The 72089-nt window shown below is 44.0% G+C and overlaps 1 protein-coding gene across 2 annotated transcripts; it reads right to left on the bottom strand.

The window, feature by feature from the left end:
• Positions 1 to 24562: 24562 nt before the first annotated feature.
• Positions 24563 to 68142, bottom strand: EIF4H (eukaryotic translation initiation factor 4H). 2 transcript variants are annotated; one of them, XM_077482361.1, is made up of 7 exons: positions 67974 to 68142; positions 51274 to 51461; positions 44383 to 44447; positions 44124 to 44220; positions 42139 to 42189; positions 32870 to 33034; positions 24563 to 27050 (listed from the first exon to the last, which is right to left on the bottom strand). In XM_077482361.1, the coding sequence occupies exons 1-7, from the start codon at positions 68030 to 68032 to the stop codon at positions 26911 to 26913; spliced, it is 765 nt and encodes a 254-aa protein (XP_077338487.1). In that variant the 5' UTR covers positions 68033 to 68142; the 3' UTR covers positions 24563 to 26910. The 2 variants fall into 2 exon arrangements, with proteins under 2 accessions (XP_077338487.1, XP_077338488.1); XM_077482362.1 differs by lacking the exon at positions 42139 to 42189.
• Between the last annotated feature and the right edge of the window lie 3947 nt (positions 68143 to 72089).

The raw sequence follows: 72089 nt of genomic DNA, 5'->3' as shown, positions 1-72089 counted from the left end.
CTGCAGGAGGGGGACAGAGGCTGCGGACATACTGCAGGAGGGGGACAGAGGCTGCGGACATACTGCAGGAGGGGGACAGAGGCTGCGGACATACTGAAGGAGGGGGACAGAGGTTGTGGATATACTACAGGAGGGGGACAGAGGTTGTGGATATACTACAGGAGGGGGACAGAGGTGGCGGATATACTACAGGAGGGGGACAGAGGTTGTGAACATGATAGTGTCCTCCTCACCTTAGCCTCCTCCTCTGTCCACCATCATTTTACTTCTCCACATTATCAGTGTGCTATGTCCTCCTCCTGTGCCTCTTTCTTCTCTCCACAGGTCAGGGCAGCACAGTGCTTCCCTGACCTGTGGAGAGGAGAAATGGGCACAGGAGGAGGACACAGCACTGATAATGTGGAGAAGTAATATGATAGTTGACAGAACACATCAGTCTCTGTACCTCCCCTGCATGCCACAGCTTCATCCTCCGCCGCCTCCGGGCTCCCAGCGATGTCCTCCGCTCTCACTCACAGAGTTTACTCACAGTTTAACTCTCCTCTTCCCTCCTCAGTCCTCACCCCTGCTCGGCTCCTCTGCCAGTGTCCCGATCGTCTATTCAAAAATGGCGTCGGGAGGCGCCATTACGTTACTGCGCATGCGCCGCACGGCCGAGCACGTACCAACTTTCCCGAGCCCGGCCGGCTTTGGAACAGCGCATGCGCCGTTCCATTATCTGCTCACGGCCATCTTTTTTATGGGCACCGATGCCCATAATGGATTTTAATAAGCAGCTCCAAAAAGGTGTTAACTCTACGGGCGGTTGCAAACACTGTGGGGCCCCCTGCTGGACACCGGGCCCTCGGTCGGCGCCCGACTGCCCTAATGGTCAGTCCGCCCCTGGCCATGACCAGGACAATGTACCACACAGTTCCCCAAGGAGAAGATATCTATGATGATGAGAGTACTCCTCTGAATGAAGTAAGGTCTGAAAACCCAGTTATGGAATGGACCTGCACTGAAATAATAAATTGAGGAGGCAAATATAGATATCAGAGGAGGGAATGATAAGAAATATGCAAAGAATTACAGGTGATATCGATGTTTGCCTTGTTCCTTATATGTACTTTGTGTAGCTAAAAAGGGTGCTGGCTTATTGTTTATGCAAGGCCTGGGGCAATACTTAAGAAACTAGCAGATATTACCAAATTAGGAAAGCTTTTGAAGGCACTCTGGCTTTGGCAATAAAGCTGACAATGCACCATGAGTCACCAGTGTGCCTTAGCCAATGGCCGGTTGCCAAATATTACTATAAAGTAACTGTGTCCATATTTCCTGGTATGATTTTGCTGTGGATCTTCTGCTAGAAGGGTCCCTCATCCGTTTGTACTGGTACATCTGTAATAAATCTGTCTTCTAATCAACATGACCGGAGTTGACTGATCAGTAAGAGGAATGGAATTTTACTGACAATTTCTTCCATTTCGTTTGCACTTTAGGCAGTTCTTCCCAGCCAATCGCTTCTTTCACCGATTTAACAAATGGTTCTATTAAAGAAAAATTGAAACCCGCAGACGCATCCAACCCCTCATTGTCAGACGGGGAATCCTGCTCTCTTGACGTACTGGGAGGAACAGGTGAGGCACTTCGTGTTGACAACTCCTTCTCCGGAGTAGGGATCTGTGAAGCTACAGGCTCTTTAGACTGTAGTTCTCTCTTTAGTAGCCTCCTCAAAGCATCTACGGCAGGCCAGTTTATCGGGGAGAGCTGAAGCCCCACATATCCAGCATGCATTTCCAGAGGGTCGCAATGGGGATCGCCGACTATGAACAGGAGATCTTCCATGGTAGAAACGGCTGTATCTAGAATAAGATCTGGAGCGACTTCTCCTGTGACTCCATCTGTGGCTTGAGCGACTTCTCCTGCGACTAGAGCTGCTCCGTCTGTGGCTGGAATGGCTTCTCCTGCGTGAAGTCTCTCTGTACCTTGGTTCGAGTGAATTTGCGGACCTGGTAGGGCTAACCACATAGGCAGCGTTAGGATTGCTCTCTTTTTTAAACCTTCACTACTTACCCAAGTTCTCCACCCTTACCTATTATGCTGACGGTGATCTGCTAGGGCAGTGGTCTCCATGGAAAGGAGAAAAGGGCAAGCCTAAGGAGACACACAGTACAAACAATTGGCATAAAAGAGAACAGAAAAGAGAAAACACAGCAGTAAAAGCAAAGATACATCGATACAGTAATGATCGGCCACTTACCTCAGTATGGTGGATGAGGATTTTGAATAAGGAAAGGCAGGAAAGTAAACTACCGCAATCTAGGCTTTGGATACCAAGTGCAATGCAGCTTTAGTCAATCAGCTTTTTAAATTGGCCGCCGAGGTCACGTCCCGCTCGCGCATGTGCAGTAGCGCTGTGCAGTAGCGCTGTGCGGCAGCCAGCGCCGTCCTAGATGCTGGCAAAACACTCACAGCTATCGTACTGCGCATGCGCAGAAGTGCTGGGACGCTCAGAACACGTCCTGGCGTCCCTAGGAGGACTACATCGCCCAGCAGAACGCCCAAACACAGATGGGGGGGGGGGGGGGGAAACAGGTACACAAGGAACAATAGAATGGAGACCACTGCATTTTGGCTAAGCCTGTTTAAGGCTTATATGCCAGAGTGCTTAATAGCATGCTGCAAAGGCGGTTAAGGCTTATCATGGTAGCTAGGAAGCGACACCAGAGTCTATTTAAGACTCAACTGAAGACAGCTGAAGATAACTGAAGCAGTTTAAGCCTGTTTAAGGCTTTTATCCAAGGACACAGAGAGAGTTTGTAACATACCCCTGAGATCACCAGAGTGGGGTTCCTTCCATTTAGCTTTGTTTAGAGGCTGTACCGGAAAGGACTTCCACCCAGGAGAGGCTAGAAGCTGGCTGGGGCGAAGCAGTAAGGGGGTGCCGATCCGTGCAGTCCCAACAGGTGAGGAAAAATAAGAGAATGCTGGTGCGGGGGGCGTATCGTCATCTTATAGTTATGAGGTCCTATCAGGTTGTGGAGGCGGAGTCACAACCCAGAGTGTATGCTGCCATGATGCGACAGGAAAACAATTTTCTGACCTCTGTGAAAACTAGAGGCCACCTTTGATAAAAAAGGCCGGATCGGTTTAAAAAAAAAAAATCAAACGGTCGGGAAAACCTGAAAAAAATAAAAAAAAAAAAATAAAGAAGGTGCCCTAATAGAAAGGGCTTTGAGTTCACTCACTCATTCTCCTTACTGTGGTGATCGCCACCAAACACTGTTTTGAGGGTGATCAACCTCAAAAGTACAGGATTCCAATGGCTCAAAAGGATCCCTTGTGAGGACCTTTAAAATTAAATAAAGATCCCACAATGGGAAGGGGGAAATTCTGACTGGCCTCTGTCTGCCTAAGGCTCTGAAAAACCTAGCTATCCAAGGATCAATAGCTACCGGCATTTCCAGGAACACGTTTAGGAGGCCTGTCCCTTCAAGGTGCCAAGAGCTAATCCTTTGTCCGCTCCTGCCTGCAGAAATTTCAATACTGCTACAGAACTGTTTACATCGAAGGAGCTTTCTGTACACCAACTCTTGAAGCGTTTCCACACCTTTAGGTAGATAGCTTGCGTCTTCCTTTTTATGCAATTTAGGAGTCGCCACTAGTCGTTCCGAGAAACCCTTGCCCTGTAGTAATTCCTCCTCAGAAGCCATGATGCAAGGTTCCTTCACTCTACCTCAGGGCAACAGATCGGACCCCGAGAAAGAATAGCCTCCTGGATAGGCAGAATCCCAGGAGGTTCCACCGCCAGACCCATCAAGATGGAGAACCACAGCCTCCTGGGCTAACGTGGTGCAATCAGAATGAGGGTTGTGTCTTCCAACTGAAACTTTCTCAGAACTGCTGGAATCTGTACAGGAAGGGGGGAGGGGGGGGGTGGGAGGCATAACACCTTGAGAAACGCCAGCTCTGAGCTAGTGCATCCACCCCGGCTGCTCCATCCCATATGTTTAGGGAAAAGAACACATGAGCTTTTGTGTTCATCCTCGAGGGAAAGAGGTCCACACAAGGTACCCCCCCCCCCCCCACTTCTGAGTGATCATCTCGAAGATATCCTGGTTCAAAACCCAGTCGCCTTCCCTCAGCATCTTTCTGCTGAGAAAATCCGCTACCGAGGATGGATTCCGCCAGAAGCCACAAGGATCTGCTCCTGGTGCCCCCTTGCCTGTTGATGTAGGCCACCGTGGCGTTGAGGCGTTGTTCATACGGACCCTCACGTGCTGTCCCTGGAGTTCTGTCTGAAAAGCTCAGAGCGCCAAGTCTATTGCTTAGTCCCCTCCAGTTTGAGGACCTTTTTGCGTCCTCCCTCCTCCAAGTACCTTGCACCATCCTGGAATCTAGGTGTGACCGTACTGGAGACTGGAAGGACCCATTTCAAGCCCTGTGAGAGATTGGACCCTTTTCTCCACCACCAGAGGGACCTCTTGACTTGACTCTGCACCGATATTAGATAGTCCAGGGACTCCAGACTGTGGTCCCAGACCCTCAGGATAAACAGTTGTAGAGGGCAAAAATGCAACCCTACCCACTGAACTGCCGGGAGCGTGGAAGTCAGTAAGCTCAACGCTGACATCTCTTTTCTTACCGAGTTCTGACAGCTGCCCTGGAGCCACCTCATTGCTTTGTCCACCTTCTGGATTTTTCTACTGGAACACCTTTTGCTTTGTTGAATCCAACACATAGCCCAGGAAGGTGAACTTTTGGGATAGAATCAAACTGGATTTTTCCAGGATGTGTCTTGCTACCTGACGATTCTGGGACAACTGCTCTGGGGATGAGGCAAATAGAAGTAGATCATCTAGGTATGCGACTACAGAGATGGCTTTGAGCCGCAAGAAAGCCAGGACCTCCACCATAATTTGGTGAAGATGCGAGGGGGAAGATGATAGCCCAAAGGGGAGTGCTTTGAACTGTAAGTGAAATGCTCCTTCTCTGGTTTTTACCTCCAGCCTGGGAAACTTCTGATGACTTTCTGCGATTGAAAGACGCTTATCTGCACATTTCAACGCCTTGAAGCAATTCGGGGGAAGAAGCACCTTCACCGAGTAGACAGTCCATCCGGAATCTCCTGTAAGTAACAGACATTCAGAGGCTTCAGGTTCATGATAAGCCTGAACTTTCCTGAAGGCTTGCGGACCACAAAGATGTGGGAGTAAAAGCCTCTGCCTGTCTCCTCTGCTGGGACTCTTACCACCACCTCTTGTTCCTCCAGCTCCTGTAAGGATAGAAGAGCTGATGATTTTCCTGCACTTTGGCAGCTCGGTGACAAGGAGTCTGTCCAGAGGCAGATTTGAGAACTCCAGCCGGTACCCTCTTCTTATGATCCCCAACACAAACTGGTTTGAGGTGATCATCTCCCACTGTGGAAGGACCCCAATCTTCCTCCCACTGTGGTTATCCCATCTTCAGGCTTTCTTGGGGTGTTTAGGAGGGCGAAAAATCGCCCCTCCAGGCCCCTTGCCCTTCTGCCCCCAAGCCTTTTTCTGCCTGCTTTTGGAGCTTCAAACTTTCTCTGAGGGTGAGACTTTTTTGCCTGCTCCCCAAATTTCTTTTTAACGGGAAAGGCCTTTTTATTATCGGCTGTCCAATCCAAAACGGCCTCTATCCCTGGTCCAAAAAAAAAAGATCCCCTATGAGTGCAATTCCACAGCGTTTAACTTTATACGCGCTGTCTCCTTGCCATGTCTTAAGCCATAAGGCCCTTCAAGCTGAATTAGTGAGGGCTGAAGACCTTGCGGACATACGCACCGATTCGGCTGAGGCGTCTGCAACATACGCTACCCCCTTAAGTAGCATGAGGAAGGAAGACCAAATGGTTTCTTTTGGTGTCCCGTCCTCAATGTGTGCTTTAATTTGAGTAAGCCAACATTCCATGTTGCGGGCCACTACTGTGACCGCCATGGCAGGCTTAAGGTTTCCCTGCGATGAATCACGGGACTTCTTCAAAAGAGTCCATCCTTCTGTCCATGGGGCCTGGCCAGATCCATATGCCTATAAAACTGGGAAAAAGGCAGCATCTAGTGTAGGAGATTTGTTCCAGACCAGAGCCTCCTCTTCTGCAAAGGGAAACCCTCACTTCAAAGTGCTTGAAAAGAAAGGTTTCCTCTCAGGATCCTTCCATTCTTTCTTTATGGCTTCAACCAAGATATCATGGACCGGGAAATCCTTCCTTTTCTGTTCCCCTAGGGCCTTGTACATCTGGTCATGGAGCGATAACGCCTTCTTTTCCTCTTGAATCCCCAAATTGGTGTGGATAGCTCCCAAGAGATCCTCCACTTCGTCAAGGGAAAGTTTATAGCGAGAGGCTCTTGTGGATTCCCAATCCACTTCCTCTGCAACCAAATCACCTTGGGAATCTGAAGCGGCGCTGTCTGGCTCCTCCTCAATTTCCTCTCTGGAGCCCCCTGGTCTCTCCCAACTAACAGAGGGAGTATCCACTGGGCTAGGTGCAACACTGCTGCAGGATTGGTCTGGGATTGCGGAAACTGGAAGCTAAAAAAAAAAGAAAAAAAAAGTGTTTTAAAAAGGACTGAAAGGTGCTAGAAAGCTCCTTAATGGATGCAGCCAGATCCGCAACCTGTTCTGCTGCCCCTGACTAATCCCTCAATGCACTCTTTGCAGAGTGCCTTGGACCAGGATTCCCCCCATGCTGACTCTACAAGAGGAACATTTTTTTCTTGGAACCATGAGGAGACTTGCTTTTCTCTGTGGCTATCTGAAAAGGAAAGAGAGCAGCCATAAATGCCCAATGTCACCAGTGCAAATACACCAGGAGTGCCCCCCCAGGACCAACCACCACCAGGGTCCCAGACACACTACCCTTCTCCCCCCCCACGACCAGCAGGAGGGGAAACACCTGAGGAACAGGATTAGGTAAGGGAAAACCACCCTAGGGTCCCACTTACCTTAGCATGGCTGGTGCTAGTATCTCCTGCAACCGTTTATGAGACCTCTGCCTCCGACATGTTCCGCTGAGGAAAGTGGTCGATCGTGCCCCCAACAGCTGACTCAACAGCAACGAACGGGCGGCACCAGCCAAAAGCTTGGTCCGCTTTCTTTCCAGCGTCCGGAAGCGAAGACACGGAATTATCGGAAGTGCCCGCCCTCCCCAGGACCAAAGTCGCCCGTCATCCAACCCGGCCATAGAGCACCACACGCTGGTTGCCTAATAGGGAGGGATCCGGAGCACTTCCCAGTGTACCCCTGGACATAAGAACGCAGACCTCCTCAGCTATCCTCCTTCCCCAAGAGAAGCTGAGGTGCGTTAAGGTACAGTCTTTAGGTAGTAGCGACTCCCTCGCCTTTATCCGACTATAAGCATGAGAGAGCGCGAGAGAGAGAGACCCGACTCCCCCCTCCTCAAAGTATTTTGGCTTCAGCCTCTCTGGCTGTCCAGCCACGGCTCCTAGCAGTGTCTCCCCACCGGCGGAAACACCTGAACTGAGGGGCCAGTGGGATGAAGAGGTTTAAATCTTGGACTGAAAGGCGGTGTTTCCTAAGAGGGGAGGAGCCAGTGTCTCTATGGTGCGGTCCTGAAAGATGAATGAGGAAATAAATAATAGGTGTAAGGGAGAGGATGGACATCCCTATAAATACTCACGTCAACTGCATAGATGTGAACAGAGCCATTAGAAATGTCTGGCATGGAAGCTGAGGTAGAGACACGTGGACAAGCAGGGAGCACTGTGGATTACCCAAGGCCAATGTGCAAATGTAGGTAACAGTGAGCCAACACTGTGAATTGAGATCAGTAGTTCAGCCAAGATTTTCCATTCGCAAAGAAACTGGATTATTTTTGTACTCACCGTAAAATGCATTTCTCTGAGTTCATTGATGGACACAGCACTTCCAATCTTGGACTTAGGGTTATATGACCACCTTTAGGATTAGGACTAGGCAGAAACAAAGAAACAAGCACAGCACTGCCTAGGGGCGGTCCTTACTGGTAGTAACTTCCCACTCTGCTACAGGCAGCTCAGTTTGTTACAAAGCAATACAAAACAGAAACAGGAGGGGTGGGTGCTGTATCCGTCAATGAACTCAGAGAAAGGGATTTTACGGAGAGTAGAAAAAAAAATATAGGATTTTTGTACTCACCGTAAAATTATTTTCTCTGAAGTTCATTGATGGACACAGCTCCGGTAATCATGACCGTAGGGTTATTATGCCACCTTCAGGAGAGGACTAGGCAGAACATGTAATACATGTGAAAAAAAAAACAGAACTTACATTTCCGCACAGGGGGGTGGTCCCTCTGGTAATAACACCTCAGCCTGCTTCCTGCAGCTCAGTATGTCAACAAGCAGTATAACGTAAATCAATAGGAGGGGAGGGTGCTGTGTCCGTCAATGAACTTCAGAAAAGGATTTTACGATGAGCACAAAAATCCTATTTTCTCTTTCGTTCATTGACGGACACAGCTCCAGTAATCTTGACCGTAGGGACGTCCCCAACCAGTGTCATAACGAGGGATGGGAACAGCAATAAAACTTCACCCATAACCAACGGTGCTCCCTAACAGGGGAGTCACCATCTTAACTAACCGCATCAGAACTTGCGGTTAACAAATGCAACAGTGCATCAATACTCAAAAATAACTCTTTAACCACTCAAGGACCACCTCACGCCGATATACGTCGGCAGAATGGCACGGCTGGGCACAAGCACGTACAGGTACATTGCTCTTTAAGAGCCCAGCCGGCTGCGCGCTCGCGACCCGGTCCTGAGCTCAGTGACCGTGCGCGCAGACCCGATCGATGCCCGTGTGCCACGACTGGGGCACAGAGCTGAAGAACGGGGAGAGGCAAGTGTAAACAAACCTCTCCCCATGCTTCCTAGTTGCCTGTCACTGATAGTCTGTTCCTTGTCATAGGGAATGATGATCAGTGATGTCGCATGCCAAGCCACACCCCCCTACAGTAAGAAACACATTAGGTCACACTTAACCCCTTCACTGCCAGTGACATTTTTACAGTTATCAATGCATTTTTAATCGCACCGATCACTGTATTAATGCCAATGGTCCCAAAAATGTGTTAAAATTGTCCGACGTGTCCGCCGTAATGTCGCAGTCACAAAAAAAAATTTAAAAAGCCGCCATTATTAGTAACTAAAGTTAATAAAAATGCCATAAAAACGATCCCCTATTTTGTAGACGCTATAACTTTTGCGCAAACCAATCAATAAATGCTTATTGCTTTTTTTTTTTTACCAAAAATATGTAGAAGAATATGCATCAACTTTTTTTATATATATATTTTTTGGTGATATTATAGCAAAAAGTAAAAAATATTGCATTTTTTTCAAAAAATTGTTGCTCTATTTTTGTTTATAGCGCAAAAAATAAAAACCAGAGGTGATCAAATACCACCAAAAGAAAGCTCTATTTTTTGTAAAAAAAGGACGCCAATTTTGTTTGGGAGCCACGGCGCACAACTGTCAGTTAAAGTGACGCAGTGCCGAATCGCAAAAAGGGGCCTGGTCCTTTAGCTGCAAAATGGATGAATTTGGTAAGAGAAAGTAAACAAGGGAATTTCCCTGATGTTCTCAAACAGTGGTTTCTGAAGCGCTGATAGCACCAGGTTCAGATCCCACAGGGGCAAAGGCGGACACACCAGAGGAACTACATGTCGGACCCCTTGAATAAAAGTGCTCACTAGAGAGTGAGACACCAGGGATCATTAGAAAAAAAAAAAAAAACAGCCAATTTCTGCTTACTCCTCGCTGTAGGAACAGCAGGATCCTCGAAACAGAATAGGTGCGTGGACCTCACCCCTTCTCACACATGGAGATGTAGGCCTTCCAGGTACGATGGTATATCTTCCGAGAAGATTTTCGTGCCCTCAACATAGTTGAAATCACAGAGTCCGACAGGCCCCAGTTTCTTAGCACCTGGCTCTCAACAGCCATGCTGTTAAAAACAGCGATGTTAAAGCACGATGGAGAATCGGACCTTGACACAGAAGGTCTTCTCGCAACGGTAGTCGCCAGGGAGCGTCCACAACCAGGTGTACTAGGTCGGCGGACCAGGGATGCTGAGGCCAATCTGGGGCAATCAGTATCACTGGAATCCCCTCAACCTCAGCTCTGCGAAGCAGACGTGGTAACAGTTTTAGCGATGGAAAGGCATAGATCGGTCGGTACTGACCCCATGGAGCCACCAGCGCGTCTGACCATGGATCTCTTGTCCTGGATATGAATCTCTGCACCTTCCGATTGAGAGGGGAGGCCAGGAGATCCACGTCTGGTGTGCCCACCGCAGGCACAGCAGCTTGAACACCTCCGAATGCAAACGCCCATTCTCCTGGGTCCAGCTTCTTCCAGACTTAGGTAGTCTGCCTGCCAGTTTTCTACTCTCGGGATGTAAATGGCCAACAATGGCGTTACATGCCGCTCTGCCCACTGCCAGCAAAAAAATCCCAGGACCCATGGTCCTGCAGGGAGCCTAGGTCCTTCACTAGGCAGATAAAAAAAAAAAACTGAGCTGCAGGAAGCTGGTCGAGGGGTTATTAACAGAGGGACCACCCCCTGGGCAGAACCAAGTTCTGTTTTTCATAACATGTAGTACATGTTCTGCCTAGTCCTCTCCTGAAGGTGGCGCAATAACTCTACGGTCAAGATTACTGGAGCGGTGTCCATCAAAGAACAAAAGAAATCCCGTTTTCTCTTTCACTCATTGACAGACAGAGCACTTGCAATGTTGACCTTAGGGACGTCTCAAAGTCGTGCCATAATGAGGGGTGGGAACAGAAAAAACAAAAAAAAACCAAACACAACAACCTCTACCCAAACAGAACCCCCTGTAAGGGGAGCCAAAACCTCAGATGGCCGCCTACAAAACGTTGCAGCCTAAATAAACATGCATCCAATGATGTCCAAACATCCACCTTGTAAAACATGGTGAAAGTGTGTACTGACGACCAGGTATCTGCCTTACATGTTTGATAAACGGACGCTTGATGCTGGAAGGCCCAGGAAGCACTAACCACCCTGGTAGAATGTGCCATGACAGGAAAGGAGGACACCCGCCCCCTAATGGCATAAGCCTGGACAATAATCTGTCTGATCCACGAGAAATAAATAGCGGTTGAAGAAGCTGCCAGGCCCTTCGTTGGATCATCCACAGTTACAAACAGCGAATCAGACTTCCGAAAAGGAGCCGTAACCGTCAGATACACAGAGAACCCGAACCACACCCAAAAGAGTCCAAGGCGACCTCCTTATGGTGAGATGGTCGAGGACGGAAGGAAGGATCGAAGGACGGAAGGGACAGACAGACAATGTCCTCATTTAGATGTCGCCTTAGGGAGAAACAAGGGATGCGGATGCAGCACTGCCTTATCCTTGTGGAGAAGCAAATAAGGTGACTTGCACGACAAGGCCACCGGCTCAGAAACTCGCTGAGCGGATGTAATAGCCCTAGAAAGCCAACCTTCTGAGAGAGCATAAGGGGATCTCCCCAATTTTCTTGAATGGTGGCTTCTGAAGTACTGAGGGCACAAGTTTTAGATCCCACGGAGGCAGCGGCAGACGTACCGGGGTAGCCGCATGTCGAACCCCCTGAACAAAAGTACGCACCGAGCGAGCAGCCAATGGCCGCTGAAAAAAAAAAAAAAAAAAAAAAAAAAAAAAGATAGCCAGAGCCGATATTTGCCCTTTGATAGTACTCAAAGCAAGCATCTGATCAAACCCACAATGCAGAAACACAAGGCTCTTAGATACCAAATAGGAACGCGGATGCCACCCCACAGCCTCGGACAAAGAGGTAAGCCTTCCAGGTGCGATGAGAAAACTGCTGTGAAGTGGACTTGCGCCCCCTTAACATAGTGGGAAACACAGAAACCGGCAACCCCCAGTCGCTCAGCACCTGGCTTTCAATAGCCAGGCCGTTAAAGCAAGGTGGAATATCAGACCCTGGGACAGGAGGCTCTCTTGTGCCGGCAAGCTCCAGGGGACATCTGCCACCATGCGTACCATGGACACCGAGGCCAATCTGGAGCGATTAGAATTACCAGAATTCCCTCGGCCTCTACCCTGCGCAGCAGATGAGGAAGGAGATGGAAAGGAGGGAAGGCATAAATGAGCCAATAATGCCCCCATGGCGCCACCAGTGCGCCTGACGCATCCGCCAAGGGACCCCTTGTTCTGGCCACAAATCTCTGCACCTTCCGATTGAGACGAGAGGCGAGAAGATCCACATCTGGCATGCCCCACTGCAGACAACTGAGACGAAACATCTGGATGCAGCGACCACTGCCCCGATCCAGCAACTGACGGCTGAGGTAGTCCACTTGCCAGTTTTCTACGCCCGGAATGTAGACGGCTAAGAGCCAAGACATGAAGCTCTGCCCACTGCAGAATATGAGAGACCTCCAGCGCCGTTGCTGAGCTCCTCGCCGCCCCCTCCCTGGTGGTTGACGTAAGCAACCGCCGTGGCATTGTCCGACTGGATCCTGACCGGGTGATCGTGCAGAAGTTGCATCCAAATGGAGAGGCATAACCTGATCACATGCAACTCCAGAACGTTGATCAATAGACGGGACTCTGATGTTCAGCAGCCCTGGGCCAAAAAAAAAAAAAAGGCCCAGAACCCACCACCCCCCCCCCCCACCCAGCCAGTCAGGCTGTCATCTGTTGTGATCACCGTCCAATGGAGAGGGAGAAATTACTTCCCGGACCATAGCCACCAAAGAATCAAGGCCCTGGTCAGATGGCCCACACGGATCTGAATCCAGAGATGCCAGGGATTTGTCCCATTTGGATAAGATCTCCCTCTTCAAGACCCAAGTGTGAAACTGGGCATACGGAACCGCCTCAAAAAAAGGTGGATACCATGAGGCCCAGAACACGCATGCAAAAACGTAGCGAAGACCACTTGCGTGACAGCAGCAACTGCAACACGGAGTGAAGGGTCTGCAGTTTGATCAACGGAAGAAAAACTTTGGCCCGTGCAGAGTCCAGAATCAACCCCAAGTATTCCAGCCATTGGGAGCAACACAGACTTCTGGAGATCCGACACCCAGCTGAACTCTTGTAAGGCCCGCATGATGATCACCACATTGTCTCTCAGTTCTGAGGCTGACGCCGCTCTCAGGAGGAGATCATCCAGGTAGCCCACGACCAGGATCCCCCCCCCGCTGTCTCATCAATGCCAGAACTGGAGGCAGCACCCCCCCCGTTGAAGCACAGCCACCACAGAACGAACGGACTCCATCCTGAACCTCTGAACTTTCACAAAACAATTGAGGGCCTTGAGAACCAGGATCAGACAAATCCCTTCCTCCTTTGGAACTATGAACAGATTGGAGTAGAACCCCCAAAACCTTTCTGAAACTGGTACAGGAACTCACCCCCCCCCCCCCCGAAGAAGCAAGTCCTGCTCCGCTCCAAACATGGCCTGCCAATGAGACAGGAGAGGATGAAGATTGGAGGAAAAAAAAAAAAACCTGTCTGGTGGACAGGAAAGAAACCATTTTGTAACCAGACAAAATTAATTCGTTTGCAGACCCACTGGTCGGAAAGAAGTCCACCGGTCAGCAGGTGACCCCCCCACCTGCAAGTGGGGTGGAGGTAAAACTTCATGTGAAAAATACTTTTACATCCACAGTGTGCTCCCTTTTGGGGTGGATGGCTAGCCTGGAGACTGGACGTGGCTACAAGTACCTGCATATGGACCTATCCCATTACGCCACTATACCCACACATATATTTGACGTTAGTTTATACCTAATATGGTTAATGCCTCATAGGCTTTTAGTTATTACACTTAAGGTGACAGTTCCACATCATACAACTATCGTTACAACGTAAATTAGCCCCCCCGGGGTGTTTGGGCTTTCTATCTATGTAATCCAATACTTCAGATGAATGTTAGTCCGTTCAATCTACTTACATCAATCGGATTACGATAACTATGCTGTACTGGTTAACCTGCCTTCCCCCCATCTTTTTGTTATTTCTCTCTTATTTTTCTAATCTTTCTATACAACTATGATGCATGTACGCCTATGGCAAAATGTTAATAACAAGAGTTGTATTTTCTCATAGAACTGCTCCATGTTCGTACTGCTTGTACTAGCCTACTACGAATGTCTCAGATATTTGTAATCTTTGCAATATTTGTTAATAAAATTCTTTTGGAAAAAAAAAAAAAAAACTTCATGTGAAAGAGGACTTGTCCGCGGGCTTGCGATGCCAAGGACGCTTTTGACAATCCACAGGAGCCTTGGTGGGCTGGGAACGCTTGCGGACAGGACGGACGAAAAAGACGATTGCGAGCGGAAAATGAGGGGCCTTGCGTATAACGGAGATCCTTGCATTTTTTTGACTGTGGGCGAAAAGTACTACCCCCTCCCCCCCAGTAATGACCTTTATAATGTCGTCCAGAGAGGCTCCAAATAGCCTCCCACCCTGGAAACGCAAATCCACCAGTCTTCTTGGACGTTTGGTCCGCTGACCCGCACTTGAGTCAAAGCAGCCGGCGAAGAACCATGGCCGACACGGAGACTTTGGAAAGTAGATGGGGCCATGTCCAACGCCGCATCACAAACTTACTTTAGCCCCTGTACTAACTGGTCTACCAATATCACACAGACTGGAGACGCTTGCTCATTACCCAACACACGGTGTAATAGCTTAGCCCATTCAGCCGTGGCAAGCACCGGACCAAGAGCCGACCCTGCCATTGTAAACATAGACAAAGTGACTGCCTCTGCCTTTCTGTCGGCAGGGTCTTTGAAAGAAGGGGACCCTTCCAAGGGAATCATGGTTGCCATTTAACCTGGACACTGGAGGATCAACGACCAGAGGGGAAGCCCATTTCTTCAACAGACTCTGCTCAAAAGGGTAGCACACTGAAAAACGCCTGAGAACTAAATAAGACAGGTAAGGAAACACCTTAGCGGTGCAAGCCAGCTTGTGAGACCCAAAAGGGGCAGACACTTCTGCAGACACCCCTGTCGGATCCTCAATTTTCAAAGTATTGTGTACCGCTGTAATGAGTGCACCCACTAGTGCTTTCTCATGCGCCGCAACAGACGGAGGATTCCTGCTCACTGTCCAAAGGATCAGGGGCCGCATCATCAGAGCCATCCAGGCAGGGGCCGCCTGCTATGTGGGGCCTGGCCAAGTCCGGATCAGAATCCTCCCCAGAAGATGGAGGGAGTGTTTTTTTACCCACCTTAAGCCCACACACTACTTCAACCCAGGAGATGAAAGATTCCAGGACTGCCGGCAAAGCGCCCAGGGGCGCCGCAGCACCAAAGGGGCCAGCTGCTGTCACGGGGGGTGTCTGGGGGGGGACACCTGCTTCAGACGCCATGGCGTCCCACGCTCACCGGACACTACCAGGGACCAACACCCACTAGAGAGCAAGAGAGGGTAGACCACCCCCCCTAGCTGCCGCATACTTGGGGGCCCCCAGAAGGACTCACCACCTTGACCTTCATGTAGCAGTGCTGTGCTGTGCGTCCTCCGGCAGATGGGACAAGCCACAAGGAGAGCTGCGCTCTTGCCTGGCTTCAAGTGCAATCTAGTGCTAGAGGGCCAGCAGAAAAAACTTCCCATGAGGCTACAAGAAAATGGCACGCCTCCACAGATACAGCATGAATGCCAGGAATGGCGAGACTACGGGAAAATGACTACGGCAGCAATTAAACATGGAGGCAGACGCCAGCCTCCTTCACCCATAACAGAGACCGCCCAAGGGGACCCACCAAGGGCAGGTAGATCGGCAGTGCAACCAGGGGGTGGGGGTTTTGGATAGAGGCTGAAAATTCCCCAGAACCGACCCCCCCAGGGAGTATCCAGGTCCTCCAACCGTGCCCAGGCCTGTGGATCACATACTTGCCCATCTAGCAGGGATTGCGGGTAACACTCCCCAGATAGATTCGCCTCCCGCCTAAACAGAGTGGCTGTTGGCCACAGCGACACTATGACCCAGACATCAGGTGCCTGGTCATATGTGTCCCTGTGAGGAGTCTAGCTCAGGTCTGCGCGCGCTTGGTGGCCAGGTTGGGGAGACTACCAGGATCTATGATATCCAGCCTTTCACCCAGCCCTGCAGTTGATTGCAGATGCATCTCATGAAAACTTAAAAGAAATAAAATAAAACCTAAAGAACCACAGGTCCCAGTGGGGAGCCAGGTCCTTCTCCGAGACTAGGCAGAAAAAAAAAAAAAAAAAACTGGAGATGGCTGTAGCAAGAGTGGGGGGTTAATACCAGTAAGGACCGCTCCCTAGGTGGTGCTGTGCTTGTTTTTTTTTGTTTCTGCCTAGCCCTACTCCTGAAGGTGGTGATATAACTCTAAAGTCAAGATTGAAAGTGCTGTGTCTGTCAATAAATGAAAGAGAAATGAGGCGCACCCCTGGCATGGTCTCCCAGACAGGAGGAAGAGGCAAGCTGTCCGGATCAGAAGACTGCGATTGCTCGCTGTAATAGCTTTCATTAGAACTTCCTGTGTTCCTGAGGCTTGTCACATAGCTCCACCTCTTGGCCCGGCACCTTTGATAGACAGAACACTGGTCCAATGCGGGACGTGTGACATACCTGGGGAGGTGGTGCTATGCGACGATGAGACCCAGGAAGATGGCAAATTCAAAATGAAAGCTATTACAGCGGGCAATCCCACTCTCTGCTGATCTGGACGGCTTGCCTCTTCCTCTGCACAGGTGAGGCTGCCTTGGGCACAGGCAGTCCATGCTGCCTTGGGCACAGGTGAGGCTGCATTGGGTACAGACAGGCCACACTGGGCACAGGCAGGCCACCGATAAAATTAATATTTTTGTAACCTAACTGCATAAAACAAGTGCAATTTCATGAGATCATTTATAAGGGAGTGTTTAGGGGCAGGGTATGGTAGGGGTTGGGTGGGGTGGGGCAACTGGTGGCAAGTAACCCTTAAGGCCTGGCTAGTAGTTCAGGACTTGAAATTTTGAGCCCTGCAATAGTATATATTGAATGTATAATACTAATACCCACACACCAGGTCAGATGAAGGGAAGAACTGAGCATAGATGAAAGAACAGATACTCAAAAAACCACTGTGTATGAAAGTGGAAGAAAGAAAAGAAAATATAATCTGAGTGAAATAGTAAAGGAACCAGAGAGAAAAGTGAAGTGCTAAAAGTATAGGTGAAACCTATGGTGATTTACCTTGTTTGTTCACATGGACCTTGAGAACCAAAATCACAAGTGAACGTGTGCATAAAAAAGGTGTTGCCAAAGAGACAGACACCAAGTGAGGCAAATTGAAATGCTCCCAGCTGATACAGCATGTCCCGCCCAATGCCACATGGGTATGGCAAGAAAGGGGAGGCATCTGTGCCAGAGCGAAAAAATCCACCCATACAGGCTCAGGTACCTGCCCAATGTCAGGCTAGATGAAAGAAAACCCTGCTCATGAGGTGCAACATCAAAAGTTGTCGCACACAAAACAGTAAGGTGGCGCCAATGCAGTAGGCAGCAGCCGCCCAAACCACCACAAACTGGGAGGAAGGTAAAAGGTGGGAGAGGGAGGGGTGCCAAAATTGCTCGTCTGTCCCCTGGGAGTTGCAATGCGAACAGCCCAAAAACCCACACAAACACTAAACAAATCCTACCATGTGGAACAGGGTACCAGGAACAAGATATGTTGGGTTTAAATAATAAAAATATATACTTCTCATGAGAATCAAGAGAATATAGGAGTATAATAAAGTCATGATTGGGTCTATCATGGACTGCAAAAATTCAATTGAAAAGGGGCTTTGCAGACTGCTGAATGGTAACTTCCACCTCTCCATCTCTATATAAATATATTAAGAACAGTTTGGAACTTAAGATAAAAAACACATGTGCCCATGCGATTCCACCCTTACATAGGAACAAAGGAAATGAAAAACTGAATTACTGGGAGGGAGTAGTGCCATCCCTGCCCGATGCAAGTGCGCCCCTTAGGGCATATAAAAATATACCCCTGGTTCCCCTTTAAGTGCCCAGTGGCAGCAATTGGTATATGGCGCACCAAACCACTGAATGACCGGGGGGTGTCTTTCACCCAAAATTTCAGCGAGAGAGAATGTAGTCCAAGGGTAGGGAACTTCTCTTCATCCTTGTGTATGGGCTTTTCATCAATATTATACAATCAATATGTACTACTGATCTCAATCCACAGAAGTGTTGGCTCACCTTCACCTACATTTGCACATTGGCCTTGGGGCATCCACAGTGCTCCCTGCTTGTCCATGTGTCTCTCTCAGCTCCCATGCCAGAAACTTCTAACAGCTGTGGTCCTCTGTTCACATCTATGCAGTTGACGTATTTATAGGGATGTCCATCCTTTCCCCAACTCCCATTACTTATTTCTATTATTCAGATAAAATATTATACCATATGATGGTTTCTTTATAGCTCACCATTGTATTCACCTCTGAAGCATTAGTGCATTAACTAAACACATCGGGCCTACATAGATGCATGAGGTCCATACAGATGATTTTGTTTTTTATATGGTTTTACTCTAGATAGCCCATGTTGTGCAGGACTAGTCTTTACCCCATGATATGTATGCTTTTTTTTTTTGTGTGTGTCATTCAGTATGCTGTACAGGAGCTTACAAAGTGTAATAAATTGCTCTTTGCCAAGACTGCTTTTTGGTATACAGCTCTCATTTTAAGTCCCCAAAAAACTCCCCCCTTTGTCAGTAACCACATAAGCAATACTGTTTTATAACCAATACTGTTTTATAACCAACATGCTTACTCTACATAGCGATTGACCTCATTTAAAGTCCCGCCGACCAAATCTTTCTTTTTACACTCTGAAGAAGCACAAAAAGGAGACACTTTTGGACAACAGCATTGTTAATCTATAGAGAAGTAGTAGTGCAATGCCCTATACACACTGTTGGAAATTCTGACGGAAAAAGTCAGACCAGATTATGTTGTCGTAAAACCTGATCGTGTGTGGGCTTTCAGACTTTTCCAATCGTGTTTAGAGAATGCAGACAAAGTGCCACGCATGCTCAGAATAAATTACGAGATGAAAGCTATTGGCCACTGGTCTCTTTATAGTCCCATCGTGCGTCACTTACATCACCTCGGAACCTAAAGCCATACCCCAGTTAACACACTTTAAAACGGTTACAAAGGTTTTTAGTTCCTTTTGGGATAAAAGGTTTTAAAATGGTCAGGTTTTTAACTATATAAGCACCCCCTATCAGTGTTAAACAGTTTATCTCAACCCCAGAATGGCTACATCTGCAGGGAAGCTTGCTCTGTTTAAAAACAGACTTACTGGTCCGATCACCATCTGAAACCAAAATAAAAAAAAAAGTAAGTATTATCTTTCTTTCAGATTTATTTTTAGCACATATGGTCACTGCTGACCATCTTTAATTTTTGGAATTTTCTTTTTTTGGAAACCATCCATGTCCTAGTCCTGGTCTGCCTTAACCACCTCAGCTCCCACCAGTGATACCCATATGGGGTTATTCTGATTCATTTTGGCACATTGCTACTGCATAGCCACAGATAATGTAAGTACTCGAGAGTGGTTTTTGGGGGGGTTTATCCTAGCCAATATTACTTTTAATTATTTTATTTTAATCTTTGCCTCCGTGACAGGGTCAGACCTTTCAGATATTCTTATTACTATAATACAGCATTCAGTTTTCCACATGCATGCTCCTGAAGAGTGGATGAATCCACGAAATGCATAGAGCTACTATATTCAATGTTTTATGCCAACTATATGTTTTACTTACTTAATGATCACTTGCAATGTGATTTGTATTTTTAGTGGTCAATTGTTATTGCTGTATGTCTATCCATTGTATGGAATATATTGGTCTTCTTGATGTACTCATGATTATCTTCATGCGACTTACTACTGATTTTTCCAATAAATTTAAATGTTTTACACCTGCCTGCTTCATTTAAAGTCCCAACCCCTCAGTCACCCTGATTGCTTCATTAAGTTATGGTATAATAAAGGTTTGCTTTTGGGTTGAATATCACTTTAAAAAGAAGTATACCCAAAGCTTGTTTGGTGGTCTTCCTGTGGATCTGTTCTGCGCTCCTGTGCCTTGTTTTCAGCAGACAATCGGCTGATATCACAAAAAAGGTCCAGGCTGGGGAAAGATGGCCAGGATCCACTCAGTGGCAGAGCAGAGAGCCAGTGACTGCCAGTTACCAGCCCTCTACTCCGAGCACTGAGAACCGAGTGATCATTGGTCTTTGCTCATTCAGGTCTCAGCCAGCAGGGGACTGGTGCTGCATCCACCTAGGCAAGTATGATTTTTTATTTTATTTTTTAAATCAACTTTTTAAGGCCCAGTTCACAACTATGCAAATTACACTGCATCAAATTCGCATGACATTTTAAAATGCACTAATTTGAATGAGGCTGGCTCACATATATGCAAGTTGCAATCGCACTCCGTAGTGCCCAAAAAAAGTGTGCGTTTTCTGCCCACTGCAGTGCGAATTGCAAGCACATTATCTTTTAGGGGAACTCATCTGATTTGCAGATTCAGTCAGTCATGAACAGGATAAAATCTTGATGTAAACCTAACCCGCTACTGATGCAATCCGGACATGAAACGCTGAACAACTACTTTGCCAATTAGCTGGGAAAACAGAGCTTCAATTCACACCGCACATGTGTGAACCCAGCCTAAATTTTTAACTAATTTAGGAGCAGTGGTCCCTCTGAAAGGTATTCCAAATGATGCAGCTATGATCAAATTTAGGTTAGTATTGGGCCTACATTGGGTAATTTTACTAGTCAAATACCAAAATTGCTAGAAGCCGCATGATAGACTAAGTTGTGATTGGTTGGACACAATTACAGCAGTTATGAAAGTTTAAACATTACAAGCTACTTCCATAATAGGAAGCCATGGGGTTTCATCTTAGTCACTGCACTTGGCCATCAATACCAATTTCAGAAGCAAGATTGAAGTACTAAAATCAGCAATGTTACTCTACCCTTTAGCATGTTGTCAGATATCTTTTGTTCTTAAGCTCATAAATCCAAATGATTTGGATTGACAGAATTGGCACTACCACACCTAAACTTTTAAGCAAAGTTTGTTGCTTACAAACAGAGAATAAACTGGACACTACTATAAACTTCCTATAGCGCTGAATCAAGTTTTGCCTGAAAATATGTGCGCAACATTACATTGTATTAGAGTTGTAGAAATGTAAACTAAAAGCAGCCGTACACACGGGGCAATATTCTTGGCATTTCAATCCTATTGCAAAAAATAAAATTAAAAACCCACACAGTGCCCCAAAATATGGTAAGGTCTGGTCTAAATGGCTGTCAGATCCCTCCACGGCTTCTGACTTGCCCCCTTCATCAATCTTAAACCTGACACCCTCACCCTATGAATAAGAATTTGCGATGGTAAATGTGCTCTCTGTTTGGTGATAGACGTTCTAGCCCCATGGCACCATATTACCCTTGCATGCCACAGGCTGGGACCATCGTGAGATCCCGAGCTCACTGATATAGTACAAGTAATTGATTGCCTCATCTTATGTCTTTGCAGACACCAAAGCCCATTATTGTCATAACCAATGTGTGCTGCCTCCCCCCCGCCCCCCCTCTCTTCTTGTTAGTTGTCTGTTTTTTGCTGTTAAATGTTACAAAACTCAAACAGATTTTCAAAAAAAATAAAAACACACAGTAACAGGATCAAATATAACTACTAGTTTTACCATTTTATATGGTGGGGATGATGGAAGTTGTTTTTTCCATAGCCCATATCAGTGATAGCACAAGTCAGTTATTCTTTGACTCCGATCCAAAAAAAAAAAAAAAAATTATATTATTATATATATAAAAATTTTTTAAAGAAGGTCAACAGATAATATTCCAACACTGCAAATATGAATGTGCATAACAAAAATAAATAAATACATACTATAGCTGATGTCTCCATCTGAAAGTGTCAGTTAATGACTGTCATGCTGAGCAACAGTTTCAATAATTCCCAATTGATGACCCAAATTAAAGCAATTAAAATTCTACTGTAAAAAGCGCATGGAGCCAGAGTTCTATAGCAAAATAAACTGTGCAATTCTCCTTGCAGTTTTGCTTTTCCTTTGTACACTGGCCTAAGAGGATCATTGTGGGCCACAGAAGAAGCAGCAGGAGATGGTAGCACTAGCTAGAGTGGATACTGGAGCAAGGACCTGTAACCGCTACAGGCGTGCAAGTATGCTGTTCAAAAATGTACATTAGGATAAGAGTCCCCCCCTCACCCAGCAGAAGTTTATTTCCGATTTATTATTTCCGATTTCCAAATTAGCTTTGTTTATTTTCGAAATAGGTTCCTTTAAGCTAATGCATTGTTGGTTCACTTACCTTTTCCTTAGATTTCCCTTCTAAATGAATTTCTCACTTCTGGTTTCTCCTCAGTAAAACTTCACACCATCATCCGAGCGGTGTTTAGTCAGCCTGAACAGCTTACTGAGGAGGAACAGGAAGTGAGAAATTCAGACAAAAAAAAAAATAAAAAATTTAGAAGGGAAATCAAGGGAAAAGGTAAGTGAACCAACAAAGCACTAGCTTAAAGGAACAGATTTAAAAAATAAAAAACAAACCTTTACAACCCCTTTAATTCCAACACTCTATGAATCACTATACCATTAAATGTACCTCTGTTGCAGAAAAATAATCGCTCCAATTTTTAGAACAAGGCCTTACCTCAGGTTCATCCTGATATGTAGATTTGGCACAGAGAAACCAGTAAGACACAGGAAGGCATTTACCAGCTGACCTCACTAGCACACACCCATTAACTGTTTGCACAGCATCCCTCCACATGTGCATTTGCCTGGCTTTTTTATGTAGGCTGCTACAGCTGTATTTACCATGTCAGCATGTGGCCTGCGGGTTGGACACCACTGATGTTGTGCAAGGGCCTGCCTGGTTGGATAGAGTGAATGGCTAGATGGGTCATCCTATTCCATAGTTTTAGTAAAGGAGACTGTATAGTATATGGCCATCTTTATACAACTAAAATGAACTAGTTGCGCGTTCAGTGCCATTAAATCGTTAAAAAGGCACAGCAAACCCATTTTGTCATGTTCAAAAAAAAAAAATAAAAAAAAAAAAAAAAACACCAGTGACAAGCACAGCAAAAACACAGTAACAAAAACCATGCACCTTGCACCACCCCAAAATGTCCCATGAGCTACTATGCCATATGTAGGACAACCCAATGAAATCAGTGGGCTGCCCTATGCATGTCACAGCAAAAATTGTGCGTTTTCACTACACTAGGCGTGAATGGAGTCTGAAAGTGAAACTGGTGCATTTACACAAGAGTCATGAAGCTCCTTGCACATCTGTACATTTCCAAATGGATGGCATACCACAAAGAAAATGCATGCTATGCTGTGCAATTCAGAAACCTGCTGCAAATGTGCCAAAAAGCATTGTAAAAATGCACCAAAGTTCTGACATTGTTGTGCATAGGGCAGCCCATTCATGTGAATAGGCTGCCCTGTGTGAGATGAGCAGAAACCTCCCAAAAAAAAGAAAAAAAGAAAAAACACTAGTGTGCTGGCATGCGAGTTCACACTATGTGAACAGGGCCTGACAGCAGAGCGTCTCCATTCAATCCCTCCCATGTACTTGTACAGAGATTGCATTATCCATAGCCATCTTTATACCATTTCCTTTAAAAGTACTAGAACTACGGAACAGGAGGACCCACCTGAACAATCAATTTGTATCAAATCAGGCAGGCCCTTACACTACATAGCTGAGGGTAGATCGAAAGGAGCTTGTACAATTAGATTGTAATGTGCATGGTCACCTTAAAGTGGAAGTAAACTCCCCTATCGTTTTCAGCCAAGGAAGCTGCCATCTTTGCCTCTGTTTAATCTTCAACTGCTATGGTGCTGCACATGTGATCCGTTATGACACCAGCCATTGGATGGTTTGATAGTTTGGCTGAGAGCACAGCCAATGTGCAGTTAGCATTCCCGGCATGCCTTTTTTTTTTTTAACTGTTTAAATCGATGGGTTTACTTCCACTTTAAGAAGCAGGTACAGTAAATGAGGTCCACACTGATATCACACCCTTTTCTGTGATGCAAAAACACAAAGAATGTTGACCTACAGAAAGTGATGCAAGCAGTATTTTTTTTTTTTTTTTTTAACTCACACAGAAAAATGGAAATTTCAAACTTTTTGGGGATAAGAACATTGGGATGGCTGGACCAGAAATTATATTACAAAAAGGATTCCATTTATGATGAAAAGTGAACTTAGCCTTTAAGTATGACAGGCATCTAACATTTCATAAGGTCAGCAACAGTGCTAATTATATATATATATATATATAAAAATTTCTTCACACACACACACGTCTATACATTCATACACTCACCTCTCACTATAGGTCTTTAATGAAAATACATTTAATCAAGAGTTTTGTCACATCAAATAAAATCACAGTAATGTTTTAGACAGCAATGCAAGGGGCATAGGCATTGTAAGAGAAATGTAAAAGCAGACTACTTCATTAAGTTTTTCTTTTATTTAAAAGATCTTCCACAAAATACCATGTCCATTTATGTACTTTCTGTCATGAAGCAGAATGTGTAGAGTGTTTGGAATTGTCATTTAACAATGTCAAATGTATAGACCAGTTGTGAAGTTATCTGTTTGTTCTGTCTTAAGCTTTCCCACACAGCAGACTGAAATAAACCTAGATTAAATTGGAGGGGATGGTTCTGGTCTTTAGAATACCAAACAAAGCATGTCTTATTTTATATACTAGTGTTAGACAAATGGTTCTTATTAGCACTGAGCATGTATGGAAGAAAAGAAACAAAAAGTAAAGAGAACAGGTTTGCTGAGACACTGGAGGTAAAATGTTAATTGCCTTTATTTTAATACTGGTTTCAACTCTTACTGCCAGTGACCTGCAAGTCACTGTCCCAGCTGCCAGTGGCAGTGAAGAGAGTCTATATATTTAAAATATGCTAACCTTAAACTCTGCCACAATTTCTAAATTCATATTAACAAGCTAACTTTTAGGGCCAGGAGGAGGGTACAAATAAGCTGCCAAAACACTTCATATAACAAAACAAAAAAAAAAAGCAACAAATTTGGTAAGAAACTGCTTTTAGGCCTTGTGTACATAAGCACTAGAAGCAGAAGCCTGCACACCTTCATAGTGTGTCACCTGGCCTTTAAACACTCCACAGCATTGGAAGGATGAAAGCCATTGGGCCTGCATCCTCATACAGGCCAGGCATTGCAGGCAACGTTCATCGCAACATGACACAGTGTAAAGCAAAAAGGATTATTTGAGCTTTTACATACCCCTGGGCTGACCCTGAAGTCAGGATACTTGGCAGGCACTACAAACATGCTGTATGCCCTATTTTAAAGCAGACCTAAACCCATTAAAAACAAAACCTTCCCCTATGCCTTTTGCTGCCCTTTACAAAAGCAGCCAGCAAGACCCTTAAATACAAACGTAAGTGTCTTCCTCTGTGTAGCACTGCATCCTCAAAAAAGGAGTGGGACCCCATGCCTGGTCATAAGTAAACCAAACAGAATCAGGAAGCAGCAGAAGCCCACTACACAGAGGGAGTCCAGTCCTGTCACCAGGTAAGTATCACTAGGGTGTTTCTGGCAGTTGTGGGCAGACAGCAGCAAAAGAAGAGCAGTCAATTTGGCATGTTTTACAGAGTTTTTGTCCACCTTAACGCTTGTACAAACAAGCGCTCAAGCATCAAAAAGGTATAGTGCATAATGCTATGGAGGTTGTCCAAAACGCTTAAGTAGATCTGAGACAATGCAGACCCCAAAAAATTAATCAATGGAGGTGCAGACCCGGAAATGTGCTGCATGTCTTTCAATGGAAAAGTGACAAATTGCACAAAAAAATAGATAATTAAGGCTTAAATCAATTTAGCATTTGAACAAAAAAAAAAAAAAAAAAATATATATATATATATAGATATACAACTATTTCTGTATGTTAGAAAGTCTTAAGCAGCAGCAACATAAAATATTTCCTATGAAAATTTTTAGTGCGAGTTCTCTTTTATAACCCTTACCCAATCCACAAAATCGCCTTTTCTTATTTTATACAGATTTTGCACAATACAGCATAGTGTCCATTTAATGGTGAGACACATTTCAGAGTAAATTAGACACATGTGACAGGTTAAGCCATATATAGGTAAATTCTATTTATCAAGTTAAATAAAAATAAAAAGATATTTAGACAAATCTTCTCCACACAGAAAAAGTGTATAGTACACTGTGTACAGAGTAATAGGGAGGTGTTCATGGTAAAGGCTTAAAGCCAAAAAATGTAGCCATGTCAAGTTTAAAAGATACCAGGTGGCGGGCTCTTTAATCCGTGGCACAAACATGCCAGGTTCTACCATTTCACAGAGTCTTGGCAATACAGAACAAAACATGCAGGTTAGAAGTGAAGCAAAGCACTAGGTAATTCAGGGGCAGCAAATTCAAGTGTTGGCATAACACCACATGTGCCCCCAAATTAGACAGAAAAGGAAAATATACTGAATAAACTGCAATTCATCTCAAGTCCAAAATGAATTTCATTTTTCAGAGGAATCCTTCCCTGCAGGACAGCATCCTGCAGATAGTAAAGAGGAATAGGAGGTGGAAACAGCACAATGCAGGTACTAGATACAGAAAAGCAGAGAATGTACTAAAAACCACTTGTTAAACAGCTGACATGCATTCACAAGCTCAGTGTTCAGTTTCAGACACAAGGGAAATGAGGAGTGAATGTCAGGAGGCAGGAATGGTAACTGCGGGGTTGATGATCCAGAGTGACCAGCTTACGCTCTCCTCTCTGTCCCTCCCAACGTTCAAGCTCATTCTTTTTCCTTTGCTGCACCCAGATCTCTGGGTTTGGCGCCACCAAAGATTGCAGAGTTTGGATTGGCTACTTGATTGAGGGGAGTTGCAACCGTCCTTGGTTTAAGTTGAAGTCGTGGCCTCTGTGCTCTCTCTTCTGTGAGAAAAAAACAGGTCATAGCAGTTTACACAGCTCAAATTACACAACCTCAAGGTAACTTTAAAAAGGGTATTCTCATCTATAGGGTAAATTTATTTGCCTACCTTTTAGGCAGCACTGGACCATAGATTAATCTCAGTGTCACATAATTGAGGCTGGGTTCACACTATTGCAAATTAGATGCAGGCTCCCCGCATTCAATTTGAAATGGCAAGAGATTTTGACTGGCTCTCTATGGAGTCTGTTCACATATCTCCGCTGTGGCTCTACAGGAGCCCTGTGCGTCTTTTGGTCTGTTTCAGGTCCGAATTCAGACAAAAATTTGAGCTGAAATCAGACCTGAAACAGTGAACAGGGACACACCAGACCCCTGCTGTGAGCCACATGTGAAGATGTGTGAACCCAGCCTTAAACCAGTTACAGATTACCTAGCATCCATCTATTTTAAAGTATATATATTTTAAACCAGTTGAGATAATAGCTGTACCTGATAACAGTTTAACGAAGTATATTATTTCTAATAAAAGTATTCCCCCATTTAATCCCCACTTAAAAAGAGGAAGTAAACTCTCCCACGCTGATGCTTTTCATTTAGTCCATTATAATAATTAAACTATGGTCAATGTAATCCAGCCCAAATATTGCAAATAACTTACTGTTTAAAGAAACTTTAAAAAAAAAAAAAAACTTGTTTCCAGGGGTAAGGCAGCGCCATCTTAAGTATTGTTTTCTGAGTCCACAGTGGAGTGTATTTCCACCCTTACATTGAGCATTTCCTCTACGGTTAACCAAGCCTCCTTCTCAATCCAATGTTTCTATGGCAACCCTGCTTCCCTGCTCATAGCCGACTTGTTTTTATTTCATAGTATTTACTTGTGCAGATTATCTAGTGTTTGCCTATGTCAGTCTTATCAGCTTCAGCTGATAATACTGCAGTAATGCTGTTTGATGCCTTTTTTTCCATTCCATGTAATGTCACATGGGGTGTAGGAGGAAACTGAGTGATTATGCAGTCTCGTGGGATTTCAGTGCTGTGCCGTAGGAATTCCTGATAGAGCGTGTCGAAAATCATGGGATATATGGGCATGCTCAGTGACGTTATGCTAAAGACCAAAAAGGATTACAATACTAAGCAAGTAAGGAGATATCTACAGGCAGTGTTCATTTGGGTTTTTTTATGCGGATTCACATGGGACAAAGTTGTGGGGAGAGTTTACAACCACTTTAATCCTTAACTAGCAAAATGCCCAGTAAGTTCTCAAAAAGAGGAACATGTCATACAGTGCATCATGAAAGCATTTACAAAGCTTCAGTTTTTCCACATTTTGTATAGTTACAGCGATATTCCAAAATGGATTAAATTCATTATTTTCCTCAACATTCTACAAACAATACCCCATAATGACAACGTGCAAATTAAAAATAAAACAAACTAAATACCATGTACATAAGTATTTACAGCCTTTACTCAATACTTTGCTGGCACCAAAAACAGCCTAGTCTTTTTCGGTATGACGCTACAAGCTTGGAAAACCTATTTTTTGGGCAGTTCCTCCCATTCTTCTTTGCAGGACCTCTCAAGCTCCATCAGGTTGGACGGGGAGCATTGTTGCACAGCCATTTTCAGATCTCTCCAGAGATGGTCGATCAGGTTCAAGTCTGAGCCACTCAAGGACATTCACAGAGTTGTCCAGTAGCCACTCCTTTGTTATGTTACCCGTTTGCTTAAAGTCATTGTCCTGTTGGAAGATGAAACTTCGCCCCAGTCTGAGGTCCAGAGCACTCTGGAGCATTTTTTTTTTTTTTTTTTTTTTTTAAATCAAGGATGTCTCTATACATTACTGCATTAATCTTTCTAATTCTTGATCCTGACTAGTGTCCCAGTTCATGCCACTGAAAAACCTCCACACAGCATGATGCGGCCATCAACATACTTCCCTGTAGGGATGTTATTGGCTAGGTGATGAGGCCCCCCCCCCCCCAGACATGATGCTTGCCATTCAGGCCAAGGAGTTCAATATTTCATCAGAGACTTTGGTGTCTCATGGTCAGAGTCCTTCAGGTGCCCTTTGGCAAACTCCAGGCAGGCCGTCATGTGCCTTTTACTGAGGAGTGGCTTCCATCTGGTCACTCTACCATACAGGCCTGATTGGTGGAGTGCTGCAGAGATAGTTGTCCTTCTGGAAGTTTCTTCTCTCTCCACAGAGAAATGCTGGAGTTCTGTCAGAATGGCTATCAGGCTCTTGGTCATCTTCCTGACTAAGGCGCTTTTCTCCCTCGATTGCTCATTTTGCCTGAGCGGCCCACTCTTGGAATAGTCCTGGTGGTTCCAAGCTTCTTCCATTTACATGTGATGGGGGGCACTGTGCTCATTGGGACCTTCAATGCTGCAGACATTTTTCTGTACCCTTCCCCAGATCTGTGCCTCCATACAATCCTGTCTCGGAGGGCTACAGACAAACAACTTCATGGCTTGGTTTGTGCTCTGACATGCACTACAGGTGGACTTCAAACATGTTGTAGAAACATCAAGGATGATCAGAGGAAAGGATGCACCTGAGCTCAATTTTGAGTGTCATGGCTGTGAATACTTATGAACATGTGATTTTTTTTTTTTTTTAATTTGCAAAGATTTCAAACAAACTACATTCAGGTTGTCATTATGGGAAATGGTTTGCAGAATTGAGGAAAATTATGAATTTAATCCATTTTGGAATAAGGCTTTAACATAGCAAAACGTGTAAAAAGTGAAGAGCTGTGAATACTTTCCAGATGCACTGCCTACTAGTGACATTATAGGGAATTAGATAAAAGGAGTCCATTAGCACACACTGGGATTGGTTTGCTTAAATGGGAGTGTGCAAAATCTGGTGAAGCTGTGCATGGTAGCCGATCAGCTTCCAACTTCACCTTTTTCAACTAAGCTTTATCACAAAAAACAAAACAAAAACAACACACCCCTGGAAGCAGATTCGTTTCTACGTAGAGCTGCAGCAGTTTTTGCACTCTCCGGTTTTAGTAAAATAATTTATGTAATCCCACAAAATATGTTTGGACAGCCTTACAGCTTTCCTAACAGAATTCATTTCAGGTTCAGATTCTCCAGTGAATGGGTCACCAAGACAAGATTTACAGTGGGTATAGAAAAGAACCCCCTACTTTTAAAATCACATTTTGTTGCTTTGCAGCCCAAAATGAAGACAGTTTGTTTTATCCAGGTGTATTTACTCAGTGCAACTTATAACACCCCACTTAAAGATATAACACCAACATGACAGTATAAAATATAACCATTCAAAATTGGAATCAATGATTTGGAAAAGATTACCCCTATGTGTCAATATTTTGTTGAACTGCCTATTGCTATAAAATTACAGTCTTTAGTCTGTTGGGATATGGCTACTAAATTTGCACATCTAGACTTTGCGATATTTGCCCACTTCTTTGCATAACTGCTCAAGTTCAGCTATATTTGATGGTGACCATTTGTGGACTGCAGTTTAAGTAATTTCACAGATTTCCAATGGTGTTTAAGTCTGGGCTCTGACTAAGCCATGCAAGGACATTCACCCTTTTCTCCTTCAACCACTGTGTGGTTGTTTTTGCTGTGTTTTGGGTCATTGTCTTGTTGGAAGGGACACCTTCTTCCCATTGACAACCTTCTGGCAGAGGGCAGCAGACATTCAAGAATTTGACCGTATTTTGCCCTATCAATTTTTCCTTCCTTCCTGACAAGTGCTCCCTGCTGTCACACCGAGCCGCTTTACAGGCGCTATAGCACTAAAAATAGCATCCGTATAGCACCTGTAAAGAGCCTCTCCTCTCACTCGTGTGAATGCCCGAGGGCGTTCACACTGGAGCGGTGCGCTGGCAAGACTCCAAAAAAAAAAAAAAAAAAAAAAAAAAAAGTCCTGCAAACTGCATGTTTGAGGCACTGTAGGAGTGGTGTATACACCGCTTCTACAGCGCCCCTACCCATTGAAATCAATGGGCGGCGCTTTGTGGGCAAATTTAACCATTTTGGCCATTAGGGGTTAAAAGCACACTGCTGGCGGCCGGAAAAAACGGCAGTAAAGCATCGCCAAAAATAGCAGCGCTTTACCGTTGACGCCCCCAACGCACAAGTGTGAGAGTAGCTTTACTGGTGGCCAAAAATAAATAAAAAATTACATTTTAGGCTTATCTGACCAGAGCACCCTTTTCCATGTGGCCTCAATCTTCAAGATGCGCTTTGGCAAAGCTCAGTTTTGACTGCATGTGGCCTTTGAGGAGTGACTTTTCTTGCAACCCTGCCATACAAGTGACATTTGTGGAGAATTTGTAATATTGTTGTCACGTGCACACAAACACTGTCATAAATTCCTGCAACTGCTTCAGAGGCTGAAGGCCTCTAGGTAGCCTTTCTGAACAGTTTCCTCCTGGCTCTTTCATTCAGTTTGGAGCGACGTACTGATCCAGGGAGGGTCTGTGTTGTACCAAATACCTTCCACTTGGTAATCGATATTACTGTGCTTCCAGGCATTGATAAAGCCTTTGACAGTGCCTTGCCACCCATAGTTAGTGGTTTGCTTCAGCTGCACTACCAAGGCTTGAAATGCTTAAGGAAAGATCTTTTCATGTGGAGCTAATCAAAATGACCACAGCTAAAAATCAAATGGCTTTGTGAGCCATTGAGCCGGTGATTAGCTAAACCTGTTTGAGTTTAAGCCTAGGTTCATATTGGACAGGATTAGAAATCTAGATTTCTAACCCGGCAATGCAGTCCAACTTCAGCAGCGTTTTGACAGACCTCTGTGTGGGTTCCTGAACAGATGTCTATACAAAAATTGCCCCCTGAAGTCCCCAAAAGTAGTACAGGAACTACTTGGCAATTGGTACGGCGCCACACCAATTCAAACAGTGCAATTGCCAGCAATAGCCGCCCATCAAATTGCATGCCAAAACGTACCAATGTGAACCTAGGCTTAAAGTAATCTTTAATCAAAATTTTTTTAAATCAAAGACACAGTGATGGTTTTTTAATAATTTTTTTTCTTTTTTTCTGACATGTTGGTGTTATATCTCTCACTTGGATGTTATAAGTAAATACAGCTGGATTAAACAAAAAAAAATGGAGTCATCATTTCAGGCGGCAATGCAACAAAATGTGAATATTTTAGGAGGAGGGGGGGGGGGGGGGGGGTCGGGGGGATTATTTTCTCTATCCACTGTAGCCCTTTATTGCCCTATGTGAACAGCGGCCATAAAGCTCCGTTCCAAGCTACTGTAACATGGCATCAATATAAAGGACCAGAGCAGGGTTAAAATTTCTTCGAGAATTACATAGATGCATTTTGAGATGGAAGTTTTCCACAAAATGTTCATAAACAGAATTGAAGCTTTCTTCCTCATTTATGACAGAGCAGATATTGCAATCTACTAGACAACAAAGTATTGAATCCACAACGTGCACTGCATTTCAATCATAAAATAAAGGCCGTGGTATCAGAGCATTCTCTGCACAACGCTGCAGATATGTTTTTTACTCATGCATATGTTCTGTACAATCCATAAAACACAGGATACCATAAAACGTAGCAGATAACTTGCAATAAATAAAAAGACTGGTGACATGACCAACAGGTAATTTAACTGAGCTCTTTTGCCAGTTTCGGTTTTCTATTCATAAATTTAAAATGGGGCTTTGCAGCTGCTATGCTCACTTAAAAACAAAAAAACAAAAAACAAAAGAAAAACCAGTAGGATAACAGTAAAACCATATTGTTGCTTTATAAATGGCCTTCTAACAGTCGTTAAAATAGAGATATGTTTCCAACCTTCTGTAGGTTCTCTGAAGTCCATGGAACCACCACGTGGTGGTGGTGGTGCATCTCTGTAACGGCCAGCAGCTGCAGGTGGAGGCCCTCGTCTGTCACCAGGCCCTCCAGGCCCACCGCGACCTCCTCTACCTCTGCCTCCTAAAAAGTCATCATCCTTAAAGCCTAAACCAAAAATAAGAACACACAAAAGAAATCAATTCTAGCTTGTTGAAGCTTCAAAACTCAACGTGGACACCAGCTTGTAGAATACATACTATGCTACTGCTGTTGGAGAAAAATAAAACTTCAATAAGATTAGCTGTTCAAACATACAAGACTTTTCTATTCACATTTCCAGAATAAAGGCATGTTGTATTATTTTTTACAATCAGTAATGACAGCAAGTACTACAAAAAAAAAAAAAAAAAAAAAAAAAAAAAAAAGGAAAAACCCAAGCTGAAAACTAGCAAGCTTTCATCAAAGAATGGTTCAAATTGCATTAAACATAACCGCTAGGTAGTAGGGATGATATATTAAAAAAATAAAAAAAACACACACACACACCACACCAAACCCGGTAGATACCACCACCACCAGTTTAACGTAGTCCAGAAGGACAAAAAAAAAAAAGAATAAAAAATAAAATTGAATGCAGTTTCAGGGTTAAAAATAAATACATTTTAAAGTAGGGCTGAAACAACTCATCGACAATCGATTATGAAAATCATAACCGATTAGTTGGCCTGCATACAGAATACATTGTTTACATATTAGACAATACAGTGCAACATATACAGCTCAGTACCTCATCCGTACATGTCAGCAAGTGCCTGAAAACTTGTGAATGTGTGAGGAGCAATGCCTCATGGGACATGTAGTCCTCGGCAAGAGAAGGAACTGAGTGGTTCTAAAGGCAGAAGATTTTTTCAGCTTGTTATAGGGGCACTCCATACTATACTTTGCAGCTTGCTATAGGGGCACTCTGAAGGCAGGGGAAGCATAAAAGCACTGGTGGGGACCCCAGAAGCGGAGGACCAGGGCTATGGGTGTTTAATATAATCGTAGCATCGACGCACCGGGATTCTGGTGTCCTCAACTGAGAAGTTTATTTTATTCTGCTCCTTTGAAAGTTCTAATCACTGCGGTCAAAAACAACTGTCAATTTGACTGTAGAAAATCGAGCAAATGTTCTTACAACAAACAAAAACTTTCTAATCTATAAAATTTTCTCCTGTCTGCTATGCTTAGATATTTTGTTACCTGACCATATAGCTGGTTATTTATATACTGCATATAGAAATAAAGACTAAATGGTTGTTTTATTTAAACATTACATATAAACCAAATTATACAAATTTTTTTTGTGGTTTTTATCCAAATTATTCAATCAAACCAGAAAAAAAAAAAAAAAAAAAAAAAAAAAAAAAATCGCCCAACTAATAAGTTAGTTGCAGGCAGCCCTGTTTTAACCCTTTCATGACTAAGCCCATTTCTGACATTTGGCGTTTATAAGTTAAGATCACGGTATTTGTGCAGCGGTGTTTTAAATGTACTTTTTTTGGAAAAAGACACTATCATGAATTAAAAAATAAATAAAAAAAAAAAACAGTATAGTTATCTTAATTTTTTTGTATAATGTGAAAGATGCTACGCCGAGTAAACAGATACCAAACATGTCACGCTTTATAATTGCACGCATTCATGGAATGGCGACAAACTTTGGCATTTAAAAATCTCTATAGGCGAGGCTTTAAATATTATTTATTTTTTTATAGTTACCAAGTCAGTTACAGAGGAGGTCTACTGCTAAAATTATTGCTCTCGCTCTGGCGATCGCAGCGATACCTCACATGTGTGACTTGAACAACACTTACATGTGTGGGAGCGACTTCCATTTGCGGCGTAAGCTCGCGGTAACGGGGGCGGGTTGAACATTTTTTTTTCTTATTTATATTTTACTAAATTGTGTTTTTTAAAAAAAAGAAAAAATTGATCACTCCCGGTATAAGCCGAGTACGCACATCTGCATACGCTCGTCAGAAAGGGGTTAAAGTAGATCTAAAGCCAACTCACCCATTCTAAATAGAGAAGGATGAATCTATTCGTTGAACTAGATGGACTTGTGTCTTATTTTTAACAGACTAATAATGTAACTATGAATCTGCTGTCTTTTTCCCAGGGGTTATAACCCTCCCTTACTCTATCCAAGATGAGAAATATAAAAAAAATAAAAATAAAATGGTTTGCCTCTAGCTCTATTGTTGGGAGAGTGAGTCTAGATATTACAAGGCTATATTGTTTGAGTCAGTTAGAAACAAAGTTCTCACGGTTTTTGGGACTGTGGTGATGAGGCATAGAAGGGAGTGGCCCGATATACATACTGTCATCCATCTGCCCTTCTTTGACCTGTGCTCATATCAATGACCAAGAAGCTCCTTCAAGGGTCATGCTTCACATGGGTTAACCACTTCCATACTGGGCCTATTCTGCCACTCTTCTCCTACATGTAAAAATTATATTTTTTTGCTAGAAAATTATGCAAAAAACTTTTTTTTTTTTTTTTTTAGCAGACGTTAGGGAATAAAGGAGCAGTCGTTGCAACTTTTTACATCACACAGTATTTGCGCAGCAATTTTTCAAACACTTGTTTTTTTTTTTTTTTTTTTTTTTTTAGAAAAAAAATAACAAGTGTTTGAAAAATTGCTGCGCAAATACCGTGTGATGTAAAAAGTTGCAACGACTGCTCCTTTATTCCCTAATGTCTGCAAAAAAAATAAAATTACAGTTTAAAGAATTAAAAAGAAAAAAAAACAGTAAAGTTAGCCCAATATTTTTTGTAGAATGTGAAAGATGATGTTACACCGAGTAAATAGATACCCGTTGCGCTTTCAAATTGCACACACTTGTGGGATGGCACCAAAGTTTGGTACCTAAAAATCGCCATAGGCAACGCTTTACAAATTTTTACAGGTCACACGCTTAGAGACTTAGGTGGTCTTGGGTTAGAATTGTTGCTACAATCTGAAGTGTATCAAACAATACATTTGAAAAACAATACATATCACTCATTTCTATGGCTTATTTCAAGTTGCTCTCACGGTAATGCTCGCAGCAATACACATGTGTGATTTCAACGCTGTTTACATATGTGGGCATGACTTGATTATCTATTCGCTCTGGTGCGCGAGCACGCAGGGGGCGCTTAAAAAAAAAAAAAAAAAGTAATGTTTAATTTTTAACACTTTAAATATTTTTTTTTCTTGATAACTTTTATTACCATTACAAGGAATGTTTACATTCCTTGTAATGGGAATAGTGCCTGACAGATCCTCTTTATGGAGAGATCTGAGGTCTACAAGACCCCACATATCTTCTCTAGACTGGAAAGACCGAGATCAAAAAAATAAACTCTCTGCCTTTCCAGCTGAGTCCCTGGCAAGGTTTGTTTCCACCGGGCAGACAAGACTTTATAACGTCGCACCCAGGCCCCCAAAGGTCATGGTGACGACTGGGGACCATCTGGTCACCGGAAATCTCTATGCTCAAATTCCAGCGCCGGCGAATTCCTTTTCTAGCTCATCGATCATACAGGTGAGCCGGTAGAAGTACCAGAGGGCCCCTAGGATTGTTCTTACCATAGAGAATCACCAGCTGAAAAAGATATCTAAAGGATGCCTGCAGCTCCAAACATCCTTCAGATGTCCCCACTCAAAGTCCAGGACGTAATATGACATCCTTAGGAGTGAAGTGGTTAATTAAGTTTACAGACAACACAACTTGTAGCGAATCTGAAAATCAATATAATGACAGCATTTAGAGAAAAAAAAATAAGCAGCTGTAAAAATAAAAAAGCCTGTAAAGGCAATTGCATAATGTGCTAGTATGCATCGCATGCTTACCCTCCAGCGCTGCGCTGTCACTGCTGACATCTTTCCCTGGTGTTTCTTCCAGATTCATGTGCTCCGGCTGTGGAATTGGCAGGAGCCAAAATGACATCACTCCCGTGCATGCGTGCGGGAGCCCTTTGTTCCAGCACAAAGCTCTGAAGTTTCAGTAAGGTATGCCGGACCTTCAGGAGTGCATGCGCTGCTGATGTCAGCAACTGCATCCAGGGAAAATCTCTTTAAAAAGGGGTTGTAAAGCTTTGTTTTTGTTTCTAAATGGGTTCCTTTAACCACTTGCAGACCGGACCAATTTGCTGGTCAAAGACCAGACCCCTTTTTGCGATTCGGCACTGCGTCGCTTTAACTGACAATTGCGCGGTCATGCGACGTGGCTCCCAAACAAAATTGACGTCCTTTTTTCCCCACAAATAGAGCTTTCTTTTGGTAGTATTTGATCACCCCTGCGGTTTTTATTTTTTGCGCTATAACCAAAAATAGAGCGACAATTTTGAAAAAAAAAATGCACTATTTTTTACTTTTTGTTATAATAAATATCCCCCAAAAATATATATAAAAAACATTTTTTTCCCCTCAGTTTAGGCCGATACGTATTCTCCTACATATTTTGGTAAAAAAAAAATTGATTGGTTTGCGCAAAAGTTATAGCGTTTACAAAATAGGGATAGTTTTATAGCATTTTTTATTAATTTTTTATTTATTTTTTACTAGTAATGGTGGCGATCAGCGATTTTTATTGTGACTGCGACATTGTGGGGGACCCATCGGACATTTTTGACACATTTTTGGGACCACTGTCATTTATACAATAATCACCGCTATATAAATGCAGTGATTCCTGTGTAAATGACACTGGCAGCGAAAGGGTTAACCAGTGGGTGGCAGTGTAGGAGTTAAGTGTTCCTAGGGGTGTGTTACTAACTGTGGGGGGGTTGGGCTTTCATTTAGTGAACACTGATCTCTGCTCCAATCACATGGAGCAGAGATCAGCGTCACTAGTTGCTAGGCAGAATGGAGAAATGTTGTTTACACAGCATTTCCTCCATTCGGCCGCTCCGTGAGACGATCGCGGGGATGCCCGCGGCGATCGAGTCCGCGGGTCCACCGACCAGACTCACGGGGCTCCCGACCAGCGCGGGAGCGCGCCGCCAGCGGCGCGCTCCCGATGGCAGGGCGGCATTGAATATTGGACGTACCTGTACGCCTATATGCCTGCCCGTGCCATTCTGTCGACGTACATCGTCGTGCGCTGGTCGGGAAGTGGTTAAGCTAGTGCATTGTTGGTTCACTTAGCTTTTCCTTCGATTTTCCTTCCAAATGTTTTTTTTTTCCTTTGTCTGAATTTCTCATTTCTGGTTTCTCCTCAGTAAACTTCACACTATCATCCGAGCGGTGTTTAGTCAGCCAGAACAGCTTACTGAGGAGGAACAGGAAGTGAGAAATTGAGTCAAAGAAAACAAAGAAAAACCATTTAGAAGGGAAATCAAAGGAAAAAAGGTAAGTGAGCTAACAATGCACTAGCTTAAAAAGGAACCTATTTAGAAAATAAAAAACAAACCTTTACAAGCCCTTTAAGGGTGCACGTTCAGAAGATATTCATTTTACCTACAGGTAAGCCTTACTTTTAGGGGAAAAATAAAAAAATAAAAAAAATAAAATAAATAAATCGCAAAGCTTTTAGACATTATCTGTACACACACACACACACACACACACACACACACTAAAAACAAATAAAAAAACAAATGAGCAGAGAGCTGCTGATTGACAGTCAGCAGCTCTCTGCTTGAGGAGTTGCGAGAACCGAGCCATCAGCACCGTTCAATCTCTCCGTTCTCAGTGCAGGGGTGGCAGATGCTGCATCCTCCTAGGTTAGTATGATTCTGTAAATAAAAATAAAAAATAGAAACCCTAAATCATCCTTCTCTTTTAAGTTTGGCCAGCAGCTGACACTGCTCTCCAAATCACCACAGACTCTGGAAAATGTCGCATTTCATTTGGAAATCAAGGTTGCAGAGTCTGGAGGAAGAGGCACAGAATCCAAGTTGCATGAGGTCCCGTGTAAAATTTCCACAGATAGTGATGATTTGGGTAGCCATGTCATCTTCTGGTGTTGGTCCACTGTTTCATCAAAGTCAGCGCAGCTCTCTACCAGGAAATTCTAAAACACTTCCCGCTTTCTTCTGCTGACCAGCTTTATAGAGATCCGATTTCCTTTTCCAGCAGGACTTGCCACCAGCCCACACTGCCAAAAGTACCAATACCTGGTTTAATGCTCACAGAATCACTGTGCTTTATTAGCCAGCAAACTCGCCTGACCTAAACCCCATACAGCAGTGGTCATCAACCCTGTCCTCAGGGCTCACTAACAGGTCAGGTTTTATATATTACCTTGGGGAGACGCAGACTAGAATACTACAATCACTGAGCAGCAAATGACATCACCTGTCATGTATTTTAGTTATCTTGCAAACCTGGCCTGTTAGTGGGCCTTGAGGACAGGGTTGATGGCCACTACCATAGAGAATCTGTGGGGTATTGTCAAGAGGAAGAGGAGACAACAGATTCAACAATGCAGACGAGCTCAAAGCTGCTATCAAAGCAACCTGGGCTTCCATAACACTTTAGCAGTACCACAGGCTGATCGCGTCCATGGCACGCAGCATTGATGTAGTAATTCATGCAAAAGGATGCCTGACCAAGTATTGGTATATTGCATACTATACTGTAGAGGTCGACTGATATATCGGCCGATATTTGCCGTTTTTTAATTAATCGGCATCGGCCGATTGTGCTGATAAAAAGCCGATTTAGAACTACAGCTGGACTTTGAAATGACTTCTGTATAGAAGTCAGTGTAAGTTGCTGAGTCATAATAGAAACATCTTTTCTCCTCTCTGGGCAGCCTGCCAAGAAAAGAACAGAAAGATACAATGTTTACACTTGAATGAATGAAGTCATCTCAGTGTGTAGAAGTTCTCAGTTTAACCATTTAAAGACTAAGGCCCCTTTCACACTAACGTCCCGTTCAGGCCCGCCTGTCAGTTTTTCAGGCGGACCTGAACGGGTGCTCCATAGAGCTCTATGGAGCGTCGGATGTCAGCGGTGACATGTCCGCTGACATCCGACCCGCTCCGATCCGAAAAAGTGTGACGGAGGAAAAAGCTATTTTTCCATCCGTCTGCGGATCGGATGACGACGGGCACTGCGGTCCGTCGTCATCCGATCTCCCATAGGGGAGAGCGGCGCTGTGACAGGTCCGTCCCTGCACAGTGTGCGGAGACAGACCTGTCATCTCCCTGCTCAGCGGGGATCGGCGGAGTGATCCCCGCTGAGCAAACGGACATCCACGGGGCGGATCAGAACTGATCCGCCCCGTGTGAAAGGACCCTTAATCTTTTCTGACACTTGTTGCTTACAAGTAAAAATCCTGTATTTTCTGCCAGAAAATCACTTAGACCCCCCCCCCCCCCCAAAAAAAATTATATATATTTTTTTTAGCAGAGATCCTAGGGAATAAAATAGCGGTTGTTGCAATATTTTATGTCACACGGCATTTGCACAGAGGTCTTTCAAATGCATTTTTTTGGGAAAAAAATACACTATTTAAAAAATTTCATAAAAACAGTAAAGTTAGCCCATTTTTTTTTTTCGTCCAAAAGTTTTGACTACCTGTTTTTATTTAATATATAGTTTTTTTTTTTTTTTATCTAAATCATACATACAAGTAAACCGATTGGAGGTTTGTTTTGTTTAATAAATGTTTAAATGTAAGAAATTTTCTGTATCACTTATGAAGGCTGCTTTCACACTGGAGCGGGCAGGCGTTGATGGTAAAACGCAAGTTTTAGCGGCTCTTTACCATCATTTTAGCGGTGCCATTTGGCTGCTAGTGGGGCACATATAACCCAGCTAGCAGCCAAGGAAGAGGTTAAATGCGCCCATGAAGCACTGCTGCCAAATCGCATTGCATGCGCTTCGGCAGTGGTGCCCATTCATATCAATGGGCAGGAGTGGTGGAGGAGCGGTATACACCACTCCAAACGTGCTGCTTGCAGGACTTTTTTTAAGATCCTGCCAGCGCATCGCCTCAGTGTGAAAGCACTCTGTCTTTCACACAGACTGCAGGGGAGCCGTTTTGCAGGCACTTTACAGGCGCTATTTTTAGCCCAAAAGCGCCTGAAAAACGCCCCAGTGGGAAAGGTGTGTTAGATCAAGGGGGATTTAAAAAAAAAATAATAAAAAAAGGAAAAAAAATAATAAAATAAAAAAAATCGGCCTAACATATCGGCCCAAAAAAATAAATAAATAAATAAATTTAAAAAAAAAAACAAAAAATAAAATTAAAAAAAAAAAAAAAATCGGCATCATATATCAGCTATCGGCCGCCATGATTTCTAAATATCGGCATCGGCCAGAGAAAAACCCATATCTGTCGACCTCTACTATACTGTACATAAATTTTCAGTAAGCCAACATTGTATTAACTTTTTTTATTATTGGTCTTGTGCAGTATTTAATTTTGAGATACTGAATTTGGGGTTTTCACTAGTTTAATCATGAAAACTAAAAGAAAAAAATGCTTGAAAATCTCACACTGTTTAACGAATCTATAGAATATAGTTTCACTTTTTTATGGCATTACTGAAATAAATTAATGTTTTGATGATGCTCTAATTTTAAGAGATGCACCTTTACTTGTACATTTACAGTGTAACTGCTACAGAAGTGGCATGCTGCTCTGCAAAACAAAAAACATTCAATATAAAGGCCACTATTAACTGTAAATTACAGAAAAAAGCAGAGTACAACACCACCCAAAACTTTCTGCTCAGTTACATGTGAATAGGGAGCAAGGATCCAATCACGTTATCTGCCCTGCTGATTGTGTCAAACTGCTGCTTATGTTAAGTGCTTGCTTGTTCTTCACCCTTACACATTCTCCATATTAAAACAAAGCATTTACTTCAGAGAGTCAGGGAAGATGCAACTGAAAGACAGGTCTATGGTGGGGTTATGGTGGGTTCCACACTTGGATCACAGAACAAAAAAAAACACCCCAGCAAAAAAACCTTGTCCACCACTATAAACCAAAAAATAGTAGGCAGAGTTCTACTTTTGTTCCAACACCAGAAAGGCTACCATTTACACCCCAAGATGAAGACTTAAAAAGCTCAGAAAACAGGAGTGTAAAAATAGTTTGAAAGTAAAAGATAAAGGGTCATGAAGCACAAAAAAACAAAAAACAAAGACACAGTAAAACGCCAGGAGATACAGGAAAACAAAAAAAGTGTGATGTCAGAAATGAAAGTCCGTGCCCAAACAGAATTTTCCACCATAATGATACCCATGAAGGTTGTCAGCAAGTACAAATGTATCCTTTACCAGAGTCGAAGTCATCTCTTGGAGCTCCTCTAGAGCCGAAACTATCGTTTCCTGAAAAAACAAGGCAATATTGAAATGAAATCTAACGCTGAAAAAGCGAATTTATTCAGTTATTTCATTTTTTTTTTAAAAGCGGAATTGGAGGCCAAATCCCAACTTCATCGGTTAGCCAATAAGTGTGAAAGAACAGTTAGCATAAAAAAAAAAAAAAAAAAAAAACAACAACACACACCACACGGTTTCAACTGCTAAAATTAAAAAAGATTATGAAATGTCTTATTTTGTATCATTCTATATGAAAAGGCCACAGATTTTAGAAGGGTAGACATTCTGTTATGATTTGCAATGAAAGCATCACGTGGGAAACATTACATGAAAGGTCAGGGAAAGGAAAAATTGCACCTGCTAAAACATGCTCACATTAGGACTGGTGTCTCTCCTTACTTTGGTTATACAACCTTTTGAAAGCAATTATTTTGCTATACAAACACCTGTGAAATAAACCAATTCTTGGAGGAAAGCTTGCTATATGTCATGTAGATTTACTTCCCTACTTGTGCGACAGTGTGGAAGGACAGGAACCGGAGAATATTTGCAAGGAAACCAATTTATTCATTTGATTTTCTTGGATTCAAACCCCCTCATATGCCCTCTATCCCTGATGCAGTAACTCTGAGCTCAGCATTTGAGAGCTCAATTCTGTGATGGTAAAGGAAAGCAGTAATGACTAGGCATCGCCTGGCAACATCCTGGGAGTATTCCAGTCAGGCTTCAGGGAGGTACCTACATGGCCTACATCTATAGCAAGGGCATGATTCGACTTTAGTCAGAGCTGCAGTTTGTTTATATCTACAGATGCAATTATTCAAAACATTCTATTATACATGTTGACTTACGAGGCTAGGGGGTATCCTGCAAAGTTTGTCAAAATCTGGGGTCCCTGGTTAAACTTGCAAAATATCAGTGACACGTTACTTCATTTAATAACCAACAATCCCTTATATTAATAAACAATGTAGTTGTGATAAATACAGGGTGTTTCAGGTGTCTGTCTTGGCTTTGCCTGTATGTGAAGCAAAACAATGGATATATTTTGTTCTATTCTGGTTGTACAATGTTTTTCCTTTAGCATCCAATTTTGATAACCGTTGCATGCTGCTACTGAAATTTCTCTACTCTCTTCAAACACATACTGCTCTCGTATATATTCTGATTGTCAAGATTTATTGCTATATTGGATGGATAGAGCCATCACACATTTTTATTATGTATGCATCTTATATATCTTTCAACAAACAGGTTTATATCTACAGATGCCCCATGTCTGCATAGGCTTTTTTGTAAAGATAAGCTATCCCTTTAAAGACATAGTGAAGGGAAAAGGACAGCACAATGTGAAATATAGATTTTACTGCAAAACAGAAACCTCCAATGCACAATTCAAGAGCATGCAGGTCATATTTATCAAGACATGCCTTGATAAAGAGGACCAGAGTACCCTTGAAACATGCGTAGATTGACGTTTTTTAGTAAAAAATAAATTTACAAGGAGAGCCGACCTTTCCTTTTGATGACCTATAGCGGTAGTACATATTAAATCTGTCACTGCTTGATTTTATGAGACCATGCATGGTCACTAATTCACTGTATTATGCAATAGCCAAATACATGCGATATAAAAGCTATATCTCAGTTTATAATGCCAATATTCTGGAAATATTTGCACACAAACTTAAGGGTTTTTCTTTTTTCAAAAATGGCTTTAAAAAACAAACACACTTTACTGGAAAACACTACAGTTTAACTTCAAAATTACTTGTGCATGAATTAGAAGCTCATCTATAGTTGAAATAGCCCTGCCTGTGTAACAGAGCTATGCTTTGAATACTAAAGATAAAGATAGATATACACACACACATACATACATACATATGCAAGAATGGAAAGAATTAAGATTACAATTCAAAGACAACAAAACAAATCACCTCTGTCATCTGCCCCTCCTTTCCTGAAACCAAAGCCACCTTTTTCTTGTTTTCTGCCCTCTGCTATATCCACTCTTAAGGAACGGTCACCTAAAAGCTATAAGAAGGAGAATAATGTAAGAAAAAAAAAAAAAATAAAAAAAAAAAAAAAAAAGAAGAGGAGGAGGAGAAGGAGAAGAAGGAGAAGAAGGAGAAGAAGGAGAAGAAGGAGAAGAAAACACACACACCCACACATTACAAGATAACACAGGGAACTTACTGCACCATCATATGTCAAGGCTTCTTTAAGGGATTCCAGATCATCGAATTCTACATAACAAAATCCTAAAAAAAAAAAAAAAAAAAAAAAAAAGGGGGGAGGTCATTAGAACAATACTCTACAAAAAGGTTCACATCTTTGCATTACTTCATTATACATTTTTTTACCTACAACAGCCAAGACAGCAGCAAAGAAAAGCAAACGCCTAAAATATGCAGGTAAGGAGGTAGTACAATCACAATAGCCACATCTGCATAAGAGTCCCAACAACTGTGCTCAGGAAAAAAATAAAAATAAAAACATACCTGACAAACTAGTCAGGGAACTTGATTGCAATTTAGTTATATGAACATGATCAATGGTGCCAACACATGATCAGTGGCACCACCTTCAGCCAGAAATACTAAAATACTTCTTTAGCTCATCCATGCCTGCCTGAATCAAAAAAATAAATAAATAAAAATAAAATAAAAAAAATACTCTCCCTCACAAGAAACACTCTAGGATAGCTATCCCCATGCAACTACCCTCATTCCATTTCACCTCATAGGGTAAAGACAAGTTGGCCTAGGTTTGGGTTAAAATGGGATCTAACCTCTGGGCAGTTGCAGCTAAATTCTTGTTCTATCTAAAGTTTTGGTAAAGGACACATGAAGTCTTAACCACTTAAAGACCACCCCATAGCAGATATACTGCTACAGGGTAGCCCTCCTGTGCAGAATCTACATATAGTAAATCGCACATAAGCAAGTACACCCCTCACATTTTTGTAAATGTTTTATGACATCTTTTCATGTGACAACACTGAAGAAATAACATTTTTGCTACAATGTAAAAGTAGTGAGTGTACAGCTTGTATAACAGTGTAAATTGGCTGTCCCCTCAAAAGAACACAGCCATTAATGTCTAAACCTCTGGCAACAAAAGCGAGTACACCCCTAAGTGAAAATTTCTAAATCGGGCCCAAAAAGCCCTCCCTGGCGTCATGACTCGTTAGTGTAACAACGGTCTCAGGTGCGAATAGGGAGCAGGTGGGTTAAATTTGTTGTTATCCCTCTCACATACTGGTCACTGGAAGTTCAACATGGCACCTCATGGCAAATAACTGAGGATCTGAAAAAAAAGAATGGTTGCTCTACATTAAGATGGCCTAGGCCAGTGATGGTGAACCCATGGCACGCACACCACCGTTGGCACAGAGCCCCCTCTGTGGGCACGCGAGATATACTCGTTAGAAAAATGCACACAGTCCAGCCATCGCCAGTGCACCCCTGCCCCACCCCCTCATAGAACTACATCTCCCCACACGGCTCTGGGGCCAGGGGTGAGGTGTCCAGGGATGGGCATGGAGGCTACATATGACGCCCAGCCAGGATAACTGATCCAGCATATAGCAAAATGACGGTGACAAAGTGGTTTTAATACCCTGACGTCATATGATGTGATCAGGATATTAAGCCGCTGCGCACCCCCGGCGGCGCGCATCGCGGCGATCGTTGTTGCGGTGCGAGTCTGACACACCGCAACTACAATCTCGGTAAAGAGTCCCTGACGGAGACTCTTTACCACATGATTAGCCGTGTCCAATCACAGCTGATCACAGTGTAAATAGGAAGAGCCGGTGATCGGTCTGTCAGACGCGAGTAGAGGAGAGCCGATCGGCTGCTCTTTCACCCGGGGGGGGGGGGGGGGATCTGTGCCGATCGATTATCAGCACAGCCCCCCCAGGATGCCCACACTGGACCACTAGGGACGCCACCAGACCACCAGGGATGCCCAGCACCAGGTATGCCCCCCCTAGACCACCAGGGATGCCAGTCAGTGGCCACAATGGGCATCACTGATTGCCTTCCATTATTGTTTGGCACTGATTGGCATCCATCCCTACAATACTTTACACTACAATGCTGCCCATCAGTGCCACTTCATTGGTACCCATCAGTACCGCCCCATCAGTGAAGGAGGGAAAAAAAAATAAAAAAAATAAAAAAAATAACTTTTTACTAAGTTTTGTAACTGAAAACAAAAATATGTTTTTTTTTCTTCAAAATTTTCAGTCTTTATTTGTTTAGCAGAAAATAAAAATCCCAGAGGCAATCAAATACCACCAAAAGAAAGCTATATTTGTGGGAACAAAATGATAAAAATTTAGTTTGGGTACAATGTAGCATGAACGCGCAATTGTCATTCAAAGTGTGACAGTGCTGAAAGCTCAAAATTCATCTGAGCAGGAAGGTGTATAAGTGAACAGTATTGAAGTGGTTAATTGCAGTGTTGGCATTTTGAAATAAAGTTGGATTTGTGTTGCAGTTTGGGCACTCTGGCTCAAGAAGCTTTGCCATCACTGGCCTAGGCTATAAGAAGATTGCCAAGACCCTGAAACTGAGCTTCAGCACAGTGGCCAAGATCATACAGTGGTTTAACAGGACAGGTTCCATTCAGAACAGGCCTCACCATGGTCAACCAAAGAAGTTGAGTGCACGCGCTTGGCGTCATATCCAGAGGTTGTCTTTGGGAAATAGACATATGAGTGGGGCCAGCATTTCTGTAGAGGTTGAAGGGCTGGGGGGTAAGCCAGTCAGTGCTCAGACCATGCGCTGCGCGCGCACGCACACAGAGTTGGTCCGAATGGTTGTCGTCCCAGAAGGAAGCCTCTTTAAAAATTATGCACAAGAAAGCCCAGATAGTTTGCTGAAGACAAGCAAACTAAGGAGATCGATTACTGGAACCATGCCTTGTGGTCTGATGAGACCAAGAGAAACGTATTTGGTTCAGATTGGGTCAAGCGTGTGTGGCGGCAACTAGGAGAGGAGTAGAAAGACAAGTGTGTCTTATGTACAGTCAAGCATGGTGGTGGAAGTGTCATGGTCTGGGGCTGCATAAGTGTTGCCAGCACTGGGGAGCTACAGTTCATTGATCCCCTCCCTTCAGAGACTGGGTCGCAGGGCAGTTTTTCAACATAATTACCCCAAACACCTCCAAGACTACCACTGCCTTGCTAAAGAAGCTGAGGGTAAAAGTGATGGACTGGCCAAGCTCGTTTCCAGACCTAAACCCCATTGAGCATCTGTGGGGCATCCTCAAATGTAAGGTGGAGGAGCACAAAGTCTCTAACATCCACCAGCTCCGTGATGTCGTCATGGAGGAGTGGAAGAGGACTCCAGTGGCAACCTGTGAAGCTCTGGTGAACTCCATGCCCAAAAGGGTTAAGGCAGTGTTGGAAAACAAAATATTGCCACTTTGGGCCCAATTTGGACATTACTTAGGGGTGTACTCCCTATTGTTGCCAGCAGTTTAGACATGAATGGCTGCGTGTGGTTATTTTGAGGGGACAGCAAATTTACACGGTTATACAAGCTGTACACTCATTACTTTACATTGTAGCAAAGTTACATTTCTTCAGTGTTGGCACATGAAAATAGGATTTACTTACCTGTAAAATCCTTTTCTTGGCGTACATCATTGGACACAGAGCCACAGTAATAACTATGCTTATATGGCACCTTCAGGTGATGGACACTGGCACACCCTAAACAGGAAGTTCAATTTCCCATATAACCCCTCTCCTCACCGGGAGTACCTCAGTTTTGTGGTAAAGCAATACACGTAACCAGAAAGGGGAGGGACATCTGTGTCCTCTGACCTACTACAAGAAAAGGATTTTACAGGTAAGATGTTATAAAAATCATTTTCTTTAGTGTATATCACAGGACACAGAGCCACGGTAATAACTGTATGGGATGTCCCAGAGTAATGCCACCTGAGTGGAGGGGACACAAAACAAAATTAGGGTGCAATCAGACCTGAGAACCTATACTGCCGCCTGCTGTACACTGCGCCCAAAGACGATATCCTCATGCATTCTCATGTCCACCTGATAGAATCTGGTGAATGTATGGACTGAAGACCAGGTTGTGGCCTTGCAGATTTGAGCCATGGAGGCTTGGTGATGCACTGCCCACGAAGCACTAACAGCTCTGGTGGAGTGCGCTTTGATTTGAAAAAGGTAAAACCTTCCTCTTTAATCCATAAGCTTGAATAATTACTTGCCAAATCCATTTGGCAATAGTGGATTTCGATGCTGCCTGTCCTTTCCTAGGACCTTCAGGCAATACAAACAAAACATCTGTTTACCAAATCTGACCAGTCGCTATCAAATAGATTGACTGCTCTCACTACATCCAAAGAATGTAGTGACTTTTCTTCCTTAGAACAGGGTTCTGGAAAAAATGAAGATAAAACAATACCCTGGTTTAGGTGAAAACCTGAAACCACCTTTGGCAAAATGCTAGGAAGAGGACACAATACTACTCTTTGTGAATGATTAAATATGGTTCTTTACAAGAAAGCCGCCAACTCTGATACCCTTCTTCCAGAAGTAATAGCTACCAGAAAAACTAGCTTCCTTGTCAAAAAGGACCAAAAGAATATATATGTCTTATTAGCTCAAAAGGCTGGTTCTGTAATGCCGACAGAACTAAATTCAAGTCCCAAGGGTTCAGGGGTGCTCCAACTGGTGGATTAAGCCGCGTTAGCCCCTGTATAAAGCGTCGGGCCAAAGAACGCAAAGCAAGCGGACATTGAAACAATACTGACAAGGCAGAGACCTGGCCCTTGATAGTACTCAAGGCCAGTTTCATCTCTAACCCAGTTTGCAGAAAGGCAAGAATTCTACCCATGACATACTTCCTAGGATGCCAACCCCTGGATTCACACCAGGAAGCATATGCCTTCCAGACTCTATAATAAATTACTCTGGAAGCTGGCTTCCTTGCATTAATTAAGGTCAATATCACTGAGCCAGAAAGCGGGTTTCAAATAGCCAAACCGTTAAATTCAGCGGTTGTAAAGTAGGATGGAACACTGGTCCCTGTGACAGCAGGTCTGGACGTGGTGGTAGGGGCCATGGGGCCCCCTACCAACATCTTTACCATTTCTGCATACCAAGATCTTCTGGGCCACAAGAACTACTGACCTCCTTTCCCGCTTGATCCTGCGAAGAAGTCGAGGTAGCAGCAGAATAGGAGGGAATGCATAAATCACTGAGAACTGATCCCACGGAGTCACTAATGCATCTGTTCTGCATGCGAGTGGATCCCCTGTTCTTGACACAAAAGTTGTCGACTTTGTTGTTGAATCTGGACGCAAACAGATCTACACTCGGGATCTCCCATCGTTGGCATATAGCCAGGAAGATGTTGGGGTTAAGGGACCATTCCCTTGGGAACAACTGCTGGCGAATTAGATAGTCCACCTGCCAGTTCTCTACCCCTGGAATTAAGATTGCCAAATTGCACAGCACATGTTCTGCCCAGGTTAGGATAGGTTTACCTTTGCCTGGGCTGCCTGACTTCTGGTGCCCCCTTGGTGATTGATACAAGCCACTGCTGTGGCATTGTCGGATTCAATCCAGACAGGAGAATTCTGCAACCTGAAGGTCCAGGCCTTTAGGGCTAGACACGCTGCCCAAATCTCTAGAATGTTGATTGGCAAGGTCTTTTCGATTCTGGACCATTTCCTTGGACAGACGCTTCTTCCAGGACTGCTCCCCAACCAGAACAGCTGGCATCTGTTAGAACCTTCCAGGTAACCAGTAAAGGAGGATTTGCCCATATGCAGATTCTCAGATATCCTCCACCAACTGAGGCTCTGGCGCACTTTTGGCGACAAACACATTGGAAAATCTAGTGCCTGGACATTCCAGGCTGATAGGATACTGTTTTGCAGCAGTCTCAAATGAAACTGAGCATAGGGGAACTGCTTCGAATTAAGCAACCATCTTCCCCAATAGCCTCAAAGGCGAATGGAAGGACCTTTCTTTGCCCTGACCCCTTGGACCAGCTCCTTTATGGTGCTGATCTTTGTCTGGGGTAAAAACACCTTTTGGGCTGCATCTATGACCAGACCCAAGTACTCTAATCTTCTTACTGGCTTTAAAAGAAAGTTTCTCTAGGTTGATGATCCAACCTAGGCATTCCAGGTAGTCGATTGTGGTGACTACTTTGATTCAAGCGGACAACCTGTCTATTAGGAGCAGGTCGCCCAGGTATGCTATAATTGTTGCACCTTGAGTCCTTAATTTGTTGAGTAGTGAAGCTTAGACACATTCGATTATTTTAAATGTCCCCTTTCTAAACTCAAAAATAAACCAGACTCTTGCTTAACAAAAGAGATTAGACAATGATCATTTAAATCCTGAATAATAATAATAATAATAATAATAATGCCAGAAAGCTTGTTCAAACTGAATTACAGTGTTGAGGGCTCGCTTACACTGGTATTGCTCTGAAGAGTGATCTGCATTCGGCAGCACCCACCAAAAGTGATAGCAAAGCATCACAGCTGACAAATGTCCAGCCGCTGCAGCTAAGGGTAGTGGTAAAAAAAAAAAAACCTCAATCACAGGGTTTTGCCACCCCCAACAGCTAGCGTGAACGAGTCCTAAAAAGAGTTAAAATATCAATTTCAGTATTTTTGGCTTAAAGCAGGAACTAAAATTCCACTGTAAAAAAAATAAAAATAACTAAGCAGACAAGCTTTTTTGCAGAAGACATGCACTGTCTCTTCTGCAATAAAATGCCCCCATCCGCCTCCTGCTCATCGTGTCCTCCGTCACTGTAAACTGAGTGCCAAGCCGGTCTCTTAGTGCCGGGATGATGACCTCCTGTGTGTGCACAGGAGCGACATCATCCCCCACCGGTCAATGAAGAGGCCCCAAAAACCAAAACGATGCGGCCAGCATAGGACCATTGGACAGGTAAATATGGATACTTTAGTTCCACTGCAAGAGGACACAAATGCATGTCATTCAATATCAAGTAATGCCAAAACACAAGTTTCCAAAACATAATCTTAATAATTGAAGAGGAATTAAAGAAGCAAAATGGTTACCTTTGAACTTATCTGTCTCCTTATCTCTGACTAGCCGCACACTCCTCACACTCAATTCTTTAAAGATGGCATCTATGTCTCCTTGTACAGTATTGAATGGAAGATTACCCACGTACGCTGTGAAAGGTGGGTCTGTAGGAAGATCTTTCTGTTTGCGAGGACCAGGGCCAGAATCTCCACGTCGGGGCCTGACAAAAACAAGGCACATTTAAAGTGATACTCTACCCAAAGCTATACATATGGGAAAATAAATAAATAAATTAATTAAAATAAAATAAATATAGATCCACACTACTTAGCAAGTGTATTAATTGTGAAAAGTGAAGAATGAGGTAGCAGGCTTCGCTAAAAGTGTGTTTCGTGTGTCACTCGTAAATATCAAAGGTTTTATGACTAAATGAAAGGAATATTAAAAAATAATAAGGGGAGGAGATTTACCCGAAGCCTTCTCTAAAGACTTTTGCAAAACATGCAATTATTATAAAGGCTTGAGTTCCGGGTTGGAATCAATAGTTTCAAGAAACTATTAGATAAGCACCTGAACGACCGCATCATACAGGGATATACAATGTAATACTGACATATAATCACACACATAGGTTGGACTTGATAGACTTGTGTCTTTTTTCAACCTTACCTACTAAGTAAAATAAAAAAAATAAAAAACTAACCACTTGCCGACCGACTCACGCCCATACACGTTGGCAAAAGGGCATGTACAGCCGGATTAACGTACCTGTACGTTGCCGCTTAAGAAGCGGTTTGCGGGTACGGAGAGGAAGAATGCTATCGTTTGCATTAGCATTTACCTGTTCTGCCTAGTGACACTGATCACAGCTCCCTGTGATCGGGAGTAGTGATCAGTGTCGTGTCACAAATAGCGCACCCCCCCCACAGTTAGAATCACTCCCTAGGACACACTGAAGACCTACAGCGCCACCTAGTGGTTAACCCTTTCACTGCCAGTCACATTTACACAGTAATCAATGCATTTTTAATTGCACTGATCGCTGTACAGATGTGAATGGTCCCAAAAAAAAAATCACACCAAAAGTGTCATTAATAAAAATGCCATAAAACTATCCCCTATATGGTAGACGCTATAAATTTTGCACAAACCAACCACTTATTGCAGGTTTTTTTACTTAAAATATGTAGAATAAGTATAGGCCTAAACTGTGGTCTATTTTGTTTGGGAGCCACGTCGCACAATTGTCAGTTAGTGCTCTGGTCTTTGGGCAGCCAAAATTGTCCAAGGCTTAAGTGGTTAAAGTGACACTATCACTAGAGAGGGAGAAAAAAAAAAAAAAGCAGCCTTTAAAAGAACCTACTTACCATTGCTCTTAGCATTTGTTGCTCCCTTGCAGAGCCAATGATGCCACAATTCTCTTCAGCATCATACTTCTGGGTATCAGATACCTGCTTCCCCAATGCAGCATGTTGTGGTGTCACCTACTGACCACAAAGTTTCGAGTGCACCCCTGGAGTTTATAGCATTAAAAATTATGTTTCTCCCCCCCCCCCCTCCAACTAGAGTGCAGGTTTGAGAAATTATACAACCCCTATAGTAATATATCTACGCTATGCTAACAGAAAAACATAGCAAGAACTAATCATACAGCTGCTGTGGTAGGGACATCACTGATGGATGGATATCGTTTGCTCTCATCATGCAAATGTAAATTTTTCAGAGCCCAACCCTTTTCTGTCCGCACCAGAATCAGATCGCATAGGTGTTCACACCCTTGCGATCCGATTCTGCAAATTGTGCTATGTTTCACGAACCGATTGCAGAGTCTATATTAACGACACCCGCAATCTGCTCACATGGATGGGTTGCAATTTAGATGCAGTGCTGAATCCGCAGCAAATTTGCACCACATCTAGTGTGAACCTAGGGAGAATATAACGCTACCCAACATTCAATTCCAAGTGAAAAATAGTCTTAAAACGGTGCTCCACTTTCTCAATCAACATTGTCCATTTTTAATCCATATGCTCCCATCATTAGTAAATGGATATAAAAGGATATCATATCACTGGTTTAAGGCCCCTTTCACACGAGTGCTGCCAATCAGGTCCGCCTGTCAGTTTTTCCAGGCAGACCTGATCGGATACTCCATTCACCTATATGTCACAGCAGATGTCTGCTGTGACATATCCGCCGACATCCATCGATATCCGATCCGATTCTGTCCATGAAACTCAGACGGATGAAAACCATAATTTTACATCCATCTGGATAATCAGATGAAAACGGTTAGGCGGACCGTTTTCATCTGATCTCCCATAGAGGACAGGGGGCGCCGACAGCTCCATCTCCGCTGATCCCCACTGAGCAAGCTGAAACCCTTAAAGTTTTTATTTTTCTTCCTGGTTTCCAGGCCTACATTTGTTTGTAGGCCAGCTTGTTATTTTGACAGAGATGACACAAACCATTTACCATTAACAGGAGTGCTTACAATAATCAGTTTTTATGTAAAATAAATTTTTTTTATTTTTTTTTGGGATTAAAAAAGTTTGCTATAACCCAGCTTATACAGTATGAGCTGGAGTTTGGATTCAATTTGTGTATCTAGATCTTCTAGGGCATCCAACACTGCTCTCCCCCCTAAACGAAAAAATGCTGTTGTCCAAAGGTTCCCCCCGTGCTCCTTCATACATAGGGGGGGGGATGGTGACACCAACACAGAAGGTATGTTACAGGCCAGACCATCAGGGGGGAAAAAAAATAAAAAAACACAACTAAAAAAAATAAAAGGAAAACCAATGAAGCCTCTGCAACTGCATGCCTAAGGCAAGGGTAGATGGATTCCAGAAAGTAAATGCTACATAAATCATCTGCCTAATAATGGTCCTGGCCAGAAATGCTAAAGGGTGTTTTTTAAAGCAGGGTGGATTTGATTTAAATCATAATTTTTAAAGAGCAACTGTCATCTCTGTCCCACAGAGGCTCCACCTCTGACAGGCTGTTGACTCACCAACAGTCCCATTCACTTTAATGGGGTGGCTGGTGATGCGGCAGTGACAACAAGGTGAGGGACGTGGCGGCAGCAGGTGAGTGGATGTCCGCTAACAGGCGCTACCACAATGGGTCTGAAATGACAGGTGCTCTTTAAATGTAAGGACTCATTCTTACTGGTAGTTACAATATTTAACAAAATAAAGGTTTGCTACTCTGAGTAAGCCGTCAGATTAGTAAAACAGCGATCTCAAAACTGTTTCAAACAGTTTGTAGTGTATGTAAATTTGCAATACAATGCGATGAAGGAATATTCCTGAACTTTGTTTTAATTTCATGGTTACTGTACAACAGGGCTCGACAAACCCCAGGCGCCAGGTTGCCAATGCCACCAGAAATCGCAACCTGGTACCTAAGCTGCCACCAGCCTACTCACTATTGATGCCCCAGGCATGCAGCAGCATTAACACTGACTGCCGTCCTCCTCCCTCTTCCACATTCAGCGGTGCCGCGCTAAGTGTGTGAAACTGACAAGCAACAGAGTGAGGAGGATCTGTCAGATTTCAGCCTGATGTTGGGCTGGGCGGGACCCAGCCGCTATCAAACACCAGCCAATGGGATCTGGGCAGGCTGCTTCGTGTATGTGGCCCACCTCTTTTCTTAAGCAGCCCAATCGTTGGCTGGTGTTCGATAGCTGCTGAGTCCCGCCCACCCCGGCCGGGCCCCCGCCCACCCTGACATCAGGCTGAAATCTGACATATCCGCCTCTCTGTTACTTGTCAGTTTTACACCCCGGCTGGGTCCCGCCCATTCCGACATTAAGCTCAATTCTGACAGCTCCTCTGTTACATTTCAGTAACAGAGTGCTCCGTGTGAAACCTGCCAGAACCACCTGCCACCGCCAATCAGTGCCAACTGCTAGTGCCAACCAATGCCACCTGCCATCACCAACCAGTGCCACCTGCCACCGCCAACCAGTGCCAGTCCGGTTTAAGAATATGTAAATATTACAATGCCCAAAGCCTGGCTATAAGTACTACTTTAAACCACTCTTCTCTGCAAAAGGTTGTGATGTCTTCTACCTTACACAAATTAAGTTTTTCACAAACACACCTCAGCTCACAAGAATACTGGACTTGTGTTAAAGTGGTTGTAAACCCTTACAAACCACTTTAACCTACAGGTAAGCCTAGATTAAGGCTTACCTGTAGGTCCAAGCAATATCTCCTAAACCTATATGGTTTAGGAGATATTTGCCCGAAAACGGGCACCGCTGTGTACGGCGCAGGCGCACTGAGCGCGGCATTCTCAGCGACGGAGCTGCCGCGCGTGTCGGCTCCCGTGCGCATGCGCGGGAGTGATGTCATCGCGGCTTCGCCGAATGAGCTGTAAAAAGGTTTATAATGTGATGGTATTTTTTTATACGCTCCTTAGCGTTAACTCTTACAAACGGCGTTAAACACGCATTGATGCCAGAGCAAAACGCTAATAAAATCGTGTTTTTAATGCTGATTTTTTTTCCAGACGCTGTAACTAGCTTAACAGGCCGTTTTTTTTAGAATGTCCGTGTGTATGAGGCCTTTTATTGTACTTCGGCACAATGCTGGATCGGGCTCAGCTGTCTGTAGCAGCTCTCTCCTCACTTTCACAAGCTTTGCTGGCTCCCACTGTCAGTCAAATCCTGTGATGAGGGACCAGGGGCGAGGTCGAGCCTCCTCATCTGTCTATAGATGCAGCCAGTGCAGCTCGCGATAAAGCCCACAGGTGTGCCACCCTAGGAATCGGCTTCCTAGGGTGGCCCACTGGAAGATTGCCGGCAGGGGACACCAGAAGTGGAGGTTCAAGCACGCTCTGTGCAATACCACTGCATAGAGCAGGTGTAACAGGTTTGTAAAAGTAAATTTTATTTTTTCCTTTGAACTTTTAATTATGTGAGTTATACGAGTTCCTATACTTAAAATGTTTCTTTTCAAACTGCCTGAGCATCTTTGACATTTACCGGCTCCTTCCTCTGCTTTCCATCCTGAAAGATCGGGGGGGGGGGGGGGGACCAGGGAAGCACATGGAGGGGGAGCTGAAGTGGATCGGAGGAGCCCAGAGGACACAGGAGGGGAGCCAGAGGAGGATACAGGAACAATCGGTATGGCAACGGAAGTTATAATCACCGATCCCTAAAGCAGCTGAAAGCCATGGAGGGGAGAGGAGGAGAAGCGGCTATCAACTGCTTTATTGATAACTATACAGGGAGATCAGCAATTTTAACTCCCCTCGCTGCCGCACTGATTGTTCCCGAGTGTCCAGGTATCGGGAGCACTCCTGCAAATACTCGGTATCGGCACAGACATCAGTATTTGGTATCAGGACAACCCTATGTGAAAGGGACCTTATTCTTTCAAAGTTTATATGGCTGGGGCCATTCTGCAGTCTCTACAGTCCAGCCATAGCTCCCATACTCCTGGAAACTGTTCAACTGGCAAAAACTATAGATCACTCTAAACAAGTTGATCAGAAACAGTACAGTCATCGCCAAATGACACAAATATTAAATTGTCACAAAGTCTGCTGCTTCAGTGTTTTAGATCTTTTTGTCAGATGTTACTATGGTATACTGAAGTATAATTACAAGCATTTCATAAGTGTCAAAGGCTTTAATCGACAATTGCATCAAGTTTATGCAGTCAATATTTTCAGTGTTGACTCTTCTGTTTCAAAGACCTCTGCAATTCCCCCTGGCATGCTGTCAATCAACTTCTGGGCCACATCCTGACTGATAACAGCCCATTCTTGCATAATCCATGCTTGGAGTTTGTCAACTTGTGGGGGGGGGGATTTTTTGGTTCATCTGCCTCTTGAGGATTGACCACAAGTTCTCAATGGGATTAAAGGTCTGGGGAGTTTCCTGGCTATGGTCCCAGAATTTCAATGTTTTTTTCCACAAGCCACTTCTTTATCACTTTTGCCTTATGGTAAAGTGCTCCATCATGCTGGAAAAGGCATTGTTCCTCAAACGGTTCTTGGATGGTTGAGAGAACTTGCTCTCAGAGGATGGTTTTGTACTATTCTTTATTCCTGGCTGTGTTCTTAGGCAAAAACTTGAGCGAGCCCACTCCCTTGGCTGAGAAGCAACGCTACACATGAATGGTCTCAGTATGCTTTACTGTTGGTATGACACAGGACTGATGTTAGTGCTCACCGGTTCTTCTCTGGAAAAGGTTTTTTTTTTTTCTACAGATGCCCCAAACTAGGGGTCGACCGATATTCACATTTTGCAGAAACTTACTGATATTATCGATGCGTGCTGCAGTCTGGCAGTGGTGCAGCAGAGACCGCCTCCCATCACCACTGTTACGCCCCCTACAGCAGGGCCACAAAGGCTGCTCTTGACAGAGCCACAGGCAAGCAGAGAGATTAAGTCATCCCTCACCGTCCGCATGTGGAAGAAGTTTAACCACTCTGACGCCACTGGGGAGAGGCTGCCAGAAGTAGTGACAACCTGCATATGGGTGGCAGTGGCAAGTGACATGCTGCATCTGTGTGGCAGGGGATGGTGCCAAGTGACATGCTGAGATGCAGCAGGTGATGGTGATGTACAAAATATTGGCATCCGAGATTGGCCATCGGCCTGAAAGGCAACCGAAAAATTAATATCGGCCAAGTAAAAACGATATTGGTTCACCCTCTATCCCAGGGCTCGACAAACCCTGGGCGCCAGGTCACATTTGAAGCTAGAATTAGCGACCTGGCGCAGCACAACTGGGGTATCCTGTCTCCGTGCGGACCCCCCCCCCCCCCGGCGTGATCACGTTGAGCCACGGCCAGCCAGTAATTGAGGCCGTGGCTTTGCAGCCTTCCGCAGTCCTAGGGTTGCTTCTGGAATCTCTTGTGATGGCAGTTGGTATGACATACAGCAATGCTAATGGAGCTTCCTCCGCCAGTTTTCACTGCCCGCCCATCTCCTTCCCTTCACTTAGAACCCCCAAACATATATATTTTTATTCTAACACCCTAGAGCAGGGGTCTCAAACTGGCGGCCCTCCAGCTGTTGAGAAACTACAAGTCCCATCATGCCTCTGCCTGTGGGAGTCATGCCTGTAACTGTCAGCCTTGCAATGCCTCATGGGACTTGTAGTTTCACAACAGCTGGAGGGCCGCCAGTTTGAGACCCCTGCCCTAGAGAATAAAATGGCGGTTGTTGCAATACTTTGTCACACCGTATTTGCGCAGTGGACTTAAAAGCGCACTTTTGTGGGAAAAAAATACTTAAAAAATAAACGTTAGCCCAGATTGTGAAAGATAATGTTACGCCAACTAAATTGATACCCAACATGTCACGCTTCAAAATTGCGTCTGCTCGTGGAATGGCGACAAACTTATACCCTTTAAAATCTCCATAGGCGACATTTAAAAAAAATTCTACAGGTTGTACGTTTTGAGTTACAGAGAAGGTCTAGGGGTAGAATTACTGCTTTCGTTCTACCAATTGCGTCAATACCTCACATGTGTGGTTCGAACACAGTTTTCATATGCGGGCGCTACTCACGTATGCAGTCACTTATGCACGCGAACTCCACAGGCTGGGGCACGTTTAAAAAAAAAAAAATAATCTTATTTATTTTAACTTTTTTTTTTTTTTTTTTTATAAAAGAACAGTGAAAAAAATAAGTGTCACTTTTATTCCTATTACAAGGAATGTAAAAAGCCCTTCTAACAGGGGAAAAAATAAATAAATAATAAAATAAAAAAGCATGACAGGTCCTCCTCTTAAATACGAGATATGGGGTCAAAAAGGCCTGTCTGATCAGGTTCACCTGTCAGTTTTTCAGGCGGACCTGATCAGACCCTTAGGGTGGATATGGCGGTCTTGTGTCCCTGCAAGGCAGGAAATAAAAAGCAGTCACATTTGTTCTAGTTATCCATGTAAAATTTGAGATTGGTTCATTTTTATATTGAAAATAAAGCTTTTTTTTGTCGGCCGTAAAAAAAAATGGCTCCTAACTTTTTTAGCTGCCTCCTAGATTCCAAGAAAATGTGTCAAGCCGTGCTGTATCCCAAGCAACGGGAAAGGGGGTTCATCAGAGAAAATGACTACCCAAGTCCTCAGCAGTATTATCCCTGTACCTTTTGTAGAATATCAGTCTGTCCCCGATTTTTTTCCTGGAGAGAAGTGGCTTCTTTGCCGCCCTTCTTGACACCAGGCCATTCTCCAAAAGTCTTCACCTCACTGTGTGTGAAGATGCACTCAAACCGGCGTGCTGCCTTTCCTTAGCAAGCTCTGCACTGGTGCTGCCACGATCCTGCGGCTCAATATCCTGTAGGAGACGGTCCTGGCGCTTGCGGGACTTTCTTTGGCATCCTGAAACCTTCTTCATAAAATGCAGTGAAATTTTTTTTTTTATGGGATTAAGTTAAATTTCATGGCAAACAGGAACTTTGAAATTAATTGCAATTCATCCGACTGCTGTTGATAACATTCTGGCGTATATGCACATTTCCATCATTAAAAACGGAGGCACCAGACTTTGTGAAAATGAATATTTGTGTCATCCTCAAAACTTTTGGCCACGACTAGTTTCACCCTCGAGTCAAAACAAATCTGCACTACTAGTGTTTCAGTCACCTGTGCAAGTTGTAATCGTTTGGAAAATGGGCAGATTCTCTTAAAATAAAGATTATAGTGTGTATGCTTAGAACAGCAATTTTTTTAATGATAAATGAACCAAAAAAACTGTCTAACATGCTACCACCAGGAGTGCTGGCGAAGGACCCCAGAAGAGGAGGATCTGGGCTGCTCTGTGCAAAACCACTGCACAGAGCAGGCAAGTTGTTTATTTTTTGTTTAAAAATAGCAAACAAGACTTTAGCATCACTTTAGGAAGAGATAGGGGGAAATCGAGTACCTTCATGAAATGAACTTGTAATTTACTTGGAAAAATGATTGCCTTTAGATTTGCTCAATTAAATATGTACAATACACATGTGGCCTACAAAAGACCAACTTCCGTGTTTATGCTTTGTTTTTTATCAAAATGGGCCCCCAGCATGGGTACAACCCAGAAGACAGAGGTCATACTAAGCATACAGGTTTTCAAGGCTGAGGGTTTGAGCACCAGAAGCAGTGCTGTAAATCTAGAAAGCCTAGGTGTGTCCAGCTGCTGAATGATAATCTAAGAGACTTATGAATCAGCAGTTACAATGCCGATAGCCATGTCCCTTCAATGTTTTTTCATCCAACAGCCAGTACAGGCAGCATAGAACCCCACCCACTTTCTAAGTTGAGTGTTCGGTCACTCCTATGAACAACCAGCAATCCTTGTTCATTCACATCAGTAAAAGATCAATCAGTGATGCAGATCTGTGCAATGTATCTGCCAATGCTCTGTGTAAAAGCAGTAGCAGATACATTACACAGATCCATAACTCTTTTAGTATAATGAATGAACAGCACTTAATTCATAAGAATGACAGATCACTCAGCTGTGGGCCTATTAGTAGCTGCTTTTACACATACACAGCCCAGCCAATGGATCACAGAGAGCCACAATGCTAAGGAATTTATCACTTTTATGACTAAGCAATCAGGAATACCAGCTGGTGCCGATTACATATTTATAAAAGTGAAAGATTGCACAGCACTGTGGCCCTCTGATCTATTGGCTGGGCTCTTTTGCACAAGCAGCTGCAGATAGACACACAGCGATATGGGCTCGGTGCGATGTGTGAATGGCAGCACTGGTCTCCAAAATGGCCCTTGCTGCCAGAGCTTTCAATCACAAATCCATCTCCTGTCAGACACCAGTGGGGGTATTGTCCAACTTCGCTGCTTAGCAACTGCGAGTCAAATCTCATAAAGACCATGTGCTATATGAACTTTGTCTCCTGGGTGGAATAAACATTTGAAAAGTTGTAATGACATTTTATTTACAGCAAGCTCTGCTTTAAAAGTGCACACAGAAAAAAATCTTAAAGGACAAGTGCACCTTTGGAAACAGGTTACACGTTACCAAAGAAGCACCTGCCTGCACCCCTCTTCCCAATCCCCTACTGTGACAGGGGGATCCTCTTGCCGCATCTACTGCCACAATTTAGGCTGGCCATACATTGTACTATTTTCTTTTAGATTTACCAAATCCATACAATAGGACAGGGGTTGACAAATTTGCTTGGAATCTAGGAGCCAGCTAAAAAAGTTAGGAGCCGGGTCCGTGACGGCGATCTGGACCTGTCCCTGGCCTGACATGGAGACGAGTGAGGGGAAGATAACCCCCAGCCCCCCACCTGTCTCCAAGTCATTGCCCATAGCTCTTAGAGGGACATTTTTAAATTGCATTTTAGTGTAAATATGAGATGTGAGGTCTCTCTGACCCCAGATCTCATATATAAAAGAGGACCTGTCATGCTTTTTTCTATTACAAGGGATTTTTACATTCCTTGTAATAGGAATAAAAGTGACACTTTTTTTTTTTTTTAAAGAACAGTGAAAAAAATAAAAATAAAAGTTAAAATAAGAAAAAAAAATTGTTTTAAATGCGCCCTGTCTTGCCAAGCTTGCGTGCAGAAGCGAACGCATATATGAAAGCGGTGTTCAAACCACACATGTGAGGTATCGCTGCGATCGGTAGAGTAAGAGCAATAATTCTAGCCCCAGACCTCCTCTGTAACTCAAAACGTGCAACCTGAAGAATTTTTTAAACGTCGCCTATGGAGATTTTAAAGGGTAAAAGTTTGTCGCCATTCCATGAGCGGGCGCAATTTTGAAGCGTGACATGTTGGGTATCGATTTACTTGGCGTAACATTATCTTTCACAATATAAAAAAAAAAAAAATTGGGCTAACTTTACTGTTGTCTTTTTTTTTTTTATTAAATAAAAAAATTTTCCCCAAAAAAAAGTGCGCTTGCAAGTCCGCTGTGCAAATATGGTGTGACAGACAGTATTGCAACGACCACCATTTTACTCTCTAGGGTGTTAGAATAAATAATAAAAAAAAAAATAATAATTATTATATATATATATATATATATATATATATATATATATATATATATATATATATATATATATTTTTTTTTTGTTTTGTTTAGGGGTTCTAAGTAAAGGGATGGAGAAAGACTGGCCCATTAGCATTGTTGGTTGTAATTCCAACGGCCACCACAAGAGGGCGCCAGATTCCAGAAGGAACCATAGGATCACAGAAGGCCTCAAAGCCGGGGGCTCAATTACCGGCCACCTGCGGCGCGGCCCGACGCGATCGCGCGGGGGGGGTCCACGGAGACGGGATACCCCCAGCTATGCTGCTCCAGGCGCAAGGTCGCTGATTCTAGTCGCCAATGCGACCTGGCGACCGGGTTTTGTCGAGCACTGTAATAGGAGGTTAACCCCTTCCCGCCAAGCGTATGCAGATGTGCGTACTCGGCTTCCGGGGGGGTATACCGGGATGATGCCCGCACCTGCAGGCATCATCCCGGTACCGTTTTTTTCAGCAGGCGATTGGCTATCCAGGCATAACAACCGATGCGGCTAAAAGCCGCTCGGCTGTTATGCCGGAGGAGCGGGAGTGGACGTCCCCCCCCTCCCGCCGCTGTTACCGGTGCTCCCGCTCGATCGGGAGCACCGATTCAAATTACGCTGCCTCTGGCTGCTGGGCAGGGACTGGAATGAAGCCGTAATCGGCTTCGTTCCAGTCTCCTCATAGTAAACACGGAAGCGACGTCACTTCCCGTTTACTCCACTGCCAATGGCGCCATTTTAAAAAAAATATCCGGTAATCAGAATCGCCGTTTTCGGCGATCTAAATACATTGAAGTGTAAAGGAGGGGTGGGGGGTCTTTTAGACCCCCGATCCCTCCATAAAGAGTACCTGTCACCACCTATTACTGTCACAAGGGATCTTTACATTCCTTGTGACAGCAATAAAAGTGATAATTGGGCTAATTTTACTGTTTTTTTTTTTTTTATTCATGAAAGTGTCCCTTTTCCCAAAAAGTTGCGTTTAAAACACCGCTGCGCAAATACTGTGTGACATAAAATATTGCAACAATCGCCGTTTTATTCTCTAGAGTCTCTGCTAAAAAAATATATATAATGTTTGGGGGTTCCAAGTAATTTTCTAGCAAAAAATATGGATTTTAACTTGTAAACACCAAATTCCAAAAATAGGCTTAGTCATGAAAGGGTTAAACCTAATGACTTTCAATATGTAGGCAATCAGGCAGGCCCTTGCACTATATAGTTAAATCTATAGGAAATTGGATAAAAAATAAAATAAAAAAAATTAAAAAAAACTGTCTAATGTGCATTTTTTTTTTTAAGGTGAACTTGGCCTTTAACCTCCTCGCGCCCGCCCTATGGCCGAATGACGGCAGTAGAGCAGGCGCCTTCGTCCGGGTTGCCGTCCCTGGACGGCGTGATGTTTACTTCCGCAATGCGCGCCGCCGCGGGCGCGCATCGCGGAAGTTCTGTGTTCGCCGTGTCCCCCGGGGATCGCTGTAAACGGCCAATCACAGCGGCCGTTTACAGCGTGATCGGCGTATCCAATGGGAGATGATCTCATATGTTTACATATGAGATCATCTCTCAGCGCCGCTCTCCTTCCTCGCACAGACAGTGCGAGAGGGGAGAGATGAACGGCTGCAGCGGCAGCCGTTCTGCCTGTGAAAGAAAAAAAAGTAAAAAAATAAAATAAAGTGCCATCCTCCCCCAGCAGTGCCATCCGCCCCCGTGCCATCCGCCCCAGTGCCACCTGCCCCCAGTGCCATCCACCCCAGTGCCACCTGCCCCCAGTGCCATCCACCCCAGTGCCACCTGCCCCCAGTGCCATCCACCCCAGTGCCACCTGCCCCCAGTGCCACGTGTCGTCAGTGCCACGTGCCGTCAGTGCCACGTGTCGTCAGTGCCACGTGTCGTCAGTGCCACGTGTCGTCAGTGCCACGTGTCGTCAGTGCCACATAGTGCCATCTGTCATCAGTGCCATGTATCAGTGCCATTTGTCATCAGTGCCACCTGTCAGTGTCACGTGCCATCTGTTGTCAGTGTCACGTGTCATCAATGCCACTTATCAGTGCCATCTGTCATCAGTGTCACGCGTCATTGGTGCCACGTATTAGTGCCATCTGTCACCGGTGGCACGTATTAGTGCCACGTGTCATCAGTGCCACGTATTAGTGCCACGTGTCATCAGTGCCACGTATTAGTGCCATCTGTCATCAGTGCCACGTGTCATCAGTGCCACGTATAAGTGTCATCATTGCCACGTATCAGTGTCATCTGTCATCAGTGTCACGTGTCATTGTCCTGGTATTTCAAAAGTGTAATAAATAGTCAACAAGTTAGATGTGTAATTTATGCTCCTAGAACACGTGATGGCGCTCCCTGCATGTTGGGCCTCTCTATGTGGCCAGGCTGTGAAAAAGTCCCACACATGTGGTATTGTAATATTCAGGAGGAGTAGCAGAATTTTTTGGGGGGTGTCATTTGTGGTATACACATGCCACGTGAGAGAAATAACCTATTACAATGACAATTTTGTGGAGAAAAATAAAAAAAATGAAAAATCTTCATTTTGCAAAGAATTGTGGGAAAAAAATGACAACATCAAAAAGCTCACCATGCCTCTTACTAAATACCTTGGAATGTCTACTTTCCAAAAAGGGGTCATTTGGGGGGTATTTGTACTTTTCTGACTTGTTCGGGTCACAAGAAGCGAGATAGGCCACCAGTACATCAGATGTGATCAATTTTGTGCGATTCGCACCACAGCTTGTAGACGCTCTAACTTTCACAAAGACCAAATAATATCCACTAATTTGGGTTATTTTTACCAAAGATATGTAGCAGTATAAATTGTGACCAAAATTTATGAAGAAAAATTAATAATTTGCATAATTTTGTCACAGAAACAAAGAAATATGCGTTTGTTTTCAAAATTTTCGGTCTTTTTTCATTTATAGCGCAAAAAATAAAAACCCCAGAGGTGATCAAATACCACCAAAAGAAAGCTCTATTTGTGGGAAAAAAAGGACAAAAAATTCATTTGGGTACAGTGTTGCATGACTGAGTAATTGTCATTCAAATTGTGAGAGCACCGAAAGCTGAAAATTGGTCTGGGCAGAATGGTGTTTAAGTGCCCAGTAAGCAAGTGGTTAAAGAACAACTCCAGGTAAATATACTTTTACATAGTTACAGAGATCCAAGCTGGACCAGTGTAACTATGTATACAACATATCTGGCCGATGCCCCTGGAAACTGATGAAGAAACTTCTTTACTTCACTTGCTTCTGGGTCCTGTGCCGAGCGGCTGGCCTGATGCACTGTAAACACAGGTGGTCGGCTGCTTAGCACAGGCACCAGACTGCTTTGCATTTTCTGAATGAATGCAGAGTGTTCTCTGATTGGACACTATGGGCATGGCATGCTCTCCTCTCTACCTCATCTAATCAGAACATGCTTTGCATTTCTTCAGGGGATGCAAAGAATTCTCTGAATAGCACCTGTGTTGAATTGTGTTCAGGATACAGCAGGGCAGCCACTTGGTGCAAGACCAAGAAGCAAGTGGAGATCAGTGGAGTAGCAGTGCCTACTTCAGTGATTTCCAGCAGCTTTGGCCAGGTATGGTATATACATAGTTACAAACGATCCAAGCAGGGCCAGAGTAACTATTTAAAAATACACCATACCTGGAATTCTTCTTTAAAGTGTTACTAAACCCAGGACATCTCTGGTCTCGAGGAAGCCTTGCTAAAAATTAGAAATCTTCAACTCATGACACATTCGTGTGATGGTCAGGCGAGAGGAATGGTCCTTACACTTGTGATCATTGGGAAGAATGACCTCCTTACAGATGGCAAAAAAAAAAAAAAAAACAATGGTGTCAGTGGTAATTTATCTGAGAGGCAGAAATTGCCCAATGCTGAAGGAACCCTGGTTGAGAATCACTGCCCTAGAACGAAGTCCTCCATTGCAGCTCTGTTACCACTTCCATCTTCACCCAGTCTTCCTTCCAGGTTCAGACTCCGGGTTGTGTAAGTAGGCGGAGTCAAGATGACGTCACTCCCGCGTGCCGTTTACGGCACAGGACTCTGAAGAAACACCACAGGGGTACGTCGTTCCTTCAAAGCGCATGCGCTGGTGATGTCACCAGCTGCATCTACAGTAAATATCTTGATATTTACAGTACCTATATGCAAGCCTGATTATAGGCTTACCTAGAGTTAAAAAGCATTCACGGGAGTTTACACCCACTTTAAAGTTAGTAAGACGAGTTTTTCTACTCTGACTAACCTATGAAGCTGCATGAACCCTGACCTTCTGTCTGGCCAGTACTGATTGGCACTGTGCTAATCACACACTCTACAAAGAAAAAGAAAAATACTCTACCAATACACACCAAACTGAGCATGCGCAGCAAGCCTCCAAGGCTCTGTTCTATCAGGTGAGATCACAGGGGTGTCAAACTGGTGGCTCTCCAACTGTTGTGGAAACTAAAAGTTCCATCATGCCTTTGCCTGTGGGAGTCAAGCTTGTAAAACCCCTTTCACACCTGGCAGTTTTCAGGTGCTTTAGCGCTGGAAATAGTCTCTGCTAAGCACCTGAAAACCGCCACCCATTCATTCAAGTGTGACTTCATATCCGAAAAGTCCTGCAAGAAGCATCTTTGGGAGCCCCGTATTTAGCGCTCCCAAAACGCCCTGCCCATTGGAACGAATAGGCAGCGCTGTAACACAGGTTTTTTAATCCCTTCTGTGGAGTTAAAAGCGCTGCTAAAACCAGCAGTGTAAAAGGGCTCTAAATGTCAGCCTTGCAATGTCTCATGGGACTTGGAGGGCTGCCAGTTTGACACCTGTCCTATCAGGAGATGGATCGGGGACAGTGGTAGAAGGGGAGGATAGAGAAGACAGGATCAAACTGCCTTTTTTGCACAATGCAGAGAATTGACCTTAGATTCCAGCGAGTATAACAAGCATACTTTACATACACACTGATTTTACTGTGGAGGGTTTAGTAACACTTTAAGGCTGCCATAGATGGCTCAAACGTGGCCCCGATTCCTGTTGGTATTCAAGGTGGGGCTAGCACCACATGGCTTTTACAAAAGTTGATTTCTCCATTGACTTTCTGTAGCTTCTGGCCAAACCGTGATGGCATTCAATCATTGTTGGGGTATTCTGATGGCTGCAAGAACACAACAGCTCGATTCGGTCATCCACATGGTTTGGCGTGGATGGGAGAATCTGTTAGATCTAAAGATAAATGGGCACTTTGTGGGTGCTCTGTGGAGGTGGGGGTGCCATCACTCTGGATCCATGGGTGCAAGAATGGAGTGGGCTGTTTGTGTCTTGTTGAGGGGTGCTGATCTCTCACAGCATCCTGTGAGGGGTGGGGGCATTGCTGTTCTACAAGCAGATGTGCCATTCTAGGACACGGAGTAATGGGAGCACACTGTTGTGGAAGCTTGTATCGGAGGGCCGTCGTGTCAGTCAGGCTCCATGCACACTAGGTGTACAATGAGCAGTATTAGGAGGGACAGACCAGGCCTCACATCCCATACTGGCCCCTACGTGCCGTACTACACGTGTGTGTGTTTGTTATGTGAGCCGTCTATGGAGCCACACTGCGGCCCGTCTCCCGCTCACAGGGCCTCACTCTTCCTTCTCCTCCCAGGCCTCACTGCATGGCCCAATACGGGTGTGCTGCCACCTCCCGTGTCCTCCAATATGTCCCCCACTCCCCCGAGCCTTTCTCACCCTCTGCTTCCTCCGAAGCTACTATAAGCCCGATCGTCGAAGGTATCGTAATCCGCCATTGCTGCTGTCTCCTCTTCGCAGCCAAAGCGGCCAGGCTGCTAGGACCCCGCAATATAGCACACTCAGGGCTGTCCGTGCAAGTGCCTGCAGTCGTCTGATAATGTGCTGCTGTGTCGTAAAGCAATGCCTCATACACGCCTCACCAATGGTGTGAGCTCAGTCCTTTCTTGTCTCTGACTGCTATGGCACCCAGGACTGTTTACCTTTTTAGTCATGGTGTCTCAGGAACTCAATCATTTCCCTGGGATTAATAAAGTTATCTGAAACTGAATCTCATACTCTCCTGGCAAGAGTTCCTGAATTCCACTAATGTACAAAAGTATGTATAATAAAGTATGCGCCCGGAAATGGTTCTGTGTAAAGTCAAAACATTTATTTTTTTGGTTTAAATTCTTGCCTGTGAGTAGGGATGAGCTCCGGCGTGTTCGCATGGTCCACGTGCAGAGCCCGCCAGGAAGTCGGCGCAGCGCTGCGCTAATTACAGGCAGCCGCACATTGGGGCAATGTCTCACTGCCTGTGATTAGCGCAGCGATGCCCCAATTTTCTGGCGCGCTCTGCACGTGGACCATGCGAACACATCGGAGCTCATCCTTACCTGTGAGGACATATCTGAACACATGAGACTAGGGTTGCCACCTTTTCTTCAAGTCAAACCCGTACGCATTAACGGCGTACAGCAATTTTGTTTGTTTTGTTTTATAGCATAAACTTTACATATATTTTGCAATTAAATAACATTTCTAATCATATGAAGTTGATAACAAGAGTCCCCCTTTACCTCAGAGTCCACAGAGTTCCCCTTTTACATCTGAACTCGCAGAGTTCCCTTTCACTGTAAGGGGGGACTCTGGGGACTCTAACATAAGGGATGCTCTGGGATCCCTGATTAAGGCTGGATTCACACCTGTGCAGTTTTAGTGCTTTTTGCATTTTGCAGTTTTGCACTACAGTTCATTTAACATTGTTTCCTATGGAACACGTTCTGTAGTGCAAAATGCAAAAGGCACTAATAATGCATAGGTGTGAATCCAGCCTTAAGGGGGAACACTGAGAACTCTGATGTACAGAGAGTAGGGATTAACTTTCTGTTCGGGTCGAACACGAGTTTGACTCGAACATTGGCTGTTTGATCGTTGATAGCTTCTAAGAACATTTTTGTTTCAGGGCACCACCACCAGTGCCTAAGGCCCAATTTGTCTGCCCCTGTTTAACAGGGGCGTATAATCATAATTTTTGCTGTAATATTTTGCACCAGGGGTCGTTCTTTCGCTCAACTAGAGTATCTGTGAGGGGTTGCAGTGTTGTGGCACCACCACCAGTGCCTAAGACCCAATTTTTCTGCCCCTGTTCAACAGGGGCATGTAATTGCAGTTTTCGATCAAATATTTAACAGCAGGGGATGTTCCTGCGCTCAACTAGAGCATCTGTGAGGGGTTGCAGTGTTGTGGCACCACCAACAGTGACTAAGGCCCAATTTTTCTGGCCCTGTTTAACAGGGGCATGTAATTACAATATTTGCTTTAATATTTCACAGCAGGGCCCGTTCCTGCACTCAACAAGACTATCTGTGAGGCTTTAAAGTGTTGTGCCACCACCGCCTAAGGCCCAATTTTTCTGCCCCTGTTTAACAGGGGCATGTAATTACAATATTTGGTCTAATATTTCACAGCAAGGCCTGTTCCTGCGCTCAACAACAGACTCTGTGAGGGGTTACATTGTTGTGGCACCACCACCACTACCTAAGACCCAATTTTTCCACCCCTGTTTAACAAGGGCGTGTAATTACAATTTTTGATCCAATATTTCACAGCAGAGCACAAACCTGCGCCCACCAAGAGTAACTGTGAGGGCTTACAGTATTGTGGCACCACCACCCCACCACCACCAAAGGCCCAATTTTTCTACCCCTGTTCAACAGGGGCATGTAATTACAATTGTTGATATAATATTTCACAGCAGGGCCCGTTCTAGCGCCCACCAAGAGTAACTGTGAGGGCATACAATGTTCTGGTACCACCAACACATAAGGCCCAATTTTCCACATGGTATATAGGGCAGGCCGTATAGTATATACAGGCGGTCCCCTACTTTCAAACATCCAACTTACAAACTACTCCTACTTACAAATGGAGGGAGACAACAGGAAGTGAGAGGAAATCTACCCATAGGAAGGGAAATTCGCTCCTGTAAGCGTTAATATGGCAAAAAGGTGTTTCCACTGATGATTTATCACCAATCCTTGTTTCCCTAATAACCCCTAATTTTCAAAATCCAATTGTCATTGGAACAGAAAGTGAGGTGAAATCTTCTGACCAGGGCCCCAGACAGCAAAATAAATGTTACAGGGGTGATAACCCTTCCCTATATTATCCAAAAAGCTTCAAAATAGATTTTTTGTCTGGAGCTACAGTTACAAAATGTACCTGTTCCATGTCTTGTTTGGACCGCCTGTATACTGCTGTTCAGAGTATATAGGGCCTGGGGCTCCACGCCTTTTCTTTTTTTAATTTGGGTGTGGGGTTACCCTTAATATCCATAAAAGACCCAAAGGGCCTGGTAATGGGCTGGGGGTGGGGGGTTACCCATGCCGTTTTTCTCAATAATTTTCATCCATATTGTTAGGACCCCGACATTACATTACAGCCGCAAGCAGTTTTAAATGACTTTTATTCCTTTAGAAATGTCATTTTGTGCAGGGACTGTTCTAAACACGGAAAACACACGCCACTTTACAGGCATACGATAGTCACCCCATTTAAACATTTACACATGTCACACGACATTTAAAGGAATATTTCACTTTTATTTTTTCACTTTAAGCATCATTAAAATCACTGCTCCCAAAAGAATGGCCATTTTTAAAACTTTTTTTTTGCATTGATACATGTCCCCTGGGGCAGAACCCGGGTCCCCAAACACTTTTTAGGACAATAACTTGCATATTGGCCTTTAAAATTTGTGCAAACTTTCGGTTCGTTCGCATGTTCTGTTGCAAACCAAACCAGGGGGTGTTCGGCTCATCCCTAGTATAAACTTTACATATATTTTGCAATTAAATAACATTTCTAATCATATGAAATTAATCACAAGTGTCCCCCTTTACATCAGAGTCCACAGAGTTTCCCTTTTACATCTGAACTTGCTGATTTCCCTTTCACTGTAAGGGGGGATTCTGCAGAATGTCATATAAGGGAGAACTCTGGAGACTAACATAAGGGATGCTCTGGGAACACTGAGAACTCTGATGTACGGAGAGGACTCTGAAGTAAGGGAGAACACTGAGAACTCTGATGTACAGAGAGGACTCTGATGTAAGTGGGAACACTGTGGCCCCAGGCTCTGGTGTAAAGGGGAACTCTGATGTAATGAGTGCTCTGGGAACCCTGATTTACCTTTGTGTACTCACTCAGAGACAGGAGAGCAAAGGAGGGAGACTTCAGTGACAGACAGGGATGGATGGTGAGCTCACTCACTCCTTGGCAGTCAGCACCTCTCATCCAGATGTATTTCAGGCTGCTGGACTTCAAATTTCCCACTCTCACTTAACTTTTCTGAGCCATAGCGCCAGGGATTCGAGTGTCGGCAGACAAAGAGGGGTAGGGGCAGGTGGAAGAGGTGTAAATCGAGCCCTCTCTCCTCTGTGTGTGTGTGTGTGTGTTAGAATTATTAGTGCTGGCTTTGGGCAGTGTGAAAGTGTGTAATATACACTCTCGGCTTACACAACTGCAGCCAGCAACCCTGCTGGGAAGCCGTAGTCTGGTCTGAAAAATGTGTCCGGGTTTAAAGCGGTCAGAAACCCAAACGCATGATTTCAAACCCGAACTGTCCGGGTGAATCCCAGACATGTGGCAACCCTACTTGAGACGCCTGTCCCCTTTAACATTTACCTCAGCTAGGATTTCTATTGCACAATCCTTGAGGGGATTGTACCGTATTAGTGCACTTGTGACAGAAACAATTGAGTACTGTCCGTGATGCTTTTTTTATTTGCACTACATAAACATTTTCAAGACAAGTTTTCGGGGTATGCCCCCCTTCTTTAAGGTCCCATCAGT

This window comes from Lithobates pipiens, unplaced genomic scaffold (genome assembly GCF_037356315.1).
Source record: "Lithobates pipiens isolate NorthernLeopardFrog02 unplaced genomic scaffold, aLitPip1_a1.2 Scaffold_16, whole genome shotgun sequence".
Lineage (NCBI taxonomy): Eukaryota > Metazoa > Chordata > Amphibia > Anura > Ranidae > Lithobates > Lithobates pipiens.
The sequence above is the reverse complement of the archived record's forward strand: the minus strand, read 5'-3'. Positions and strand labels throughout refer to the sequence as shown.

Coding starts and splice junctions, on each gene's coding strand:
- EIF4H (XM_077482361.1), bottom strand. CDS start 68,032: ATGGCGGATTACGATACCTTCGACGATCGGGCTTATAGTAGCTTCGGA. Junction 44,448..51,273: donor GGAGACAGATAAGTTCAAAG/GTAACCATTTTG, acceptor TTTTTTTTTTAG/GATTTTGTTATGTAGAATTC. Junction 44,221..44,382: donor CCTTGACATATGATGGTGCA/GTAAGTTCCCTG, acceptor TCCTTCTTATAG/CTTTTAGGTGACCGTTCCTT.